The sequence below is a fragment of the Coturnix japonica genome, chromosome 2 (genome assembly GCF_054131305.1).
Source record: "Coturnix japonica strain WE chromosome 2, WE-NBRP24, whole genome shotgun sequence".
Classification (NCBI taxonomy): domain Eukaryota; kingdom Metazoa; phylum Chordata; class Aves; order Galliformes; family Phasianidae; genus Coturnix; species Coturnix japonica.
The window spans coordinates 97432244-97496020 of NC_140664.1; the positions used below are offsets into that span (position 1 = coordinate 97432244).

General features: G+C 43.1%; 1 protein-coding gene across 2 annotated transcripts; it reads left to right on the forward strand.

Moving 5' to 3' along the window:
* Window positions 1-284: 284 nt before the first annotated feature.
* Window positions 285-26694, forward strand: DCLK3 (doublecortin like kinase 3). Of its 2 annotated transcripts, XM_085538132.1 has the most exons (6): window positions 285-412; window positions 12404-14277; window positions 15323-15442; window positions 20457-20589; window positions 21621-21788; window positions 22495-26694. In XM_085538132.1, the coding sequence occupies exons 1-6, from the start codon at window positions 343-345 to the stop codon at window positions 22689-22691; spliced, it is 2562 nt and encodes an 853-aa protein (XP_085394258.1). In that variant the 5' UTR covers window positions 285-342; the 3' UTR covers window positions 22692-26694. The 2 variants fall into 2 exon arrangements, with proteins under 2 accessions (XP_085394258.1, XP_015709733.2); XM_015854247.3 differs by lacking the exon at window positions 15323-15442.
* The last annotated feature ends 37083 nt before the right edge of the window (window positions 26695-63777 follow it).

The following is a 63777-nucleotide window of genomic DNA, read 5'->3' on the forward strand; positions in this document are numbered from 1 at the left end:
AGCAACTGGTAGTTCAAGCATTCAATACACGCTTTGTTTACACGGTTAAGTGCTCGCCTTCATAATCCATCCCATATTAAACGACTTATTAAGTCTAGGTGGCATTCAAGGGGTTTGAACAAGAGTGTCTGTGTGGACGGCGGTGTGAGGCGGTGGCAGCTGAAAGCCAGCAACCCGCCAGCCGTGTCGCCTCGGTAAGGCGGAGGGGTGTGACCGTGGCCGTGACCGCTGCACGGCACCGCCTCCCGCCGCCGCTTCTCCTCCCTTTCCCTGCCCTCGCAGCCGGGAGGCGCGGTTCGTTACGGCGCGGTGTGGCGAGACGGCGAGCCGAAGCTCCGCGCTATGCCGGCTGCCGCGCCGCCCCCGCTGCACCCCGGGGCGGGCTGCTGCTGCCACTACGGCCACTGCGCGGGTGAGTGCCCTGCCCGCCTCGCTGCAGCCCGAGAGGGTCGTGTGGGGAGGCGGGGGAGCGCCGCAGCCGGGGCTGCAGGGTGGTGGTGGGCTTGGAAATCGCCCCTGTGGGCTCCTTGTGAGCTCCGTGGAGGCTCGGAGGGTGTGGAGGGTCGGGGTGCCCCGTGTCGAGGTGCTGCGGTGTGAGGCAGCCGAACCGCCCCCGGGGAACGCCGGCTGCGTCGCCTTGTGTAGCGGGATCGGTTGTGTGCGCTTCTTTTTAATTACAGAGCCGGTGTTTATGGGAGAGGTGCCCTTTAACTTTCCACAGCCTTAATTGCTGCCTCTCTCTGAGGACGTGCAGTAAGCACTGTCTGTGAATCTGGCTGGGCTGCCGGTTTGGGCTGGTGGAACGATTTTTGCGTTGTGAGATGCTGAGCTTGGAGTAACCCTGTAGACTGAAACTTCTGCTCCGTGTGCTGAAAAGTTCATTGAAAGACAAAACCCGGAGGTAAAAGACAAGCCCAACAACAGCGTAACCAAACTCTGGCTTCTTCCTCTGAGCCTCTTTGAGTTTCTTTTGTGAGGGACCAATCTAAGAGATTAATACTGACTCTGGTAGTGCATCTTGCATGCTTTTGCTTTGGGCTTGAAGTAGAAATAAAAATATATGCATGCGCTTGGTTGCATGTGGCTTTCTTTTCCCACCTCCTTTTTTATCTTCTTATTCAGCTCCCTTTTTTCCTCTCAGTGTGTTTTTATATACTTACAATGCAGTTTTGACTCTGAAATGTTAAGAACCAGCAGAGACTCACAGAGCACAACAAAGCTTACAGCACATGTTAGAACTGCTTTATGTGGTGCAAGTGCAGTTATTACAGCAACTTTGTCACAGTCTGCCTGAAGAGGCAGCTGTGTTATGCAGCTAAGGAAGCTGTCCTGCGGCTCTTTGGGTAGGACTGATCCCACAGAGTGGGATCTTGCAGTGCAGTGGGTGTGGATCTACCAAAATGGCTCAGTACTTGCCATGAAGGTGGTCATAGGACGCCAGCGCATCTCCACTGAGAGATAGCTTCTGATAAATCTCCATCTGTGGTTCATTAACCTGAATTGGTTAATTGGGCTTAAACTGTCGGCAAAGATAACTTGGTTTTAATTCAGCTTATTGGCAACTGTTCAAGACTCTGAATTTGAGCTGTGCAGAAGTTACTTTGTGGTGTTGTCCGTTGTTTTCCAAGTTAATTACCTTAGCTATGGTAAGCTGCATTTTGAATGTATCTTTAGCAGTGGCCCCATATGCTTTGTAATGTCTGCATCACTGCTTTTTCTGGTTGCATTCAGTGGAAGTTCACTTTTTTGGCATCTGCCTGGCTTTCAGCACGTGGTGACTAAGGGAAGTTGTGTGGGATTCGTTTCCCCATTTCTCAGATCACTGAACTCAGTGGGTTTTCCACAGAAACACGTATAGTTTTGTAGAAATCAGGGAAGCTGGTGGTCCTTCCTTCTTGTCCAGCTGTTCCTAGGCAAATTGACTTGGTTTCTGTTACTGCTTTTGTGCCCTTTTGCTTTGCCTTGATTCCTAAATCTTCAAAAACATTTCAAGTCAGTGTTGTATAAATTTTCTTGTACATGCAATTAGCATGAGAACATTATGGAGACTAGCAGTCTCACTTAGCTCTGTTCCTGCTCTTACTAAAGATAATGTGGCTCTTTTAATTAACTTCAGTGCAACTTGGATCGCAGCTGAGAACGTGGCTGTTGAAAGAGGTGAATGTGACATTTCTTGTATTATAAAGGCATACTGTTTTCCAGGCTGATTTTGTTCTCAGAGTACATGCTCCAGCCGTTTGGAGAATGTCCATCAGATAATGGAAATGCTAACCAGAGGACAGGCGAGCTTCTGCCTCAGTTGCTTCTAATGTAAATTTGAGGCTTTGGTAGTATTTGCAAATTGTTCATCTTATCTAGCAGTAATTTCCCATCATTGCAAATGAAAGTCAGGTGCGTTTACCAGCTTCCCTCTGTTACTAGTGTAATTTACTTGTCTAATTGTTGTAAGGAGTGCAAAACAATTGGCAATGCCTTATATCCTTAGAAGAAGCTCCCAATGATCATTCTGAGCCTCCTGTTCTGTCAGTATTGATAGACTGCCTAAAATTCCTTATTATTATTTTATTTTTATTTTAAGTTTTCTTGTCACCTCAAATATATAGGTAATGGATAAAGTAAATAGAAATGCTTTCTGCTTGTCTTCGTGTTTGTAAGTATAATTAATGCAGGCTTGAGAGTTTTGCCTGAAAAACCCATAGAAGTATTGCGAAGCCATTTGTTTTGCAACATTTACTTCAGTATTTGACTCTCCTCAAACATAGTTCTGTAATAACGAGGTGGGGAATTCTACATTTGTATGTGAGTTAACATCTCCTGAATGTACTTGATTTCCAAGGAAAAAAAATTGGGTAAATCACCCTTCTTTAAAGCAGGATACAGAATCAGACTCTGGCAGGTCTTCAGTTATGCAATAAAGTTATGGGTAATAAAAGATCTAGAAGCCTAATTAAACCCTCAGTGACACCTCTGCAAGATCTCTTTTCTTTTCCACTGGGTTTGCTCAGATGCAACTGATTAGTCATCAAACTGAGATTTAGGAAGCAATGGAAGTAAAATCCCAAACTAAAAGAAACAGATTCCTGCTCCTCCAACTGAGACAATGTTGGCTAACAGGATTAAAAAGCAGTAAAAAATTACCTGTGATGAAACAGCAGCAATTAATTAGAAATATGAGTGCTGCTCCTAAAGTAATGCTTCCCATTTTATTACATTGGCCCATGATGTCAGAGGTGGATGCTGATGGTATGGCAGTAGTGGTTGAACCATCCAGCCAGTATCCCATTACATTCTGTTGCGATGTGAGATGGCAGCAGAGGGGCAGTCTGACCAATGGGCATCTGACATGGAAGCTTGGAAGAAGCAAAGGTGTGTCACTGAATTCCTCCATATGGAAAATATGGCATCCACTGACATTCATTGCCATTTGCTGAATGTTTATGGAGACCCAACACTAGATGGTGAGCACAGAGAGGCGGTGCGTGGTGTGTTTTAGTGGACAATGACAGTGGGTCATCTTTGCTGGTGCAGAAGTTTATAAGCATGGCATGCAGGTTTGCTGCAGGTGAAAATACGTAGCAGATGGCAATGATGTTGAAAAATGGTGCTTTGTAGCTAAGAAGTTGCTCTACCAGGTAGTGTTATTGCGCTGCTTGTATCTGTTGCAGTTTCCATGGAAATAAATAGGAGGCATTACTTTCGGAGCAACCTATAGTTTAGAGGTCAGGAGCATCAGTGTGGAAGTGAAACTGCCTGTGCACTGAGCCTTGAGAAACAGATGGAGAATTCTGCCAGATGGATCCTGGCAATCCTTGCTGTTGTGTAAGATGCTTTTATTTCCCTCCATCAGTTCTGTCCTCTCGTGCTGGAGGGTCCCAGGCTGCAGAGCTCACTTCTCTGCTTAGCGGGGCAGACCTTAAACCTGTCAAATTGCAGAAAGCAGGCAGGACTGTTCCCAATAAGATATATTGCCTGTCATCTATGGGGGGGAAAAAAATGAAATAAATGAGCAGTTTCATAATGTTCTTTTTTTGGTATTATGCAGGGTTAGAAGTTAAACTGAGCTTCGTGTATCTGAAAGCATTGATTGACTTCGCATGTAGTGCGCTTAGTCTTTACAGATTATGCGTTTGTGTACTTCTTTAAAGGACTGTCTTCATGCTCACTTCTTTTAATTTTCTACCCTTAAAATGTCAGAAAGAATAGATAATGAAAGTGGAGTTCAACTCTAAAAAAAAAACAAGCCATAAAAATGATGGCACTTGTGACTCATTACCAGACTACATGTAATCTTTACCTTCATCTGCTGATCTGAGTGATTCAGCTCAGTTTAACACTAACATGGCAATAGCCATCTGTGTTTGCTGTAAATATTTTATTTTTAATCACAAATGGCTTGGTTGAGAAAATCTCAGTGTGGTGGGGTTGCTGAGGGCCTGCAGGGGGAGCAGATGAGCGGCCAGGGGGGTAATTTTTGCCCAGTCACCATTAACAGATGGGGGAAGGGAATGTAAAAGCATCAGGGCAAATCTGGCTGCCTCGCAGCAGTCTCAGTCTCTGGGGGGAGCCAGATGGGAGAGGAACAGGTCAGGCTACAAAGTAACTCTGGGCATTTCACAGAAGTGCAGGGGAAATAGTGGAAAGGAAAACTCTTGCCTTTGTCTTCTTTGAGGAGAAAGAAAGAAGGATAGCTGTTAAATGTCATTTATCCCTCATGATTCCCAAATACAGTAAATACGGTCACATGCTCCCGCATGCTGAGACTCCTACATGTGTTCCACTGCAGGTTGGCACCCACGCTGGGCTGTGGGTGACACAGAGGCAGCATCAGTCCTCAGAATGGAAGAATCCAGAGATTGCATAGATACAGCAAGAGATCCAGGGTGGGTATCCCTCAGGCTTCCTCCCTTGGTTGTAGTGCAACTGGATGCAAGATTTACTAGATGATCTTGTAGGTCCTTTCCCACCTCATGATTCTATGATCCTATACAAGCTGTGGTTTAGTGGCTTGTGGTAGCAATGGTAATGGGAGGGTGGTTGGACTAGATGATCTTGTGGGTCCTTCCCAACTTTGTTCTTCTATGATTCTTCACCCAACAGATAGTCCTTCCCATCTTAACATGTGCCCTCACTACATCTGCCTACTTTTTGGGTGCTGTGATATGCTGTCCCAAAACTAGTAGTGGACAGGAAGAAGGAAGTAAATACGTGAAAGAATGAGAATGGGTGTTTTGGGGACAGAAAGATTTGGAGATCTCTGTCTTCTGGTTTGCATGGCATAATGTTTCTTTCATTCTTAAAATCAAAAGCTTGCACAGTGCCTGCTGAGGGCTTATGAGATCAGGGAGTGGGCACAAAGGTGTGTATCTCCCAGTCTTTTGTACTCCGGGATCAGCACTAAGGATGTTTGCTTTCCTCACAGCTGACACTTTAGCTGTCACTTAATGGGACCAGACATAATTTGCCCAGGAGAAACTTTAGTTCTGTTGGTGACGTGTGGGAAAGAAGGAACCTAACTTGACACGCGGCTGAATTTGCTGGGCTGACAGTTAAAGAAAAAATAATACCACATGCAAAGTTAAGCATGCTTGAAGTGAAATCATGAAATATGATGAACTTTGAGGCCCATCATACTAATTTTATAAGATCATTTTGGGCTGAAACTGCATATTTATGAGACAGATATATTATTCTGGTTTGGTTGTCCTTTTTGTAGATAAACTCGGATTCGTTTTTCTTCAGTGAACTTAGAATGCTGCCTGAACTGCTGAGGAATTTTATTCTTCTGCAGATTGGGTTAGACTGGGTGAACAGTAATCTCTGTTCTGCGACTACAAACTGAACACGAACACGCATCAGTATGACGGGAGATGCCCATTAGGGTAGTAGAAGTGATGCTGTATAGATTGAACTACATTCCTTTTTTTGTTTGTGATATATTACAACTGTTCTTGAAGGTGTCCAGCTGATAAGGAGTACCTGGAAGATTGTGTTTTTGTTTTCATGCTGTACACCAGTAGCTAATACAGATTGGAATACATGCAAACAGCATGATGGATTGATTTCTGTTGTCATCTGATGAAAAATGCACTTTGTCTAAAAATATTTGGATTGTGCTTATTTTATTTGATTTTGTAGATCATGTTTATGATCCGGTATGATTTACAGTAACGTTTTGTTGTGTAATGTGTTTTAGATCTGTCTTAGCATCAAAGATACTCCAAACATGTATCATTGCCGAATACGCTTCTACCAGACCAGGTACTTGGAATCTAACATTATTTAGGTTACAAAGTCAAGCCTTTATGACTGTTGATGAGTGGTGCTGCCACCTACTCCTGTTCATGTGCATTATGATATAACCATTAATTAAATTATCAGATGCTGCTTTTTTTCCCCAGGGTCTCTGGCTCCATCAGTGCATAGCATGGACAAAGCTTAAATAATGAGCATCTGCTTGCAGTTTACCCTGGCTGTTAATGCCTTTCACTGCATGCTTTCTGAATACTGCTCTTAGCGCTGGTTTATTAACTTGTAGGATTTTCTGTTATGGTTTTTGCTACAGGAGCAAATGTGGGTTAATGTCTTTAGTGTTTTCACAAAGGGAGAACATTCACTGCACTTTGTTCAGTGGAAGTCGAGATATAAAAATAGGAAGTGAAAAATTCTGTAACGTGGGCAGAAATATCACTTGAGATGCACAGGCCAAGGATTTGGGGATGGCTTAGTGTTATGTATGTTGCTTTGAAACTCTGTGGAATTGCTTCAGATACTGCCCAGTTCTCCAGGCCTGTGCTCCCTTAGGCAATATAACTCGTCTTCCTATATTCTTTACTTCTTTTCAGCTCCTTGAATTGCAGAGATGAAGTTTCTATAGAGAACACTTTTTGACCATATGGTCCTGATTCCAGTTTATCTGTAAGAGAGTAAAGTTGCAACAGAAAGGGGTGGATATCCAGAACTGCAGAGAAGCTGTCCAGGGGGTAAGGATGGATGAGTTACAGCTCCCAGTTCTGTCCTTTTGCTGAAGTTCAGCACCTAGGCTGACTTTCCAGCCTGCTCATATTCTCATTCTCATGTTTTATTGCATCCGAATTACAGTCTCCATCTGCTTTCACTGGGCCAGCAATAACTGCTGGCCAGGATCTAACTATGGGCCTATTTGCCATGTTCTCTGCAGCCTCTCCCAGTCCCTACACGTGACTTTTTGGTCTTCTCTTTTCTCTTATTCTCCCATCCCAAATTTCAGCTAGGTTTCCTTTTTCAGCTACATGCAGGCTGGCTTTTGAATGGTGATATCAGAGCAAGGCCATGCTCAGGTTGTTTTCCTATTCCCAGTCTTCTTGTTCTCTCCCTCTGTCCCACTGTTCTAACCCATTTTCCAGGCTTCCTTATCCCATGTTTCACACGTAATTCCTGATCCTGCTCGGGCTTGAGTCCTGAATGTCCTTCATTGGATCTGAGCAGTGTAAGCCCTTAGAGCGTCCTTATGAGCCTGCTGGGATTATCCTGCAGTCTTTAACACTGTCTCTGTCCACACCTTGTGAATGTTGACTTCCTCTTTCTGCATAGGATTTTATTTGGTCAAAATTGATGCAGGGTAACTGCCTTTCATTGTTACTGTAATGAATTCCTGACTCAAACAAAACCTCTTCTTAAAATGCTGTAAAGCCAGGCAGGGAGGCACAGTGTTCAGGAGGGCAGAAAAGATAAGGAGCTATAGCTATGGCTATTTAGAGAGAAAAACAAAGCCAGTGTTTCCAATTGTAGAGCTGTAAATAATGCCCATGTAAAATTTACTTGCTGTAAAAGGATGCCTGTGGTCATATTGTTTCCGCTAAGCTAATTTAGAACCTTGAGACTGTTTGTACTACTTCTTCAGTCTTGGACACTAATGGTATAGACTAGCCCTGAAACATTCAACATTTAATAATTTATAGCAAGAAGAGGAGCTCAAGGTAGCACACTTCCAGAGCATCTGGATGCTGATGTACGTACACTGGTAACCTGTGCAAGCTGTGTACTTGGCTGCTCTGAGTTAAGGGTTGGAGAGATTCTTTGCTCCCAACTACTGGAAATGCTTCTTAATGCTTTGGTGTAAATCATAGAATCATAGAGTGGCCTGGGTTAAAAAGGACCACAACGGTCATCTAGTTTCAACCCCCCTGCAGGGTCATCAACCACCAGACCAGGCTGCCCAGAGCCACATCCAGCCTGGCCTCGAATGTCTCCAGGGATGAGGCATCCACACCCTCCTTGGGCAACCTGTTCTAGTGTGCCACCAACCTCTCAGTGAAGAACTTCCTCCTAAAATCTAACCTAAACCTCCCCTGTCTTAGTTTAAGGCCATTCCCCCTTGTCCTCTCACTATCCTCACTGATAAACAGACATTCCTCCTCCTGCTTATATGCTCCCTTCACGTACTGAAAGGCCACAGTGAGGTCTCCCTGGAGCCTTCCCTTTTCCAAGCTAAACAAGCCCAGTTCCCTCAACCTTTCTTCACAGGAGAGGTGCTCCAGCCCTCTGATCATCTTATTGGCCCTCTTCAGGACCTGCTCCAAGAGCTCTATGTCCTTCCTGTACTGTGGGCCCCAGGCCTGGATGCAGTCCTGCAGGTGGGGCCTCGCAAGAAGAGTTGGGTTCGCATTGAGACTATACCCCCACCCTGGCATCTTTGTTTTGTATATCTTCAATTGGAATTTCTGGGGCCTAAGGAGAAGACAGCTTTTAGTGCTATTCTTTCACTTCAACTTGGAAACAGAGCCTCACGTATGGTGTTTTGGGGCCAATACATCAAAACCACTCCCAATACACAATTTCTATCATGTACAGCTTTACTTGTGTGGGTAATCCTCATAACCTTTAATGGAGCTTTCATGAGTGAGGACTCTTGTGTTGATCCAAAGCCCTCGAAATAAATTACAGGCCTTAAGTAGAACATTTTACTCACAGAAAGTGATGCCATAACTCAATCCTACCTCAGTGTTTCTTTCTGTTTTAAATTGTGCCATAATACTCCGTGTAAAAATTTAATTGCACGGCAACCTGTGTCTTGATAGTGGAATTAGCTGCTGGGTAAACCATTGAGTTAATGACTGAAACTGTGATCTCCAACTGGAGAGCCAAGAAGGAATGTAAGATGAGTGGAAATATTTTAATTAATGAGCAAAACTTAGGCTGGTCAAAGGAAGGGAGAACTTTAGAAGGGCAAATAGCAGCAATCAATTTTTCATTGCCACGATCAGTGACCTCTGGTGAACTCTGCTACACGTGCAATTCAGTACTAAAGTGAACAAAACCCCTGCAAGGAGGGGTCATCTAAAGGAAGTTTAATGCTTATATAATCCTATACTTCCCACTCACCTTCTACTCCTATTCAAATAGTCTGTGACTTTTGCAAATGGGTTTTGCATTTGGTTTCATAAATGAACCCTAGCTCTCTGCCTTCATCTTCTGTATCACTCTATTTTTTAATACTTAGCGGTATGCAAGTGTATATGGTTATAAAAACAAACAACCACTGCATATGCATGCATTTGTGCATATAAAATATACATATTTCTTATGAATTTTAATAACCATTAGCTCTCACAAAGACAGTGAGAAGGAAAACAAGTTTTATTCTCTGATGTATCAGTTCCCAGCACTCAGACTCATTGAAGTGTGTTTCTAATCCCACCTCCTTCTTCCTTTCTCTCCCACTTCTGTTTAAATATAGAAACGAGGTTTCAAGCAATATGATTTGAGGCTTTAGGATTCATTTAAGATATTTAAAGCCTTTCTAGAAATGCTTGTTGTTTTGCCCTGTTCTTTCCTGAAAGACTGGGGCTTGCTTCATATCAGATAATTAAGATTTGCTTAACTAGAATATAATTCATGGCTGTAACTGGCAATTGAAATTATTTTTTTAGTTTATGTAATATACAGATTAGTCATTGCGACTGCTTTGACAAAGTTTGGCACTTCCCACTTTCCTCAGGAAACAGTAGGAGATAACTTTGTATTTATTTAGGCATTCGTGTAACTTCTTTTTTTTTTCCTGTTAGAAAAAGATGTGATTCTTACTCCTTAAATGGATATATGTATATTTTAACTTATGATTTGTGTCAAGCTGTTTTGGCTAGGAATGAAGGCAGTTTAACGAGCACAAAAACATATTCCTGGGTTGTTCGTTTTAATTGAATAAAACCTCACTTATTCTGTTAGTTATAGAATAAAAAATAAATGTCATTTCCATTTAAAGCTTAGCTGACTTAGTGAAGAGAGGGAACATTATTGATGTAATTGAAACAGTCAACAGCGAAGCCAGGCGCTTGAAATGAATGGTTTGCAAAAGGTGTGGTAATGGTGGCATAGCTGGGAGAAACATTACCTGTGGGGAAAGTCATTACTAGTGCAGCATTGTGTTGGTGTTGCATCGAGATTATAAGCTGTGAAAATATCACATGCAGTTCCTGTAAGCAAGGTAATACTTTGACAGTGGGTATGCAAGAATCTGAAAATGCTGATTAAATTCAGAGTTTCAGCAGTTCCTGGTAACCAACATAGTCTGGAATTGATTTAGATTTCAGAGAACTATTATTATATGTGACTTCCCCCCCCCCCCCCATTCACAATTGGCTTTATTCTGGGTACGATGTAAATACCTGCTTTAAAAATTACTAGCACGTGTTATCATCTCTCAGTAACAAGATCATCCATAAAAACTAGAATGGAGACAGAAATAACTTGTGCCACCACCAAGCATTAGTCACATAGCTCTTATATAATGCTTACGTCCTCAATCAGCATACTGGCAGCTGAGTGTCTCTGTAATATTTATCTGGAGAAGAAATATCTATCTTGTTTGGCAGAGGAACAAATTGAAGCCAAGAGCTAAGGGACATGCTGAGGGGCACGCAGCACTTAGGGGTGAGAGCATTATAGTGAAGCACTGCCTGGCATCATAGCACCAAGCAGTAGGCAGTGGCAGAGAGGGGGGCTGCAGCAGCATTACTTGGTGTAGTTTTTCCTTTTGCTCTCCTAGGTGAGGGGTATAATTGCTTTTCACTCTGTTTTACTGTGAAGAAAGAAAAAGTACAGAACTTGAAATACTGCAAATCGTATTTCAGCAGTTGAAAACCAAAACATAATAGATTTCAGCTTGCCAGAGCTCTTAAATGTGCATGTCTTACCTCTAGCCCCAAGAGGAGCTATCAAATGCAGTTTTCCTTTGCAGATTGTAACCCTGTCATGTGGCAATGCAGTCATAATGATGTCTTAAAAATGGGTGGGATTCTCCGGGAGATAAGCTGTTTGTGTATGGGAATTTCCTGGTCAAAGTTCAATAATCACCGTGATTCTGTTCTTTTGGGTTGATCCTGTTAGTTCAAAAGTATTTTTGTTTCCTATTGAATTGTAGGATTATTAAATGGAGTTGGAATCATTCTGTTTTCTCATCACATAAGTTTATTTCTTGAGAATGAAAAGAATTGCCTGGCAATCAAGTTTTATTAAGTACAGGAGATCTGAATACTTTATGGTGATATTATTCTTAGCTTATTCTCAAGTTTATAAACTGAATTGTGTGATGATTCAGCCATGACAATGTATCATGTTTTCAATTCTTCCTTTTCAGAAATATATGTGAAGGATGATGCAGTTTTCTTTGTTGGTTGATGTTCAAAGGTGAAATATTGGAGGAAGAATTGTCCCTGAAAGTTATTGAAGACTTTGTGATTTTACTTAGGCTTTAAGAATAAAATGTCAAACCAAAATATCAAATGGAGCTAAGATGGCCTTTCTTTAAGGAAGAAAATACAATAGAAGTACAAAAAATAAAGGTTGTATAAAAATAGCTATAAAATAATCTAATTGTTATAGAAGTCTAGAAAATAAATGCATGGTCCAAGGAACGCAAAGGGGAGGTATTTATAAAGAATATCAGATTGCACATGCATCCTCATCTGATAGCAATTTTAAAACTAAACTTATATCTCTTAATTCATGCAGTACAGCTGTGGAACTTGCTGTAGGGCTTAGTGGTGAAAATTGTAATTGGGTTCAGAAAGGAAACATAAGTTCACAGAAGGTAAATTTATAAAAAGATGTTAAATAAGTAACTCTTTTTTTGGTGGGGGGTGGATTTTAGCAGATGAAGGCATTTAGACACCGTATTTTTTCTAAATAGAATCTCTTTGTTGTAAACCTGGTATTTATGTTTTTTCACAAATGTAAGTATGTATTTCCTCATAAACAATTTCTGTAGTTGCATGTATGTGAAGTTGCACTCTAGTGGCTTTGTTGAAGCGCTCAATGCAAGTCTCCTTACTTTGAGTTTGTAAATCAGTAGTTATATAGAAAACTATTACTTATAAAGATCTAATGATGAAAAATGAATAATATACCTACTCTTTCTTTGCTTTAGGACACCGAAGCATGTTTGACCATATGTCACAAAGCACAAGCTCAAAGGTAACAGAGAGGACACTGCGTGGGACTTGTCCTTCTGCTGGTCGTGGAAACTGTGGAAAACAATGTGTGAATGCAAGCAGTTGTAGGTCTTCGTGTTTTAATCCCCGGAATGGTTTTCACACAATACATTCAGAGCACAGTCCTGTGAAGCCAAGAATTATTACAGTGGTGAGACCCTGTGGGCATACACTCAGAAAGATAACCTTGCTTCTGAACAGGAGATCAGTGCAGACCTTTGAACAGCTAACAGCTGACATTTCAGAAGCTATGGGATTTCCACGCTGGAAGAATGATCGAGTGAGAAAGCTTTACAATCTAAGAGGCAAAGAAATCCAAAGTGTTTCTGACTTCTTCAGAGAAGGTGATGCATTCATAGCTCTGGGCAGGGAGCCCCTTACGTTGAAGAACTTGGAAGTGGCAATACAAGAACTTTGTCCTGAAAATCCATATGCTGCCAGTGCAATTCAGCAGAATGAGGAGCAGTCTCAAAAGCTGAAGAGCAGGCTGTGTGATAAAGCTTCAGTAGTGGATGCTGGCTTCGATGAGGCTGAAATTGCCAAGAACTGCAGTGATGTTGTGTCTCCCAAAACGGCAGCTGGAAAAAGTCAATCCAAGCCAAGGCAAGAAGAAAAAATGAGAACCAAAAAAAAGTGGACTAGAGGGAGTTGGAATGGTGAACAAGGAGTGAGACCTTCTAGAAAAGCTCGAGAAGATGAGAGGTACCTTAACCAAGACAGGAGCCCTGAGAAAGGGTTAGAAGAGAGTTCAATGGAGGTATTGAGGTGTGAGAAGTGTGAATGGGAAAGGCAGGCCAGGCAAAAGTTGCAAAGAGAAAGGCAGGCTGAGACTTCATTTGAGAACACAGATCTGAATGCACGCGCATGTCAGAGGTACCATGTGGAAAGAAATGCCAAAATCAGGAATTGCCAGAAATCTTCAGAAATTCCTCTAGAGGATGAAGATATTGGCTGGAAAGATAATTGCTGTAGAAGGACCTGGAAGTCTCTACATAGGAATGTTAATGAAGGACTGGATAAACAAAAGAGGAGCATTGAGAAGGAAAGGGATCTGGAGAAACATGAAAACCGTGAGAAGGAAGTAGTAAAAATAAAGAATGCTGTAGAAGGGCTACAGATCGCTCATGAAATGAAGGAGGAAAATGGAAGTAGTTGTATAACAAACCAAAATGGTTGGCTAATGAAAGACACTCCAAGAGATGCTGAGAAACCATCTAAAACACATAGGGATGGTAGAGAGGGGCAAAGGACTAAAGAGGAGGGTGTCAGGAGAGAGGGAAATAGCATACATAGAGAGAGTAACATGACACGACGAGAGAAAACAGGAGAGCGCAGATCGAATAAAGAAGAAAACAAGGCTCAGGCGCTGGAAAGCACAAGCCGGAGGCATGCCATAAAAAGCAGAACTGATGTAGAAAACCACTATGAGATTGGCAGGACTATTGGGGATGGGAATTTTGCAGTGGTGAAAGAATGTCGCCGCTGCGACTCAAATCAGATCTACGCCATGAAAATTGTTGATAAATCCAAGCTGAAGGGGAAGGAGGACATGATGGAAAGTGAAATTCTGATCATTAGAAGTCTTTCTCATCCCAATATAGTAAGCTTAATTGAAGTGTATGAGACGGAGGCTGAGATCTATCTAATCCTGGAGTACATCCCAGGAGGGGACTTATTTGATGCGATCATAGAAAGCGTGAAGTTCACAGAGCATGATGCTGCTGTCATGATCACTGACCTGTGTGAAGCCCTGGTGTATATTCACAGCAAGAACATTGTCCACAGGGACCTCAAACCAGAGAACCTTCTGGTAAGCACTGGCAAACACTGTGCAGGAGTTGGGTTTATTTTCCTTTTTATTATGAACATTTGAATAGTTTTATGCAAGCAATATGCAGAGAGAATACACCGTCGCAGTACTGTTTGGAAAAGTGAATACAACCTTGAAATGAAATTAGCTTTTCAGATCATTTTGCATACATCTACTGCAAGTTGCAGATGATGTTGCTTGCAAGCAGAAATTCAAATGATAATGACCTGGCTTTCAGGGCTAGTGAGCATTTGTATTTTACTGAAATTCCAGCATGTTATTTATCATCTGAATTTAGGTACTCAGGCTTGAATGTATTGCATTCACAGAGCATGTACTGAATCATAAGCTGTTTTCCTTTCAGATCAAAATTAACAAGTGACATCAGCAATTTTAATACATTTGGTAGAGTTCTTGTCCACTGCAGTCACTCATCCTGAAGAGCACTGTGATAATCCTCTACTGTAGTGATTTCTATAAGGTTTTTTTCCAGCACATTCTTTATATCCGTCACTGAAGTTAGTAGAATTACTCTCATGTAAATATGCATAGAAATGTTTTCAATATTGACTCGTGGTATGACACCCATTATGGGAGTGTGAAAATAAACAACTGTTCCTTGCCAGTCATTCGTTATACTCTTCTCTTAGGGTTCCAAATTTCATAGCAGGCAGTTATCAAATATTTGCCTTTCTCTAACAGAGCTAATTTGATCTGCTGATGGAAGTTTGTAGTTAGCCAAAAAAGGGTAATAAACGATTTATTCCTATGTGCTAGTCAGTTCTTCAAGGGAATTAATGTAAGGAAGTGTGAATTTCTGCAGAAAGGCAGCAGTGTAGCCTGAGTAGAAGCAATTTCTACCAGAAGCTGATTTTCCATTATAAGCCAGTTTCCGCTCCTTCCTCTTTACTGAGATTAAACTGGTGCGTATAAAACACCTGAGACCAGATGCTTCTCTGTGTATAATATGTAATCTTCACAGTAATACAGGTAAACGAAAAGAGAGGCATGGCTCAGACCTCATCTGATGGTTTTCACCTTGTAGTTCACAGCACTGCGATCCAGAGATTCATGGGCAAAGTTTTGTAGCACGGAAGTCATTGTGTTGCATGCACCATCTGAAAGCAAAGAATGTGTTTGCAAGGACAGACTTGTCCCGCACTGCGTAGGTATTTTGTCATGTAAGAACTGCATTGCACAAACTGAACAAGGAAGAAATTTTTACCTTTTCTGATTACACCTTGCTTGTTAATTGGCTGAATAGCTGTTTTAGAAACAACCTTAAAAAAAAAAAAAAAGTATATTCAGCAAGTCAAAAAGTCTGTAAATTGTTGATAATATTGGCTAGCTCAACAGCTATCTAATAAGTATCCCTAAAATTACAAGCCATTTGAGCAGGTGTGTGGCTTTCTGAATTTGAATGCGCTGACTCCTTAGAATAGGAAGGACAGCTCCTGCTAAGCTTAGTGACAGCCAGAGCTGAACTGTAACAACCATTAGTGAAACAAATTTTATGGGTTTATATGCTGTTACTGGGCAAGGGGCTGGAAGTTGTCTTCTGGAAGTGCTGACATCCTGTGACATCTCCTTTTTGTTCTTGGTTATGGGATGGATCTTGCTTCACTTCACATTTCTGCACCACAGATTTCTGTCTGGGTTGGTCTCTTTAGGCAGTTTGTGCACAGAGGACAGAAATAGGCCCTTACTTTTTCAGTGAATGATTTAGAGGGAAGACCTGCTGGAGAGGAGCTCTGCTGAGAGGGACCTGGGCATCCTGGTGGACGACAGATTGACCATGAGCCAGCAGTGTGCCCTTGTAGCCAAAAAAGCCAATGACATACTGGGGTGTATTAAAAAGAGCATGTCCAGCAGGTCGAGGGAGGTGATCCTCCCCCTCTACTCTGCCCTGGTGAGGCCTCATCTGGAATATTGTGTCCAGTTCTGGGTTCCCCAGTACAAAAAAGACAGGGATCTCTTGGAAAGAGTCCAGCGGAGGGCCACTAAGATAGTGAAGGGCCTGGAGCATCTTCCCTTATGAGGAGAGACTAAGCAAACTGGGTCTGTTTAGCCTTGAGAAAAGAAGGCTGAGAGGGGACTTGATCCAGGTTTATAAATACCTGAGGTGTGGGAGCCATAGTGGTGAGGCTGATCTCTTTTCAGTAGTGCGTGGGGACAGGACTAGGGGTAATGGGATGAAAGGACATAGGAAGTTCCGCACAAATGTGCGGAGGAACTTCTTTACAGTGAGGGTGACGGAGCACTGGAACAGGCTGCCCAGGGAGGTGGTGGAGTCTCCTTCTCTGGAGATATTCAAGACCCGCCTGGACGCCTTCCTGTATGACATGGTGTAGGGAGCCTGCTTTGGCAGGGGGGTTGGACTCGATGATCTCTAGAGGTCCCTTCCAACCCCTACAATTCTGTGATTCTGTGATCTTCAAGATCATCAAGTCTTACCATCACCTAACACTAAGAATTCTACCTCTAAACCCTGTCCCTTAATAACATGTCCACATGTCTCTTAATTACCTACAGGAATGGCAACTCCACCATCTCTGTGGGCAGCCTGTTCCAATGCCTCATTCACCCTATCTGTGAAGTTCTTCCTAATATCTGATCTAATCTGATCCAGAAGCTTCATGAAAATAAGCAGCTGGGTAAAGAAGAGAAACCCTGTTTCTTTCCTTACAGAGGACAAGGTGCAAATATACTTTGATGTCTAGTGAATTATGAAATTATTCACACAGGAACTAGAAACCTGGTTTAATTAGTTTGCTCTGCTAATCCTGTTGCTCTTACGGCACTATTCTCTAGTTAAAGACTTCTGTAACAGCCACTTTTTGGCTTTCTCCCTAAGTCTTTCATTACTGTGTCTGCCCGCAGCTTTCCAACTCCGTGCAGTATAGCTGTGAGGCAGAAAGGTGATGACTTGCGCTACCAAAACAAAATCTGTGTGACAGCTGGTGTAAAGACACCTGCTTTGAAACCCTCCCTTTCCACTAACAGAATCACCTGGCATAGGAATAGATGTTTAGCAAGAAAGCCTTTGTTACTGAGCTTCTGCAGTGAGGTGTATTTGGTCTCACAAAATAAGGTGGTCACTTCTTTAAGGCTAACTGGAAGAGCATAGGAGTGGAGTAAGTTTGGGTTATTTCCTCTTCTTGCTCCTCCTTTTTTCCTCATGTTTTCATGTGTACGATGCTGTGAATTGTAGCCTTTTTATGAAGTAACTTTGGTTTTGTGACACTATTTACAAATACACAAAATGCTGTCAGAGTTTTCCAAGTACAGTGGAGTTAAAATCCCATTTAACTGTAGAATCATAAAATGGCTTGGGCTGGAATGGACCTTAAAGGTCATCTAGTTCCAATGCCATTGCTGCGGGCAGAGTTGTCAACTGCTAGCTCAGAATGCCCAGCCTGACCTTAAACTGGTTCATGAATGGGCAGCCTGTTCCAGTGCCTCACCATGCTCTACATAAAAGATCTCCTAATATCTTATTTTCTGTGGTATTTCTTTATGACAGATAGAGAGATTCTTCTGTCTAGCAGCATGGGATGATTGAAAGCTCAAATGCATAAGCAGTGCTTTCTCCTTAGCTCTAGTTGTAACATACAAGAAGTCTCATGGGTCAGCTTGATTTCATTATGTTGATATGAGAAATCTGGACTACCAAACATACGTGCATAAAGAGGAATATTAATATTAAAAGTCATCTTTTAAACACCCTGATGGATTTCCTAATATAGATGTGAAAAAGAACAAGAAATTAGGAGTTATCAAAAAACAGGATAAAAGGAAAAGACCAGATTGATCCCTTTTTGAAGATGAGCTTTGTTTTGTATTAGTATAATAGAATTTTCCAGGTGTATGGCTAGAAATCTGCCAACAACACTGGGATATCCTGTATTCAAGAGAGTAGCAAGCATTTCTGATTCCCTTTGATTTGGGGCTGCCAGTGCTGGCTTACCTTGCAGTTGAATGGTGCAAGTACTTGTGTGGCTTAAATTGTCTGTTACTTGACAAAGCGTATTTGAATGCTGCTCTTCCTCATCTCATCTGCTCTTTAGGCAGGTAAAATGAGGCAGCTCTTTTGAATGAACTTTTGGAACCGTTTTTGCATAGTCTTGAGTACAGATGATATAGCGGGTATCATGATAAAGGTAGTATGATCCTCTAGCGTTACACTTTTTGCTTTGCACCATTTCAAAGTGTATGTTGCAGAAGTCGGAGGTTTGATCTCTTTTGAGAAGACTGTGGATTTCTGTGTTACTTCTGCAAGTAAACACTCAAGAGGGGATATCCTGAGAAGCTTTTCTTTGTGAAATGCATATTTGGCTCAGTTTCAGTTTTGTTGCCTGGTGATGGAAAGGTGAGCTGCAGAACACGAAGTTTGGGATGAAGCGTATGCTCAGTTGATCTGTGCTGACCTTGAGTTATTTTGAGTGGGGATGCTGAGGTTTTCAGACGTGCTGACAGATATCATGCTGTCTTTGAAATTATTACCACAAAGGTGTGAAAAATATATCCGTGCAGCGTGGTGTTCCGAGCTGTTCGGTGAAATTAAATGAAAGTTGGGTGGTTTTGTCCTCAAGAACACATGGTGCGGTATTGCCACCTTGTGTTCTGATGTGAGATTAGGGCTATGGCTTACTTGTAGAAAGTATAACTGCATATTCCATCAAGCAAAATTACTAGCAGTTTCCTACTGCCTCTTGTGGATTGGACTTCAGACCTGTATATTCTCCCCTTTAAACGAAACAAACAAAAAACCAATTGTATAAACTTTTCCGTGTTGTTTGTCCTGGTGCAATGCAGGGTATTAGTTGAAATTCCACATGTGACACCATTTCTTTATGTAATTAAAAAATCCTTATATGCATGGTCGAAAAGTATATTTGTGCTCATGTAGTACGTGTGAAATTGAGTATTTCAACTGTGATTTATTTTTTTTTGGAAACTTTCTACCACTGTTGGATACGTTATTAAAATATTACTCTTGTGGATAGATGCTGCTCTAGAAAATAATTCTATTACCTTTATGTTATTTATTTTTCATTTCTGTTAGTTGTGGAGACTACAGTGTGTGATGACCAAAAATCTTCATGAAATTAACTAATTCAATAAAAGAGAAGGTAGCATTTCATCTTTCTCCTACAGAAGCTTTATCTGCACAGCTCTAGGCAACTTTTTCACATTATTTTTTAAAATAAATTAATTATTTTATTTAAAAGTACTATTTTTTTCTTTAAAGAGGAAAAAAAACATAGAAGGTTTTCTTTAATTACAACTGGAAGGTTGCTTATAGCTTCTGTGAGGAAGTTAAGTGGGAATTAATTGGTTGTAATGTAGGGGAGAGCAAATTTGTCCTGTCTGTGCCCTTTATAAGAGAGACCATCTTGAATTTTTGGCTGCCTCAAGCACTGCCTGATGGCAAAGTATGAGGTGTTAAAGCCTGAAGTTTGCCTGTCACATCATAATCTGGTTTGTCTCTTCAAAACCTGAAAACAGATTTTCTTGGCTTTCCTGTAGTCATGTTAGGTCTTTTTTCCCCCATAGTTAGAGACAGATAATTTCTCATTAAAAACAATTTATTTTTTAATTAAAGAATATTTGAGTTTCAGTAACCAGTATTAAAAATACTGATGTGTTTAGTTATCCTGCTACCATATTCATGACTTGACCTTTCAGTACTTTTTCTTAAAATACTGTTTCATTAGCTGCATTACAGATTAATGTTAAATGCTTATGCACACAGAACAGGAATGGGAAGAAGGGTTTTGATCACTTTCTGTGTGGATGCAGGTGGCAGAAACTGCTGGGAAGACACATTTTTCCTTTCTGCTTTCCTAAGTGGAAAAATAATCCTTAGGTTCACTCTCCTTAATTTTCAGTGGTCTTCCTTTTCATTTTCATTTAAGAACCAGTAGAGCAAAGTTGTCCGTTTCCATTAGTGCTCTTCCTCCTAAGTACATGCACAGTCCTTTTATGTGGAAAAAGTTACTGAATACTATTTGTCAAAATATGGTTTCCATTTAATTTTATTTTTACTTGAAGGTATTGTTATTAGAACTTCTTACTCTTTACTATGAAAGTACTATCTACTTCCGTTATCTTTTTCTATCTTAAATGCCTGCAAACTAAATATATATATATATATATTTTTTTTTCATTGAGTATAGGTTCAGCACAACGCAGATAAATCTACTACATTGAAACTAGCAGATTTTGGCCTTGCAAAACTGGTTACAAAACCCATATTTACTGTGTGTGGAACACCAACCTATGTTGCCCCTGAGATACTTGCTGAGAAGGGTGAGTGTATAAATCTATGATTTATAGCAAGTCATAAAATTACTTTTAACTTTGTAATCATGGAAATATTCCAGAATGTTTCAACCTACTGGTAGGTCGGCTAGCAGCAAAATCTGTGAAAGAAAACTTCTTAGCTTTTGACAAACACAGGTGTGGTATCAGTTGTGTTTTCTTTATGAAAGTCTTGTGATACATAGCTGTGATTTTTGAAACAGACAAGACATTAAAATACAGTAGATAACAGTTGCTGAAATGGAGAAATAAGCAAAATGTTATCTTGGAACATTAGGGTGGTTCCGTTTTGTTTCTTTAACTCAAACAGTTTTCCAAGACCCTGTAATAATGTAAAAGGATGGTGAACTTGTATGTTAAATTTATTTAGTAAGCCAAAGTATGGTTCACATCAGAGAATTTTTGCTATTTCATGTCCAAAAAGATTCAGACCTGGAAAGGAGTCAATTCTTGTTAATGACTCAAGAAAAGCTATTTTTGTGTCTTGTTCTGTGGAGCTGGGTTGCGTGTCTCCTGTTACATTACATTTCAGTGGGAACCTGGCATTCTCTTAAAGCTTTCTTTTTCTTTTTAAAAATAACGAGAGGGCTATTTTAGAAACATATCCTGCATCTTCTCAATTAGTCTCCAGTTGATGCTGGTCTTGTTAGACAGACAACACTTGTGAAACGTGTTGAAGAAGAGAGGTATTGTGTGAGAACTGTGATTATTAACAGAGAGGATCAGCTTGTAAGTGTGATGTACCAGCTACTTATTCTTCTGCTGACCTCGTCTTTTATAGAAACTGGGCAAAGCTTCTCTGTTTCTTTGAGAATGGAATGAAAAAAGAAATAGCTCCCGACCAAATATAAGAAGAAGGGTTTTGTTTTTTTTCTGTCTGTCTTCCTTCCTCTTCCCCACCCTCCCTCAAAAAAGAAAAATAAACCAACCAAACAAACAAAAACAAAAACCACCCCAACAGAGCACACTAAAACTTCCAGTAAAAGATCATTAGCCATGGTTTGTCTTTTCTTTCTTAGGCTATGGGCTCGAAGTAGATATGTGGGCAGCTGGTGTGATCCTGTACATTCTGCTCTGTGGTTTTCCACCATTTCGCAGTCAGGATCGTGATCAAGAAGAGCTGTTTCAAATCATACAGCTGGGTCACTATGAGTTCCTTTCCCCGTACTGGGACAATATTTCTGCAGGTAAGATTCAGCATGTATACCAGTTCTGGAAACTGGCAAAACTCTTACCTAGAGTGGCTTGAACACATTGAACTCCTCTTCAGAATAGTGATTTTGGTGGACTTTGGAGTATTTTACAAGCTTGTTTTATATGATTATTGTGCATGTAAGTGAATTTAGTCCTCTCATAGTATCATTTTTTGTGAATATCAAGTCTGATTGATATAATAGATTGCTCCCTTTCTGAGGCAAGAACAAAGATTTTCCTCACCTTGCTTTTAAGAACTGTACCTGCAGAAGAAAAGGCATCAAAATATCTCCATAATGCTTATGTTGCATTATTGTAAACTAAACACCACTCATGATCTTTTAGAGGCCATGCTCAGCAGCATTATATGACTTCTGTGCTCACTGAGGGATGAGATAGCCAGTGCTAACTCCTGTGAATTAGAACACCTAGCCACATGCCTTCAGAATGCCTTCACGATTAAATTCTCTTCCCTTTCTTCTCTCATTGCGCAGGGGAGAATGGAATCAGTAAGGAATGTGCTGGAGTTCTAACATCTCCTGTCACTGGTTCTAGATTCAGTTATTACAGTACCTCCTGGGGATAGCCATTAAAAAAATCATTGTGATCAAACTATTGAGAAAAATGAGGACTTTTTGCTAGGTATAAATGTCAGAATCATAACATTGCTTTTCTTTTCCCCTCTTTGATTCATAACAGCAGCAAAAGACCTCATTACCAGGCTGTTGATAGTGGATCCCCAGAAGCGCTACACGGCACGACAAGTACTTCAGCATCCTTGGATCAGAACAGCTGGAAAAACTAACAACAGAAATTTGCAAAGGGAAGTAACGATAAATATTGAGCGTCATTTCCGGACCCAGCGCCGGAAGGAGGCTGTGGATAAAGACACATGAAATCTCTTTGAGTTCATCTAGCCTTCTTTTTTAGTAATTAACAAATTATTTATGTTTTCTAAATGGATTTGGCCTTTAGTTGATGGATCTTGCTGGCCACTGCTATGCCTTTTTCTTTTTTCTGTTCTTGTTGATTCTGAGATTCTGAAGAAAGACAGAGGTCAAATTTGCATCCACCTTCCTGTACTTTAGTTTGCAAGTGTCTCTGTTGGCAGCATTGGGTACTAAATATTTCTCAGAATGTATCTATTATTTTTTCTTTAAATAATGATTTAAACTTTTACATTACATAATATGTATCTTTTTCAGATGACAAATGTTTGATTTTGTGTCTAACTCCAGTGATGACTGTGAAATGCTTTCACTTGTCTCTTCATATGGTATCTTTCATGGATTCTACTTTTTGCTTTTAAGTTGTGTTCTGTTTGTAGCATTGTCAAAATGGCTGTCCGCTCACATGTTCTGCGCTAATTCTCTAAACTGATTTCTCACCAGTTCCTGCTAGCAATTTAGAAGGTGAGAAAAACAAAAATAGATGAATAAATATTTAGCCTGTTAACATTAGTATGTTAATAAAAGATGCAGTACTGTTTATTAAGTAGTGAGGGGGAAAAAATCATAGTTGAAATTGGCTACTCTATGATAACTCCTTTGGCAACATCTTTTCATGGGATGCTCTCAGGGCGAGAATAATAGTTCTGTTAAGCTACTGTAGTTTGTACAGTGTGGTAGTTTTGGTTCTTTACAAGAAGAGGTGGGAAGATACCATGGGCAGATACAGCTTCAAGACTGTAATAATACCTTTCACAGTGCTTTTCTTCCTGCTCTGGGAAGTGGGAAGTCAACAGTTCTGAAGGAGCATTAGTTCTTTTCCCAAAGGCATGTTTATGGAATTTTAACCCAAGCTTTTTTCTCATACTTAAGTCTTTCTTAGGAGCCATCCACATGGATACGTGACTTTTTCAAAGCTGACAGAGAACAGAGAGCTGGGAAGCTGCTGCTGTGACTTAAGTTAGCCCTTACCTTCATGCTTCCCCTGTTATCAACACAATTCACAATTGAATTGCTTTTATATGCTTTTCAGTGTAGTTTAGCAAACCTTTTTTTTTTTTTTTTTCCCAAATTATCTTCTCTGGGGACTCTATCTCCTCAATTCCATGAGAATAGACGATGGTATGAAATTACATTAAAATTCTACTCAGGAAAAACAATTTCTTGTTAGTCTGTGGGAAGCTTCCCCAGGGTATGTGTCAGATGCTTCATTGCTTATGCTACCTATAATTGGAGTTTAAAAGAAATCCAGTGGAGAAGATTACAGTCCAGAGAAGGACTGTGACCTACAAGATCTTTTGAATCTCAGAACTTTTGGTTAACTAATCAGATTGAAAAAGTACTTCAGTTGTCTGATAGTGCTTTGTCCATAAGTTGTGTGCTAGCAAATAACATTGACAATAAAGCACCAATTCTACTAGCATCAAGTTCATAGTGTGTAGAATTGAATGAGGCTATTTCATAATGAGAGATGTCAGAGGCATTTCAGAATCAGTAGAATGCTTTCAAAACCATAAGAAAAAAAAAACATTTTTGCTGAGTGCTAAAATAGTGTGAACTTCCTGAATTACTAATGTGTGTGTGACACCGTCATCGTGTTTCTGTTTCAAGCTTTGACAGCTTTGCCTCAATAATGAAAGAAGAAAGTAGAGACAACTTGGTTCATACAACAGAACTGTGTTTTCAGTCGAGCTCGCCTATTTTTAATACATGTTGGACAAAGGCTTGCTGGGAAATTCAACAATTTCTGAAACAAACAAAACTTTACGGTGTGCCCAAGTGGTATTTATATTCTATGTCATACCTCTGCTTTCGAGGCCCTGAGTTAAGAAGACTTCTCTTGAAAATGAGAATGAATTTGAGAGCTTTCTTATGTGTAACCTCATATTCTAAATGTTGTTATGTTCTTTGATTGCTAGTAATAACATCTCTGCTGATTTGTCTGTCTTGGATATGAAACTATGGAAAAAATAGATTATGATTTGCAATATTATATTTTGTAATTATTTTTAATATAGTAGTTTGGAAATAAAGTTTGAAGTGGGTAAAAAAGAACTATTATCAACACTTAAGCTTAGGGCTTTGATATTGTGTTACAGGTTTCTTTGTTACCTTTAAGAACCTGTCTACAGCTTTATGGTGCTCAAGGTAGATCTGCATGTGATGAATATCAAAGTAATATTTTTTCAAAGATCTTTTTTCTCATGTTATGTAGGTCCCAATCTGACCAAATACAGCACAGTGTGCTGCCACCAGTGTCTGTAAGCACCAATGCTGCTCTGGCAGCACTGAGTGACTGCTTTGGTTTTGCTAAATAGGTGGTATTAAGCCCTCCTTCTTCAGGTTGGAGGCTCAGAAGGCTTCCAGGTGCTTCTCAGGGCTTTTGCCACCTCCTGTTTCTCTCCTACTGAGAAAAATGCCTCTTTTCTTCCATTGCTTTCAGTGTTCTTTGGCTTTCATGTCACCAACATCCACACATACAGCTGATCCATATAAAGTGTATTTCATTTCCTTGCAAAGCCCATGCCCTCAGTAGTGTTTCTGTTTTCACTATGCCAATCACTTCCCTTGACTGGCTTGGCAATGCCATCCTTGAGGCATCCCAGGATATGTTTGGCCTGCCTGCCTGGGCACACAGCAGGCTCATGTTCAGCTTGCTGTCAGCCAAGAACCCCAATTCTCTTGTAGCAGAATTGCTCTCCAGTGTCTCAGCCCCCAGTTTATACATATAGCTAAAGTTGCCCCTTCCCAAGTGCAGAGTCTGGCAATTTCTTTTGATGATCTTCATGCAGTTGGTGATTGTCCAGATCTCTTTGTAAGCCTTTTCCACTTTTGATGGAATCAACTGCTTCTCCCAGTTTAGTGTCATCCACAAGCTTGCTCTAAACACCTTCTGGTCTTGTATCCAAGTAAGATACAAAAACATTAAAGAGAACTGGCTTTAAAACCTTGTCCCTACAGAATAGCTGGGGTCTGTTTGAGGCTATATTGACTACCAGAGATCATCCCAAGAGTCTTATGAAGCATTTTGAACAACCTGGAATGCCAATGTGACTAGATTTGTGCGTCATAATCTTTCCTTGATGCTGTTAGGCATTCCTGAGCATTAAATTCGGGTTTTTGGTGACTGCCTTTGACTGACAAAGTGGCATCACTCTCCAGTTTCTGATGTTTGAAGATGAAGTGGACTGCAGAAGCCTCCTTCTTTTTGTCCAATGATGTCAGTGTATTTTTATTCATGCTGGTAACTCCTGAAAAGATTATTAGAAATGGAAAGTAGGAATTTTTGTATTCCTTTTGTGTTTTTGTCAATGAATAATTAAACATCTGTGCCCAAGAGACTCATGGTTGAAACTTAGCTGTGTAGCAGAGACAGTTCCCTGTAGGTTGTTTTGTTCAGGGACCTCTCTTCTTCATTTGAGCTATGTTTCATTACTTTACATGTTTACAGTTAGTAACTGCTCAAAGACCTGCAGCACTGGGATTAGTGATTGTAAGTGTACACAAAGGTACACGCGATGTGTAATTAAGTTGTCAGCCGTTCACAAGGTGCACTATCCAAACATATACGGTAAGTGCAGGATTCCACTGTCCTTATACCCCACAGCCACAAGGGCAATAACGGAGATACAGCAGATACGCCTGTGATGCCAGTTAGAATGTTGTACGGAGATGCAGATTTAATCATTTTCTGATGTCAGCTATTCTGCAAAACTGAATTCTGTCATAAATTCTTTTATATATGTATATACATATATAGTTTATTTAGAAATAGTTTTTATTTGGGGAAACAGGCATAGTATTTTAAATTGAGTTGATTTTAGTGTCTGATTCAAAGGAGAGAGTTTCTTAGTAGCTTGTGTATAACTTCTATTAAAAAATGCTCTTTTCCTGCAGGTCTGTAATCTTGATTGAAACTGTAGAAATAAAAATGTATGTAATGTATCAGTCATGTTTTGGAAGAATCTGCCTTTTCTTTGGATGTGAGCATGTGGAATGAATTGTCTGCTAGTGAGAAGCAGAACATGTACTTATTTATTAGATATTAATCATTAAAGAGACCACGGCCACCTCACTACTCTTAGAACGATGGCAGACTGTTAAGAATGACTGAGTTTTATGATAGCCACACCAATTTATTGCTCTGCATTTTAAATGTTATATATAGGGGGCTAATTAAAACTGACTTAATGCATTGCTGTTAGGAGTGTTTCCCATGTTAATAATAGCTGAAGTCAGAGTCTGGCAATATTTTATTGAAATGAGCCATTAGTGTTGTCACAGGTACGTGCTATTTGTTCAAAAAAGACGATCCCCTGTATCATCCAATCTGCTGATTCACACTGTGCCTTGCTTTATAGGTAGGTGTTGTATTCCTGCAGAACTCTGTCTTTTGAGGTGAGATAGCGTAGACATTAGAAAAATGGAAAAGTAAAGTTCATAACCCTAAACTGTTACTGCAAGTAACTTTTGTTTTCTGAGTGTGGAAAGTGAAGGACTGAAACAACTAGAAATGGAGAGAAATGTGAAAAGTATTCCTGTAGTAAGCATGCCAGCAATCCAAGCAATGGGAGCATTTATTTGCCTGCTGGAAATGCAGAGCCATGCAGTGCATTGCTAGAGAGAAGTGCTGCAACAACTTTCAGAAACGCTTGGAGAATGCTGTACTGAATGAGGAGCATAGGATTGAATAAGTTCCTTCTAAGCACTGGAAAAATGGAGTGCACCATATACATAAGGTTATTTCTATGTTGTTATTGCTGTGTTGGTAATGTTTTCTAGATTTCAGTGACTGCCATCGTACTGTAAATCTGCCTTTCTTACAGAAAATAAGCATAAAACATTACCAAAAATGTATAGTGACAAAGATCACAGTGATGGCAATTGTTCCAGAAAATGGAAGCATACAATTATTAACTGCTATGGTGAGTTGTTTAGCAAATCCTATTATCGACTTTTCAGAAAGCGCCATTCAATCGTGCTGGACGTTTGCAACTAAACATCTTGCAGTGTTGATTGTTTTAATGATATTGTAATGCTTCAATGTACAAGCTTACCCGTAGTGCAAGGATGGAACTAAATGGCTCAGATACATTTTATGCATTTCAGCTTTGCTAAAAGCTTACTGACAAATACAATGTTCATGTGGTGACTGATGGGTGACTGAAAGTTATTACTGACCAGCGTCTAAAATGGAAGTTTAATGCTGCACCCTTAAAAATGTGAGCATTTAAGGCTGTTTGGATAAAGGCCGGCACATATTCCAGTGTGTTATTTCAATATACTTCAACAACAACAATAAAATAGAGAGTGTAAAGTAGCCCCAAGAAAATAAGAATGTGAATGGAAAAAAAAACCAAACCAGTGAGCTCAGTGTGCCCTGGGGGTGGCTGATTGGAAGCAGATGCTATAGCAACTGCTCATGTCCTCCACCTGCATGGTTGCTCCCTAACAATGGCACCGGAGCAGAGTCCCTGAAAAGAAATAAAACCACAACTGCTCTGCCATGTAAATAGTGGAGCAATTATTCAGACGCAGAAGGGTTTTATGGAAGTTATGATACTTAAATGCTTTCATAACTCACACAGTTAATGTTCAAGGCACAGATAGAGCTGGGTGCCAGAATGTAACGGGAATAAACTCCTCCTGGCAGATGTATCCTCACATAAATTTGGCAGATGTCTGATAAGGTTGTAAAATGAGAATATTTCAGAAACTGTGTTGAGGGTGCATAGTTCACCTGCAGAAGGGGTTCAGGAAATACAAGGAAAACTTGATAATGCAGCTAAAGCTCTTAATGTCCAGGAAAAAACAGTCAATTCTCTAATTGCCAAGCAGGTTGCAAATGATCCTATATTTCTCTTATAGTGAAATTCCGAGGGTAAGAACTTAGAAACTACCATGAAAGGGTTCAGCTGATCACTGTGATAACAGTGGTAAGATTTCTGCTATTGATAAGCTTTCTGCTTCTGCAACAATGAGCTTTGGAAATCCCACTCTTCATTTAAAGCATCTCCTGCTGGTTGTTAATCTTTTATCTATCTATCTATTTATTTATTTATTTAAGATTTTAAGACAGGACCCAAGTTTACTACCATAGAAATCTATGTAGTTGCCATCAGCAAAAATTCCATCACAAACATCTCCAAAAATATATACACTGAAATTAAAAGATTTCTGAGATTTCACTGGGTTGGAACTGATATACCTGATATCCTGGAAGTATTAGTAATGGTTGGACTAGATGATCTTCTAGGTCTTTTCCAACCTTGATAATTCTGTGACTCTGTGATTCTGTGATACAATAGTGGAAACTTTTGAGCTCTAGTTGTGTGTGACTATTTATTGTTTTTCTGCAGGGTGCTAAGTATTCCCCTGAGGCTTCTGGGGTCACCAGCTTCTCTAACAAGTGCGACTTTGTGTTCATGATATCAATGCTGTGATGTGTATACTCTTCTGTAGTATACATGGAGCTGCTGCTGGAGTCACACAGTTTGCCACTGTTATTTCTACCTCTCCATGTATCAGAAAGAAGATTACCTTACTCAAATTGAACTAACAATAAGTGTCATTTGATCATTGTTTTCATGAACCACTGATGAGACCAGTGCAGTTTGGACCAGTAACAGATCAGCTTTTATCAGGAGGAAATGCCAGGTGAGCTTTTGGACAGATCCCATATCAGGGATTCTGGAAAGATAGCCAAGAATTCAGCAGCTTAATTCCAGCAAGGTAAATCATCAGGAATCTAGATTTGCTGCCTTTCAACTTATTCCCAGTGTCAGATGAACTGGTAGAGGAAGGGCAAGCTTGGAAGAGATTTATTTTCTTAGATTTTATGAGTTCCAAACTAAAATCTTCCCAGTTCACACACACCCATTGCCACATTTGTGTTCTGTGTGCTCTGAAAAAAGCATTTTTTTTTATTTTTATGTAGTGTTGCTAGTTTTTAGATGTGACTTTTTTAGTGCTGAGCATCACTTGCAAAATAGAATTCAGATTTGATACCAAGATGCCTCTCATTTTATACATGCTACTTTGTATGAAAAAAAGAGACTCTGTGTTGCTGAGGTGTGTGGATATCTTTTGTTAACAGGAAGCTTTCCTACCTTGCTTGTAGTAACTGTAATGGTAGTTCTGGGTATCCTCACAAGCCTTAATGAACTTAGCTCCTGATTATTAATAAGATAGTAGCACCTTGTTGCCTCAGTAAATGGCTTTGCAATAGGCTGTTTGTAAAAGCAGAGCAACCTTAATTCCTTCCCTGGAGCAATGTTAGTATTGACTGGAGAGCAGTTCTGGCCATCTGGAGCTGTGCAGTCAGCAAAGGCTGTCCTACATGGAGCTAGCTGGCCTCCAGATGGGACTTATCCCATGGCAGCTCAGGAGCAGGGAAAAGGGCTGTGGTGGAGGTCTGGATGAGAGCTCAGGAGCTGCTCCCATCCTGCAGAGGCACACGGAAAACTTCATGGCTACATTTGCTGAAGAGCAGAGACTTTTTTTAGAGCAAAGTCTGACGTCAGCTTGTTCTCTCACTCCTGCACCTGTGGTCTGCAGAAGCATTGCCACAGGGTCACCTCTCCTTGAAATCCTTCCACTTCGCCTTTGCTATGTCCAACTTTGAAGCCTCAGCAAGTGGGAGTGGCAAGAAGAGCACTTAGTGCTGGTACAGCGCTTTGTTCTTTTTCTTTTCACAAACGTTAACTAATTAAGCCTCAACGAGTTCTTATGAGGCAGGTATTTATTCCAGCTGAGTGTTTGCATTTATAATTAAATGCATGCTAGACACAATCCTTCTGTCAGTTATCCTAATTGACTTAAATCTCTAATTGGATAGATTGCCCCAAGCAAGTTCAGTTTCTGGAGGCAGACATTGAAGTGGGGCTCAGCACAAGAAGCTCATGGAAAGGAAGTGCCAGTAGATGATACTTAAAACATCTTCTGTCTGGGTGTCTGGGACATGTGAGTTTAAGGGCAGATGGAGACTGATTGACAAATATCATTTTTTAGTTATAACCACATAAATATGTCAGTGTACATTATAAGCATTATAATTCACTCTTCCTGGCCAGCCAAGGGTACTGCAGTGAAGTCAAGTATGAAGGATGCTGAGCAGATCCACCTGGCTTTGTGTATCTGAACTCAGCTCCTTCCTTGCACTGCCCACACCGTGCACTCCAGTGTGTGAGGCCACATGACACAGCTCCAAGGATGTGGAGAACAGCAAAAAAGTCACAAAGGCCTCACCTGAGCTGGTAGAGGATTCTGACAAATAAACAAAAGAATCCATTAACTTTTCTCAAAGCGTAGCTGCTGAAAAGTAATCTTTGTGGAAATTCAGAGTGAAAGCGAGCAACAAACAATATTTCTGCAGCTGCTGCAGTGAAAACATTTTCTTGCCTGTCTCATTGCTAGAACCTGCAAACCTGGCTTTGAAAAATAGATGTAGCTGTAGACTGCAGACAGGTGTTACAGTATGAATTGCATTTTAGAGGGGAAAAAATGACTGTGAAAAATTATGTTTAAGAGAGGGCATACCTTAGATACTAATATTGTATTAACTTGTTGAAAAATGTCACACTATATTCTTGAAATCACAACACGTGTCAAAGTAGAATACAATAATGCTACTGTGTTTTAAAAGCAAACGATGCTTTAGTGATAACTCATCTCTTACCTTCGATTTAATGGCGTAGGACAAAAAAATATCTGAATAGATTTGCACGTAGCTTAAAGAATGAAACAGATAATTTGGTGTTCTTCTCTCTGTCTCCTTCTCTCTCTCTTGCTTTCATTCTCTCTCTTTTTTTCTCTCTCTCTTTCTCCCTCGTTCTTTCTCTATTTTGATCTTTCTAACATGAGTTTCATCATAGACCTGCTAACGTCCGGAAGAATCATGTACTCAGACTGCCCCTCTGCTGCCATCTGTGATATGGCAACAAAATGTAATGAAACATTGCAAGAAAGTTCAGCCTCTTCTGCCATACCACCAACATCCACCTTTGATGCTGTGAGCTGATATAATAAAGTAGGAAGCACTACTTTCAGAGCAGCCTTTGTATGTACTATAATTAATGTGTATAAGCAACAATACTCAGTTAAAATATAAAAAGGAGCAGCAAAGACATTGTGGCATAACTGACCCATCTGGTCAGATGGGGCTTATAAAGGTCTGCTAAAGAGAAATGATCAGAAAGTTGAGTTGAACGATCAAAACTCTCTACATTCCATTTGAAAACTTGCAGAGAGTGCATTTATGTTGGCTGAAAATGGAGTTGATAGTCCAGTCTTGAAAGAACAGTCTAAACAAAGCATCTGGACTGGATCTTCCTGCTGAAGTTCAGAACTTCTTCCTATCCGAATCAAAGTCTGGTTCCCCATGGTACCAGCTGCATCTGTGACTTCTTTTTATTCCTCTGATCCCCCCTGGGGAGTGATTATGGATGGAAACAGGAAGAATGAGCTCATGAGAGCCTTGGCTGTCAAGAGGAGGATTACCAGGAAATGGAGCCCAAGGGATGGCTCTGAGCTGGGCTCTTCCTCCTGGCTAAGGGTAAACTTACAGGATTGTCAGGCCCCTGTGATGTTTGAGGCCGACAGACAGCAGTGAGAAGTAACAAAAAGTGGAAGTTTTCTCTTGCAGAGCAGGAGAGAGCAGCGTCTCCTGCTGGGTCAGCTCAGGGACTGCGGTTGAGGGCTGTTCGGTGGCCATGGCGACAGGCTTCTGAGTGCCACCGGCTGGCCCAAACATGGCGGCTGGCAGTTGGGCCTGTGGCCATTTCTGGGAGGCAGGGGCAAGAATGTAGCCAGAAGGTCTGGTCAGGGCAGGGAGTTCTCAAGACCCTGCAGCTGCCTGGGGTGGAGCCATCCCGGTGCCTACAGCAGCAGAGGGGGAGCAAAGCACAGTGGCATCACACAGGCAGCCAAGGGAAGCACAGTCATTAAAACCAGTGGAGTTTCTGCAGTTGTCTGGACTGTCCTTTGCCATCCTGACCTCTGGGCCTGGGGTGTGAGAAGGTGTCATCTCTTCTGCCCTGATGCCAAAGGAGAGGGGTGTGGAGGAGAGGGCCTGGCATCCTCTGGGTGGCTGCACTGGGACTGCAGGGGGTGCATCGGAGGGCCTGTGAGGTCCTTGGGGCCTGGTGCTGGGGTTTTGCACCTGGAGGATGGGAAGACTGATTAGGGGCTGCTGTCCTCAGCCTGATCTCTACTTGGCTGTGGAATGAGTGGTTGGAGGTGATGTGACTTTTGTATGTAATAGAATTAATACACCTAAGCAACAAATCCGAGTATTTTTGTTTCAATTAAAGCATGAAAAATGAGCAACAAAAACACAGAACTGGTGGTAGATCCTACCTTGTTTCTGTGACATCAGTGCATCAGTCTAATCCGATGGCAGTGGGTAGTTGTTAATGCAGTTAAGTCTGGCTGGCGACATGTTACAAGTAGTGTCCCCCAGGGGTCGGTTCTAGGACCCTTTTGTTTAACATCTGCACTGATGACCTGGATGAGGGAATGAAATTTGCAGATGACACCAAGTTGGGAGGTGATGTTGATCTGCCTGAGGATAAGGAGGCCCTCCAGAGGGATCTGGATAGGCTGAATCGCTGGGCTGAGGTGAATGGGATGAGGTTCAACAAGGCCAAGTGCTGGGTCCTGCACTTAAGCCACAATAACCTCATGCAGCGCTATAGGCCTGGGGCTGAGTGGCTGGATGACTGTAAAGAGGAAAGGGACCTGGGGGTGTTGGTCGATGCTCAGTTGAACATGAGCTGACAGTGTGCCAAGGTGGCCAAGAAAGCCAACAGCATTCTGGCCTGTATAAGTAGCAGAGAGGTAATCATCCCTCTGTACTCAGCTCTGGTGAGGCTGCATCTCGAATACTGTGTTCAGTTTTGGGCTCCTCACTACAAGAAAGACTTCGAGGCCTCATAACGTGTCCAGAGAAGGGCAACAAAACTTGTGAGGGGTCTGGAGCACAAGTCTTATAAGGAGCAGCTCAGAGAGCTGGGATTGTTTAGCCTGGAGAAGAGGAGGCTCAGGGGAGACCTCATTGCACTCTACAACTTCTTGAAGGGAGGCTGTGATGAGGAGGGGCTTGGTCTCTTCTGCCAGGCAACAAACAGGACCTGAGGAGATGGCCACAAGTTGTATCAGATGAGGTTTAGACTGGACATAAGAAGGAACTTTTTCTCTCAGAGAGTGGTCAGGCACTGGAATAGCCTGCCCAGGGAGGTGGTGGAGTCGCCATCCCTGGCAGTGTTCAAGAAGCATCTGGATAGGGAGCTGGAGATATGGTTTAGTGGATTTCTGTTGGTATGGTAAAGGGAAGACAGTTGGACTAGATGATCTTGTCGGTCCTTCCCAACCTTGTGATTCTATGATTCTATGATCTTATGGCTAATCAATGTATGAGGGTATTAAAACAGACCTTAAAGATGTGTTTGAAATAAGCCTTAGAACTGCCAACACACCAAGGAGACATTCACTGTTGGGTTTGAGGAGAGACCTCTGCAACCTGAGAAGTGGGGGCAGTGCAGTCCAGCTGTAGGCCTGACACACACTGTGGGTGTACACACATCCACAGCATGGAGCTAGGGGACCCAGCTGTGGTGGGACTGAAGAGTGGTGGGACTGAGAGCCTGCTCAGATTCAATGTGCCACTAACCAGAACCCTCCTCCCAGTTTAGCATCACGTGAGCACACTTATTTAATAGAACGTTCATATCTTTATTGGAGCCATGGATGAAATGTCACAGAGGCCTGTGGAATCCAACGAGCGGCACCAGGGCAACACTGGGGTCACAGCCGCCCCCCACCCAACGGATATGTTTGGTTGTCATGGGACATTTGTGGGGTCACTGTGCCACAGCTTTGTGATCTCATGAGCCACCGCCCTCCTGGACCCCTATAAATACGGGGACCCAGAGCCCAGAACCTCTGTCCGTCTTCGACCTGCGCCTTGACTGCCAGAGTCCTGACAGAAGGAGCAACTTTCGAATTCCCTTCTACCTGTGGCGAGCTGTGGAGGAGGACGATGGATCCTCCTCCAGTGAAGAGGCGTCGCCTCGAGGAGAGCAGCAGCAAGCTGGAGCCCATGGAGATTGACTCCAAGGAGAGCGACGTCGACGTGGAGCCGATGGAGGTGGACCTGCCTCCTGAGGAAGAACCGATGGAGGTGGATCCATCTCCATCACGGCTGGGCATCCATTATAACATCATGATCGCCCGTCGACGTCGCCGCATCCAGGAACGGCGCTCCAGGGGCTCTCGCTTTTCATCTGGGCGTTGAGGAGCCACCATCCGCCCGAGAGCCCCCGCTGCTGCTCCCTGCCCCTCTTCCCTTCCTGCCCCGAGACCCCTCCCCTCTTCTTTCCCTAACTCTGAGGAGAAGGGAAGGACCGGCACCGGCACCGGCGTCCCGAGCCGCTGCGCCAGGACAACGGGAGGAGTGCGGCGGGCGGCCGCGAGCGACCTCCGTGCGGCCTCAGAGCGAGCCCCGAGCAAGAGGGCAGGGCCGGGACCGGCGGGCTCTGAGGAGCCGCTGCCAACAGCAGGAGGACGGAGAAAGGCCCTGCGCTCCCTGCGGCCTCCAGGCGGTGCCACAGAAGCGACAGAAGCAGCTGTTGCCCGGGGGAAGCGGAAGATGCATCGGACGCCAAGAGGGAAGGGCTGTGCCACGTGCTCCGTCAGGACTGCAGAGAGGCGCGACGAGGAACCAGGCGAAGACGACAAGCAAAGAAAACTGAACAATAAAATGTCAAAGTAAAGCCAGAAAGCGCCTCGTGTCGTTTTCGGTACTTGTCGGTCTGCCCCGGGTGTCCCATTCCAACCTAGCTTAAAACCCTCTTAGTGAGCCCTTCTGGCTCTTGGAGTAGGATCCCTTTCCCTCTTAGAGACAAGTGACACCCACTTGCTGCCATTAGACTGGGTGCTGAGTAAATGGCCCCATGACTGAAAAACCCAAATTTCCTGTGGCATTCAGGCAGGCTACAAAGATTAAATAGATTAAAACTTTTGAGATAAAAGGTGAGGGCTTTTGTTGTTGGTTGCTTTTTTTCTTTGTAATTTTTAGGCCTACCAGGCATGAAGAAATTAAATATTCTCTTTAAGTCTTTCTCTTTTTGATTCCATCTGCTGTTTACCCAGGTAGACTTTGTATGGGAGTGTTCTCATTCTGTTGCCACAGATGGTGGTTGTTTCAGAAGCTACTGTTTCAGAAGCCCTTCTCAGCTTTCCATGGACGTTTCATTGGAGAGTGAAACACACTTTGCTTGGCGGTAAAACCGAGGAATGATCCCATCAGTAACTGTGTTACAGCTACCAAGACAGCCTGCAGTGTTTTTATTCTGGTGAGGAGATGCCTCAAATAAACTTTGGCAGACACAAGGCAAGTGTGAGCATCTGAGGCTGTTACTTGAAGTGTTCTCAGACACAAAGGTTTCTGTTGTCCTCATGGCTGATGAGTTTCCTGCTTTTCTGCGTTCATCCTGAACGTGGTGTTGTGCCTTACACAATCCTGCTCATGGGAGGGGCACTGGAGGGGACTGCAAGGAGCTGGAGGCCCCAGATGTGGTGGGGCTGAGAGCCTGCTCAGATTCAATGTGCCGCCAACCAGAACCCGCAGATCCCTTTCCCCAGCACTTCTCACCAGCCCCTCATCCATCAGATCTGTGCAAAGACACAGGGCTGCCCCATACCAGGGAGTCAACGCTCCTCCCAGTTTAGCTTCATGTGAGAACACTGTTATTTAATAGAACGTTCATATCTTTATTGGAGCCATGGATGAAATGTCACAGAGGCCTGTGGAATCCCATGAGCGGCACCAGGGCAACGCTGGGGCCACGGTCGCCCCACCCCCCATCCAGCGGGATGTTTGGTTGTCATAGGACATTTGTGGGGTCACTGTGCCACAGTTCTGTGATCTCATGAGCCACCTCCCTCCTGGACCCCTATAAATACGGGGACCCAGAGCCCAGAACTGTCTTCGACCTGCGCCTTCAGAGCCAGAGTGCCCTCTGACAGGAGCAACTTTTGAATTCCCTTCCCGTGTTGGCGAGAGCTGTGGAGGAGGACAATGGATCCTCCTCCAGTGAAGAGGCGTCGCCTGCAGGAGAGCAGCAGCAAGCCGGAGCCCATGGAGATTGACTCCAATGATGGCGACGTCGGCGTGGAGCCGATGGAGGTGGACCTGCCTCCTGAGGAAGAACCCATGGAGGTGGATCCATCTCCATCACGGCTGGGCATCCATTATAACATCATGATCGCCCGTCGACGTCGCCGCATCCAGGAACGGCGCTCCAGGGGCTCTCGCTTTTCATCTGGGCGTTGAGGAGCCACCATCCGCCCGAGAGCCCCCGCTGCTGCTCCCTGCCCCCCTTCCCTTCCTGCCCCGAGACCCCTCCCCTCTTCTTTCCCTAACTCTGAGGAGAAGGGAAGGACCGGCACCGGCGTCCCGAGCCGCTGCGCCAGGACAACGGGAGGAGTGCGGCGGGCGGCCGCGAGCGACCTCCGTGCGGCCTCAGAGCGAGCCCCGAGCAAGAGGGCAGGGCCGGGACCGGCGGGCTCTGAGGAGCCGCTGCCAACAGCAGGAGGACGGAGAAAGGCCCCGCGCTCCCTGCGGCCTCTAGGCGGTGCCACAGAAGCGACAGAAGCAGCTGTTGCCCGGGGGAAGAGGAAGATGCATCGGACGCCAAGAGGGAAGGGCTGTGCCACGTGCTCCGTCAGGACTGCAGAGAGGCGCGACGAGGAACCAGGCGAAGACGACAAGCAAAGAAAACGGAACAATAAAATGTCAAAGTAAAGCCAGAAAGCGCCTCGTGTCGTTTTCGGTACTTGTCGGTCTGCCCCGGGCGTCCCGTGTCCCCTCCCATTGGAACGGCTGTGCCCCGCGGGGTGAGGCGCAGCCCGGGCCTCAGGGCTGGGGAGGGGGCCGGGCACACGGCAGGGCCGGGCAGGCTGCGGGCACGGCGTTTGCTCGGCCCGTGCCGGGCACGGAGCTCCTCGTGCTGAGCGGCGCGGTGCGGCCTGGGCGGTGTCCAGCAGCGTCAGGCGCTGCCTGCGGCGTGGTCCGGCCGTCGGCCGAGCCTGAGAGGAGCCGCTCCGCTCGCCCGTCGGTACCAGCCAGCGTTGTGCCGTGCGGGGCCGCGGCCTAATGCCGGGAGCTGCCGCTCGGGGCGCTGCCTTCTGCGGCCAGCCTGGAAGCGCCGTCGGGGCGGTTGGGGGCTTCCCTGCTCCGGCCAGACGCTCTGGTGTCATCCTGCCAGCTTCAACCCTCCGAGCCTGTAGCAGACCTCAAGCACTAGATGCCCTTTACTGTACCGATCCCTGATTTTAACCCACCAGCTCTCACCCTGGCCATGGCTGTTCCTCCGGTGCAGCTCTTTGCAACCTATCCACTTCCTAACTCATAGGGCATCTCCACCTCCCCTGCTTCCTTGTCTATTCCTTCTGAAGAGCCTGTAACCCTCAGTCACTGTATGCCAGTCACAAGAATTGTCTCACCTCATTTCCAGCAAGCAGATAATAATTTTCCAAGCACATCATGGTTTCCAAGTCGTCCTGCTTCTTTCCCATGCTGTGTGCATTAGTGAAAGGCACTTCAGCTGGGCTTTCCAGCACACTACCTTTCTAGAGGGGCCCTTCCTCAAAAAAGAAATCTGAAGTTTTGCCCCAGTGCTTCATACAGGGACATGAGAAGGTTTCAGACAGGAAGTTTGCAACATTACCTCTTATGGGGAATGCCCAGAAGATCCTACAATACACTTCAGAGGTTTTTCTCTGCATTATCCTGCCATAACAGCAACTTCAAGCCTTTCTTTGTCCTGCCGCACTTGACTCTTTTCCCCCATTGGATCTAGTATAAAATCCCAAGCTGCTTGCTTTGTCCCCGCAAGCCTCATTGCATCCCCATTCCAACCTAGCTTAAAACCCTCTCAATGAGCCCCGCTAGATCTTGGAGTAGGATCACTTTCCCTCTTTGAGACCAGAGACACAGAACTGCTGCCACTAGATCAAGAGCTGAGTAAATGGCCCCATGAGTGAAAAACCTTAATTTCCTGTGGCATTCAGGCAGGCTACAAAGATTAAATAGATTAAAAACTTTGATACGAAAGATGAGGGCTTTAGTTGTTGTTGTTTGTTGTTTTTTGTTTTTCTTTATTACTTTTAGACCTACCAGGCATGAGGAAATTAAAGATTCTCTTTAAGTCTTCCATTTCTGTTTTTGATTCCTGCTATTGTAAGTGAAGTACCCAGGTAGACTTTGCATGGGAATATTCTCACTCATATGCCAAGGATTGTGGTTGTTTCAGAAGTTACTGTTTCAGAAGCCCTTCTCAGCTTTCTCTGGACATTGGAGAGTGAAACACACTTTGCTTGGTGGTAACACAGAGGAACATTCCCATCACTAACTGTGTTACAGCTACCAAGTCAGCCTGTAATGGTTATTCTGGTGAGGAGATCCCTCAGCATCTGGGCACTGGAGAGAGTGTTGTATAGCGCAAAAGAAAAAGACACCTCATGTGTGTGCTTTTTTCATCCTGTTAGATAACAGTGAATCCCACTTTAGGGGAGTATTTATAAACTCTAGAAACCCCAGCTATCCTTTTCTTCCTTCTCACCCTTTATTTTACTGACCAAAATGGTGCTTTGTGTACTGATAGGCTGTAGGCTGTTAGGCATTGATTCCAGAGGCTACTGAATGGGCCTGTGAATAAAGCAGAGCTGCTGACTTCCAAGACACAGAGATACTGACTGTGTTTGGTTTGGGTAATGTTTGGGAAATGCGTGACAAAGAAGACGCCCAATTGGAAGGTAAATAATTGAAACCTGCCTCAAGCAGATACCTTTGTAAATAGAGCTGGAGAGTGGAAATCATTGTACAGGCGCTGCAGAGGATAAAATAATTGGCAGAATTTTTCTTTCAGCCATACTAGATAATGTTGAAAATGAGGAAATAGATTTGGCTTTAATTTATGGAAGGTCTCCTATGAACTAGAGGGTGGGTGTCCACCCTTTGTCTTGCCTGGGCTGCATTGGTTGAAGATGAATTGTCTTGGGCTGCATATACGTAGGTTGCTCCATAAGTAATGCCTCCTGTTTATTTCCATGGAACCTACAACTGATACAAAGAGAACAATAACACTGCTTAATAGGACACATTCTCAGCTACAAAACACTACTTTTCAGCACTCACCACCGCTGGCCTATGCATATTTACCACCAAAAAACGAGGGCCTGCATGCCTTCATGCCTGCACCTGTGGAGGTGACCCACTACAGCCACCGCTGAAACACACCACCTGCTGCCTCACGGTGCTCACATCCACTCTTGAGTCTCCATAAACGTTCAGTGAGCATCAATGAACAGCAGTGGGTGCCATTTTTGTTCAAAGACACACCTTTGCTTTGGGTGCACTTCCATTTCAATGCCATTTGTCAGTCAGCTGCTCTGCTGTCATCTGTCCCATGACAACAACATGTAACAGGATATTGGTGGAATGGTTCTGTACCAGTCAATTAGGAGGCAGTACTTTTGGAGCCAGTGTCATAAAATGCAGGTCCCGAGGAGGGTCACTAAAATGATCAGAGGGCTGGAGCACCTCTCCTATGGGGAAAGGTTGGTGGAACTGGGCTTGTTTAGCTTGGAGAAGAGAAGGCTCTGGGGAGACCTTATTGTGGCCTTCCAGTACTTGAGGGGAGCATATAAACAGGAGGGGGAACAACTGCTTACGAGAGTGGATAGTGATAGGACTAGAGGGAATGGCCTTAAACTGAGACAGGGGAGGTTTAGATTAGATATTAAGAGGAAGTTTTTTGCTGAGAGGTTGGTGATGCACTGGAACAGATTGCCCAAGGAAGTTGTGGATGCCCCATCCTTGGAGGCATTCAAGGCCAGGCTGGATGTGGCTCTGGGCAGCCTGGTCTGGTGGTTGGTGACCCTGCACATAGCAGGGAGTTTGATACTAGATGACCATTGTGGTCCTTTTTAACTCTGGCCATTCTACAACTCTATGATTTCATTGTTTTCTTACTTCAGGCAGCTTGTGAATAAACACAGAAACCCCACTGCCTTGATAGAATAGCTACTGATGCTATTCTCCCTGATTCTAAACTCCCAATATTAAACCTCAAGATCTCTGAAACTTTAGAGATATGTACTATAATCCTGCAAAACACCCACTGTAGAAATGAGTTTTCTGTGGTCTTACATGGGATTTTGTTCACTGCTCTTTGTCTGGACGGGTTTCATACAACACAGGGCTTTTACCTAACTCTGCACAGCCCTAAGCTTCTGATTTTCTTCCCCCTTCAGGTCTTTCAGTTTTATTAGTTTCTAGGGGAAGGAGTGGTGATCGGGGCAGGCCACCTGGTGGTGCTCTTGGTACAAGAATGGGAGCAATTGATAGTACAGGGTGCTAGTCCTGCCTGGGAATTAGCTTTGCAGAAGGGTTTTGCTTTGGCTGCAGTATAAATTTGTAAATGAACTGTAACACGAACAGCTGTTGCTTTTGTGTTTTGTTTTGCCTTCTTCCTTTTTTTCTTTCTTTTTCTTTTCTTTTTTTTTTTTTTCCCTTACAGGTTACCCCAAGTTCCCCTGACTTTGAAATCAGTTCAGAAAGAAAAAAAACCCACAACCAAAACCAGTTGAAATATATATAGATATTCTTCCAGCATCTCCAGAGGATGGGAAAATGACCAGTTTGAAATTAAAATCTTCTTGATACCTCCTTTTCATGTCTGTGGAAGCAAGGCCAACATTGCAATTGTGATCATGAAGGCAGCCTCCTCACCTCTTCCCTCTGGTGTCTCTCAAGCTGTCCTCCACTGAGAGAACTGACTTTTTCCCATATTTTATCTGCTTGGAAGATGACCACCAACATTTGTACTTGTTGCCAAGACAAGCTGATGAACTATCAGTGAGATGCCATCCAGTGCTGTTAGATACCAAGGAGGAAAGCAGGAGGATGGTCTTATAAGTTGTGTTTCAGTCATAAACAGATTGAAAGTGAACAAAGGTGGTAAAGGTATAATGAGGTAAAATGTGATATGTTGTTCTTCGTCTTACTAAACTCTGTGGGCTGTGTCCCTTCCTCTGAGTGAGACTGAGGAGCTTTGTCCCTGAGCTGTACTGAGGCTGACCCTGCTCTGCTGGAGCTTGATGAGATGCAAGGTAGAGAGGTCACCTTTGAGGTGCTGGTGAGCACTCCTCTGCTCAGCACAGGAGATGGAAGCCAAGATGTAGTTGGTAGCAGTTTGAGCATGGTGTAAACACAGTGGTGTGACACAGGTAACCTTTCCAAATTGCTGCCTGTATGTATCTCAATAAAGAGAACAAGGGTAACCAGTACTATTGTCATAGTGGGTGCAGTTAGCAGTAAGTGCTGCAGCTTAGCTGCTATCCAGGTAATGGTGAACTCAGAAGCCAGAGTTTGAACCTGAGAAAGAAAGGACCACCACTGAGCTTGGTGGAGCATGCTCTCTTTGCTCAGCTTGGTAACTTGGCTTGCTCTGTGTACAAAGCATTCTGTGATGCCAAAGAAGCTGCTCCTAGAGTTGGGTTAGGGCACAGGAGTTGTTGGAGCACTTATACACAGACTTGTTGCTGTTGTAACACCCTATTTACCAAAAGTGTATGTTTTCAGATACTTTGTGAGAACTTGATTTACTGTAACACCTGCTCATGTGCTGACCACTTTTGCTGTCAGTATATAATGAACCCAGCTCTGCTAGCAGCCAGCTGAGCCCAATGTCTGTGTGATACAGAAGGGCTTTTCATATTAGAGAAATTGAGTTCAGATGCTTTTCCTCCGCCCCCCCCCCCAGCTTTTTCAGTGTCTCTTTATTGTAACCAAATACTTCATTTTCCCTTGCTCTCTGACACACTTTTATTGTGTGTGTGTGTTCTTTTCTTTTTTTCTTTTCACATTCTTTTCTGAAGGACCAAAATCAGGTAAACGAGGTATCTGTAAGCATTTTGAAAACATAGATGGATCTGATTTCAAGCCCGTTGGTATAAACATAATTTTTTTACAGTGGATGAATATTGATTCTCCCTGCTGATTTAAAGTGACTAGAGAGCTGTCTTTCTGATCAGGCAGGACAGGGATGAGCAGGTCCTCTGAGGGTGTTTCCCTCTTATTTGAGTACAAAATTAACTTGAAGCTATTGTGGTATCTAGGGTTGCAGTGCGTTGTTCTTACACAAGAGGTCTCCATCTACTACAAAGCTCTGGTGAGCTGAAACCGGTAATAAATAGCTCAGCTTTGTGGGAGCCCCTCCAAAGGACAGCTGAAATGGTGTCAGAGTAATGGGAGACATATTTTGAACATCCCTCTGATCTTTCTTCGTAGAGTATCACCTTGTAGCAACATATGTTGTTAAGTTTTTTCTTGATTTTAAACTCAGATGGAATTAAAGTGATCCAGCTTTGACAGCAAATAGGTTATATGATCTAATAGGTCCTCTATGTCTTCTGGCAAATCAAAGTTTTCCAGTTATTGAGATGGAACATAACTAGTGGAATTCAGATATACACAAGGAAAGACAGCCCTCCATGAGAGTAATGAGTAGAGAAAATACTTTTATATTTACCAATTCATTTAAAAGTTTTCTGCTGTCAGTGAGGGGTGGAAGTTGGAGAGCTCCTCATGAGGAAATGCCTACAAGGCTTAGTCCTGAGACATGTGGTCTGAGGGAGGACTCAGGCTGTAGCCTTTTGGGAAGCCTACTCCTCTGAAGGTGGATCCTGCCAGTTCAGCACCATCTTCATCTTCCTTCATCTCACTGAGCTTTTTGGCTCTGCTGATTGAGTCTTGACAAGAGGCACAAGACTTGAGCCTTGGGGTTTCTAAATCCCATGATGGGCACTAAAATTTACTGAGTAGGCATTAAAGGCTGGCTCTGAAGGCAGGAGCCTATGTGTGCATGAGTGAAACATATTCAGTGTGGTAGTGGAATAAGTAAAAAGATATTTGGGGATTCAAAAGACTCATCACTGCATTGATTTGGTAGCCTGGAAATTAAGGGGATGACCTGAGTTGTCAGTAAGTAATTTGGTTTAAAAGAAATTTCCTGTCTAGAGCAAATTTTTAATGAGAAATCGTGTTACTGCTGATGCTTTTGAAAGAGGTAGGAAGCCCTTCACATATGCAGCTTAGGAAAAATAAAAGCCACATACGAAATGTAATTTGCTTTGCAAGCCTCAAGGCAAAAATATTTGAAATCACAGAGAAAATATACGTTCTTGTGCTACAGGCATTTGTTATCTGATGCAAATCTTCAGGGCAAGAAAATTATGAATGAGCTTCCTAGCTTTGTCACAGAGATGCTACTCAAAAGCAGGTTAGTGCATGCCACAGATTCGCTGTTAGCTGCAAGGTGTGTCAGATGTGTCCCCGTGACAGGACAGAGTTTATAGGAACAAGGCACAGGTTCTTAATTTTGTATTAAAACTTGGAATTTGCTGAGCATCTGCCCCTTCTGTAACTACTGAAAAATGGGTTTGATCACCTACTTTCCAGAGCACTGAGTTGCTTTCAGGATATATATTTTGGAGGAACTTTGTTTTCCACTCAACTGCAACTAGGACTGAGGAACTTTAAGGATTGTATGGGTTTCATTAGTCTAATAAAGAATCTTAAGAATAAGCATTTTCCTTTCCCTTCCTCTCCTTTCCCTTTCCCTTTCCCTTTCCCTTTCCCTTTCCCTTTCCCTTTCCCTTTCCCTTTCCCTTTCCCTTTCCCTTTCCCTTTCCCTTTCTCTTTCCTTTTCCCTTTCCCCTTCCCTTTCCCTTTCCCTTTCCCTTTCCCTTTCCCTTTCCCTTTTCCTTTCCCTTCCCTTTCCCTTCCCTTTCTCTTCCCTTCCCTTCCCTTCCCTTCCCTTCCCTTCCCTTCCCTTCCCTTCCCTTCCCTTCCCTTCCCTTCCCTTCCCTTCCCTTCCCTTCCCTTCAAACATAACATTAATTAGGAAATCAAACATAACATTAGAAATAAAGTCCTCTGGATGGTTCCTGTTTTTTTTTTCTTCTGTCTGACTTGCAGGATAAATACTTAAGCTCTGATGGGCTGATTTTCTAGATAAAGTTGTAATGTGTTACCCTTCAGATATCCCTGATTGCCTTCCACTACATGGAATGTCACACCTGCCAAAGAGTTAAACATGAAATATACTTCTATTGCGTTTTTCATCTCATAGCATTCTGTGAAGCACTGAACTTCCAGATGATGGGCATCTTCACTGCTGGATGAGTGATGAATTCAGGAGTGAGTGAAGGATTTGGTTCTACAAGCCTGACCTTCCTGTTATGCTGTCCCCTGCAGTCAGGAAAACTTCTGGTGTGTTGCAGGGAGAATCTACTTGACATACGTGGTTTAAATCAAGAAAAGATTAAAGCATTTCCTTGGTCTGGACCAGGCATGTAATAAACTGTCTGTCTGTGTACTATATGTTCAGTGTCAGTATTAGTAATACAAAAGATAAACCCTGTTACTAGATGTTAATTAATGCCTATGAATGTCTAAATTTCCTCTAAAAACTAAGTCCCCCCACCCCAACTCCTTTCCTGAAGTCTCTTAGAGATTCCCCCTCTTCTGTTTGATCTATATGATCATTGGGTTAACCAAAGTTACTCTGTTAATATTCTTGAGGCAAGATGAATTTCTGGGACAGGCATTCTCTCAGCACAGGCGTCTTTATTCACATGCACTGTTAACTTCTGCATCTCTCTCACATCATCCCTTGTTACCCAGTTCCCTTACCAAGGACTGTGAAGGAATATCTATATTGAGCTGATTTCTGTTTCTCAGAACTGGAAGTCTTGGCTGTTGTATCAGCAGGGATCAGCTGGGTTATAATTCCTTGCATTGATTCTGGGCAGGCACAGCTGTGATGGTTAGATGACTCCCTCAGAGCTGCATACTCAAGCATGCGTGTGTTATTGAATCCCACTGAACCGGTGTGGTGATGTCACACCAGAAAAAGCAGTGAGCTTTTATGCTTCATGTGAGTAAGGAGGCAAACAAAAGGATGCATGTAAAAAACCAGTATTTCCTTTCGAGTTCAAATAGCAGGGAAGGAGTACATGTGATCTGTGTCAACTTGATACAGAGTACTTTTCTGAGTGTACCTGTTGGCCCCTGCAGGGAAATCTGATGCTTCTGGTCTACTGGGATCATAAAAGATCCCCATTAAATAGACCCAGCAGTACTGAAGCTCTTTAGACACCAGTTCATAGACTCATAGATTATCCCAAGTTGGAAGGGACTCACAAAAACCACCGAGTCCAACTCCTTATTCCACACAGGACCAACCTAGACTTCAGAGCAAAGGCTGAGTACCTGGACAATGTTCTAAAAGCATTTCTTGCTATTCATGTAATACTTCGGATAATTTTGGCCCTTTTTTTCATGCTTTCAGTATTTTCCCAAGTTGTGGAAATTCAGCTCTACTTGCTTTAACAGTATTTTCTTTCTTAGAGACACATGGATGTTATCAAGAGAATTCAAAGAAGCTCTTCTCTTGAATGTGTCTGGTACAGGGCTCTCATTTTCATCAAAGTCAGTCAGAAGCTCGTGTTTCTGCCAGCCCACTGTTGCCCTGACATATTGGAGTATAGATATTGTCTTGTTCTTGGTCTTGGTCAGTCTGACTAGCAAGCAGGCAGTAAGACATATGCATCAATAAGCATCAGGCTGCTCTTAGGAGAGAGTATATTTTTTGAATAAATATGCATCAGACTCTAATTCCTATGGGCACGAGTCAGTCTTACCGAGTTATCTATTTTCCATACAGCTGCTTGGATTTTTGTGTGTGTTCTTGAGTCTTTCATTGAACTCAGTGCTGGAGATGATGATAAGCTTCCTTAGTGTCTTTTCAAAGAAACCTAACTACAACTGTCCAGTGTCTGTAACCTAAGGAGTTTTATGGCAATATGTATTTATCCTGTAGTTAGTGGCTCTGGCAGTACTCAAGGGTGATGTAAGTATGATAAGACACTTCCTATTGATGATTTCTCATATTGTTTGTTCAGAGAGAAGCTGCATGGACTAAAAAACATGCTCTGTTTCATTGACTCATTATCCTGCCTTGGACCTGCAGCCTCTCCCACATTGGGTGCTCCTGGTGCTTTGTCCTCCACCGATTTCTTCCACTGTAGAGGGAAAGAGCACAGCTTCACTTCTTGGGCATAATGACAGCTGAGATACTTGTGAACAGCAAAGGAACTGTTTCCTTCAGCCTTTGTATTGCAGCTATGCAAAACATTACACCCTCATTATATCTGTGCTATAAGGTGAAAACTGCGTGTAAGAGCAGGGTAAAGAAGATTGTTTGCTGGCTGTGGTTCACATTCAGAGCATGCATACTGAGAATAAGAAGAACCAGGCATGCAATTAAGTCAGGTAATTCCTGGATCTGATGAGATTCAATCACTTTGACAATCTTCTTTCCCCTGCTAGAGGTGTGTTCCAGTTGGGTGAAAGCAGTCTGATCCCCTTTTCTCATGAAGAGGTGTGCAGAACCTGAAGTTCTGAGTGAATGAAGCAGCAGGGAAGGAGATGAAACCCCAGAGTCAGACGGGAGCAGCGTCTCTGCTGTGGGAAACTTCCTCATTTCTGCTCCGTCTCTGCCTCTAGGAAGCCCATCCATCACTAATGCATCGAGAATACTTGTCTGCAGGGAGCCTAGTGTGTTGACCATTGACAGAGCAATTTATCTATTAGGAAAACCTGTGTTTGATACGAAGCCTATTTAATCTGTTAAAATTAACACTTGCAGCACTTAAAATGGCTTGAATTTTGACCTTGCTATAAATTACAATTTATTGCAAAATGACGCTATAGAATAATATCTGTACTACCTTGAGTCAGCTGAGAGTGTTCCTTCACAGTATCTTCTCCTGGAATACAGGGATTTTCAACATACTCTTTTCTTTGCAATCAATATCCTATTAAGGTGATGACAAGCCTTAGTGACTGTAATTTAGCACTGACTCCGAGGTGAGGTAACCATTATGCTTACCTAATGATGTAATCAATAGGTGTAGAAATGTGCAAGGGCAAGTCTATGTTTTTCTGTTTGCTGCTGGCAAGAAATGCAGTGATGTAGTTGGGTGAAGTAGGTAAACTGCCTGTTGTGTGATTTGAGAGTCATTAAAGATTAAAAAGAAATCACATCTCCTTTCGGGGAAGCTGCCAAAGTGTTTTGGAGGGCACAGCAATGTCACTTGTCAATTGTCATAGGCAAAACACCACATTGCATTTCTTACAATAGTCTTGTAGCACTCATGTTGGTTTTTTTCCTTACCACATCTATGGACAGTGAGAGACCTACTGGAAACTCTTGGATGGGTTTCCCAATGCTCAGACTTTTCTCAGTAGTAACTAATCAAATATTTGGGTCTTTGATTGCTTTTCAGGGATGTTTCTGTTCACTTGAAAGCATTAATTTTAATTCCTTTCTCTTTTAATTCCTTTCTCTGCTAAATCAGCAGAAGCAGGTTATGCTTCCACACTGCCTCTACCAGCCCCATACGCATCATCATTTGGTAAGGTCTTGCTCACTTCAGTAGCAGCTGTTGGTGAAGACCTTTAGTCTCATCATTTTGTTGGCCATTTTATCAAATCAGTTTTAACACTAATTAATTAGTGCCACATCTATGCCCACAGAAGATGGTAAGGTCAGTGGACATGTACTAGTATCCCATGGCATACTGTGGTGACTGCAGTCACTCTGATCATTGCTGAGCCAGAAACCAGCATTACCAGATGTAGTCAATGGAGAGGCAGGTGAGCTTTGTAGGATGCCAGAAAATGCTCAGGTCTTTGGCATTTACTTCCCTGACCTCCCATTTATGACATGGCACTTTCTGTCTTAATCTGCCTGAGAGGGGGGTGAGGTATCAGCACCTTTCATGGACGAGCTGGCTCTTATGTCTCAAAGACCACTCTTAATGCTTCTTGTCACACATTTCTGTGTTTTCCCAGCTGGCTCTGATGTCCTTCAAGGCCAAGATGTTCTGCAAAGCTTGTGATGTATTTGGGCATCCTTTCAGAACAGCACAGACATCTAGTCCAAAATTGATGAGACTTAAGCATGTTCTAACTTTAATTGCATGTTTATGACACTTTATTTAACAAGCACATGTTCCTGAACGCTGCCATTTTCTACTATCTTAATTTAATAGACTATGATAGTTTCAGGGGTGTGAAATAGGAGAAAAGAAGCATTTTTTTAATCTTGTAGGGTCTGGGTAGGAGATGCAGCCTTTATGTATTTGGGAGTTGCACTGTGCTCAGTTCAAGTGTGGCTTGTACTTTTTGTTTTGTAATTACTTGTTCTGCTGTGTTCAGTACTTGGTCCTGTTTATTGATTACAAACGAAATGAGTTTAGAAATTTTACTTAAGCATGTCTATCTATCTTCTACTTTTTTCTTGAACTGAATTTTGTGAAACTGCTTTTTTTTAATTTATATTATTGTATTACTTACCCCCACAGTAAGTTAGTCTAGCTTTGTGGCAGGGCCTCTGTGTTGAATAGAGGTGAGGAACTATGACAGAAGTAAATCTCAGGCCAGAACTCTACTAGGATGAGTGATCTGCTCTTTAAATATGTGGTTCTTGACTGCAGCATTGGCCAAGCTGATAAGGCTGAAGTTGCTCGGTATGCCACCAGCTGATTTTTCTGAGGTAACAACCACAAAACTAGACCCTCTCATTGAAAGCTAACAGCAAAGAAAGAACACCAAAGATATCTATGTGCTGTCTAGAAGGAGTCTGCATTGTTTCAGTGTCAGACCTGCACAAAAGAAGCACTACAAGTACTTGGAAAGATTTCCTGCTCTGTCCCTTCCAGACTAACTTGGGATTCTTCACGGTGCATGCAGCAAACATGTCTAGGGACAAGCAGTCACCTGCAGTCCCCTTTGTACCTCTTTCTAGTCTCCTTTGTGTCTTCTGGTTGGTTAATGTGCTGATCTCCTGTCCTATATGGCTTGACTTGGTTGAGCCTGTAGCTATTTTTGTAGTACTCCCTTGAGTTATCCAGTTGGAAGCTGCCTGTTTGCCTTGTGTTAATGGAAGTCAGGTTCAATTATATGCATGTTGGGGAGAAGTTGTTTCCTTTTACTCATAATGAATCCTGACCTTTCCCAGGGTCTGGCTTGTCTGTTTATTCAATGACACACTACTCATCACATTAAGGAGAGAAATGGAAAAATCCCTAAACCTGCCCAAAGACTGTCATATCTCTTCTGTTTAAGCAGTTAAAGATAATAAAACACATGTACTAAGCAAGCAGATACAACTGTCCAAGTGGACGGGCTTGACCCTTTGGCAGGAGGAGTAATTCAGCTGCAGAATTTGTTGCAAAAGAGAACTTCCACACAGCCTGGAGAAGCAGCACCGGGCATGGTGTGAAGCTGTGTTTTTGTTTTGACTGTAGTGGTTTTTGTCCATAGGGACCAGTCTGTGAGAGGAGCCCATCCTTGTGGGGAGCGCATCTGGGTGCCAGATCTCCTAGGGCCAGAGAAGGATGGTTGTGGGTAGGACTGTCCACTTGCCTTCATGACTGGGGGCTGTGGTACCAGCAGGGAAACCGGATTCCTGCACAATGATTTGCAAGAGAATTGTGATGGAAAGCTCAAAATTGTGTTCTTGGGTAGGAAACAAGTGTATAAATCACATAGGCTTGTTTGAAAATTTTACCCTCTAGCCTTTGGCCATGGTAGCTTTAAGCCCATTTTTTCTCTCATTGTTTAATCCCTCTGTGTGTGTGTGAAGATGAGGCAGCTGCCAGCTGCTAAATTACTGGAACAAAGGCAAAATTTCTAAAGCATTTTATATAACACTTGTTCCCTTTCATTTGATGAATGATTCATTAATGTCTCTGTTTGAGATAATTATTGCAAAGGCTATAACCTTTTTCATTATTTGAATGAACACAAAACATCACAAAGAGAAACTCTGGAAGGACAGAATTCCCACCCAGAAAAAGAGGTTCTGTTCTCACCAAGCTGTTTATGCATACATCAAACAGCAAAATCCTGCTTGCTTCCTGACTTTCAGATCAACGTTTTCCTAAACATAGATTTAAGAAGGTAATGCATGTATGTTGTTGTCTAGAAAAGATATTCAGTCATTTCTTCCTTGGTGGTTTTTGGATTTTCCTTGGCTGCCCCGGCCCTTCTAGGCATACATCTGAATGGACCACAACAGTGAAACCATAGGGGCATATCCAATATATGGCCACTGGTCTGCCTGTAATTCTTGTAGTTTCACTGACTTGCTTTCCAGTCCTGGGAGTAAAAGTTTGCCCTATGGCTGGCAGTGATGGGGTCTGTCTCACCTCAAGAAATGTGAACATGAAGGGGCTGACAGCCCTGCAGTCTGTGTAGGAGAGTGAAGAGGGACTGACCAGGTGCAAAGGAGGAGATTAGGATGAAAAATTGGTTGAGTAAGAAGAAGAAAGTGGTGGTGATGAAAATAGTGATGTGACCAGAGAAGGGGTTGCAGGAAGGCGTGAAACAGGAATCTTAGATCTCTTCACAGTGCTGACTGAGCCCTCATTCCTCTCACACCCCTCTATGTCACATGGGTAGCACAGTGCTTCCAAGGGTTTTGAGGTGCCAAGCTGGTCCAGTGGGTCACCCATGATCTTCCAGAGGAGAGTGGTTTGGTCTAATTGGAATATCTTAGTGAAGCAAGAAAATCTCTGCTCTGTTAAACCTGAGCTGGGCCTCTTTGTCTGATAGTTTCTGTGCCTCCACAAGAATCATGAGGGAGCACAGCCACTTACTTCAAACACAATGTCCCCTCCTGTCAGTTCAGGTTTCATCTTACTGCATATATTAACAGTAAGAAATGTTTTGAAACATTAGCGTCCTAGTTGGTTGGAAAAATAAGAGATGACAGCATCACCATTCAAAGCCTTAATTGAGAATAGTGTTTTCTAATCTGCTGCACAATTTCATTCACTTAAAATATTTCCTCTTGCTTTTCAATGAGTTTCTTGGTTAATATCAGTTCTGAGTCACTGACTAGGAGGCCTATTCAAATAGCTGTCCTAGGGCCAATTGCAGCAAAATATTCCTTAAAAATATCCCTTTTCAGTACTGAAACCTCAGATAGTGACATTGTTTTCCTAAAACCAGAAAATCTTTATATACATTTCTACACTTCTACTGATAATTTTTCACAATTGAACTTCTCAGAATTCTTCCTAATAAAGCACGTGTCCAGTGGGTTGCTGTCATCACTTCATAGATAGTCCTGGATGTAGAGTGATCTTAAGTGATAATTTAGTGTTTGCCAGTTTTCACAAAATTTGATTACTCCATAGTTTTCTTGTCCACTTACCTACAACTGCAATAGCAGATAGATATCTTACTGACATAACATCAGTTAGAAAGTCTGTTAGTGGTTTTAGACATTTATAAATGGAAATTTAATGTTAAATTTAATGTTAACGCATTCTATGCCATGAAAACTACAGAGAATCTCATTGTCTCGTTTTAATTGATGCTTTATACACCATGAGTAATCAGAATTGCTGCAGGTGACCAGGCTCTGGATATTAGGACACTGGGATGTAATGCCAGAATAGGCACTGATCTATCATGTAAACACTGAACATGGTGATTTCACTCTTGCATCCATGATGATAAAGGTTCTTGGTGTGCAGCTCCTCCTTAAATTGCAAGGACAGTACAGCTGAAAAAAAACCTCTATGGTCCTTGTGGGTGGAGGCACTGGGCTCTGCAGAAAGCAGAGCATAGTGACCTTGATCATACAGACACAATAACAGGTCTCTGATGGACCCTTGTTGAAAATTCATAGGTGGAATTGATGTTCCTAGGGATCAGCCATGGGAGCACAATGTGAAACACGTGTCACCAATTTGAACTGTGTTTTGAAGCTTTTATTCAGTCACCTGCTACATCACCCCTTCCCTTCCCTTCCCTTCCCTTCCCTTCCCTTCCCTTCCCTTCCCTTCCCTTCCCTTCCCTTCCCTTCCCTTCCCTTCCCTTCCCTTCCCTTCCCTTCCCTTCCCTTCCCTTCTTTTCTTCTGTTGTTTGTTTGCCTGTAGAGAGTTGTGAGAACCCTTGTTTTCTGGCTCAAAGCTTGGTTCCTGAGGTATTTCTTGTGATAAGACTCCAGAAGAGAGTGCTCAGGTGTGTTTACTGGTGGAAGATGTGGCCTGTGACTAAATAGCTCCAGCTTGGGATGGGAAAACTGGGGAATGATACTGTCATATCCTATGGAAAACAGAATGAAGTTGGGCATCCAAGCTCCCTCTTATTTGCTGGCATGGCCTGGAAGATATGAACACAGGAGTTTCTGCTGAGATCCCAGAGCCAGAAGCTGCCACTCCAAGGAGAGCTGACTCAATCACTCTGGATCCGAGCTGTAACTCTAAAGAAAGCTGACTCGACCACTTTGGACTAAATAAGTTTGTACTGCTACTGGTAATTATCACTGTGGTCGCCGTCATCGTCAAGGGAACAACAACGCCTGAAGACCCACCATTACTGAAGATCAATGACTAAACTACAAACCATGCTGGATCCATGGTGGTGATTATCTCCCTCTTGCTTCCTACAAAGACTCCTTGCTTCTATTTCCTATCTTTTTTATCACCTGCCTTCCCTTCCCCTTCACCCTAAATTGTAATGGTGTTCGTCCTCCCCTCCCCCATCTCCTTAAGATTTGTAATAAACTGGTCAGACCAACATTTGAATCATTTCTTAATCTCACGCTGGGTGTATATATACCAAAGAACCTCCTCTCCCTCCAATAACATGGAGTGAGGCAAGAGCTATTTGATTACATGAACATTTAAAGGGTTTATTTCTAAAGAAAATTCATCCTTAGTTAATCTATAAAAACAGCTCTCAAGGTTGTGTGAGTTTTTTGAAGGGTATGTATCCCTTGAGCATCTGTCCTATTTAATTAGTCATACCGTTGACTATTAAGTTCAACAATAGACAGAGACAATTAGTGACAGGTCCCAGCAGGGTGGGAAGTGAAGTCATGCATGAAAGCATAAATGTACCTCTGGTCATAAGTAAGTAGCAAACCTGAAGTTATGACAGACATAATAATCTTCCTAGTATTCTGCAGTAATGCCGAAGATGTCAGAGCTGTGAGAGTTTTTGAGATGGATGAGTACCATTTCTTAGAATTGTCTGCAGAAATGCATATAATACAGTGTATTTGCTGCTATTTATATGGAGTTTCTGATGGATAACCACCACTCTCTAAGCATTTTGGGAAAACTCTTCAAATTGCATGACTGGGACATAAAAGTACACATCAAGACCTTTACGTGTGCTGAAAGGGGAAAAGGATATCAGGAAACAAACAGCCATGAATACCTTCCATCTTGATTCGGTATCATTGTCCTTTACTGAAAGCTCCGGAAATCTCTACAAAAGGACCCCCTACGCTTGTCAAAATGGGAGATTCAGCAGCATCTTAGTGCTTTTACAGTCTGTATTTGTTATCTGACAGAACTAGATTTCTAATATGAAAACTAATAACTTGATTAGCTTGGGAGCAGCTAAACAAAGGAACAGATGATGCTCAGTTGGCCAAGAAGGTCAGTGGCATCCTGGCTTGTATCAGAAATAACGTTGCCAGCAGGAGCAGGGAGGTGATCAACCCCCTGTACTCAGCTCAGGTGAGGCTGCATCTTGAGTACTGTATTCAGTTTTGGGCCCCTCACTACAAGAAAGACACTGAGGCCCTGTAACATGTCCATCCAGAGAAGGACAACAAAACTTGTGAGGGGTCTGGAGCACAAGTCTTATGAGGAAAGGCTCAGAGAGCTGGGATTGTTTAGCCAGGAGGAGGCTTAGGGGAGACCTCACTGCACTCTACAACTTCTTGAAGGGAGGCTGTGATGAGGAGGGGCTTGGTCTCTTCTGCCAGGCAACAAACAGTACCTGAGGAAATGGCCACAAGTTGTATCAGATGAGGTTTAGACTGGAAATAAGAAGGAACTTTTTCTCTCAGAGTGGTCAGGCACTGGAATAGCCTGCCCAGGGAGGTGGTGGATTCACCATCCCTGGCAGTGTTCAAGAAGCATCTGGATAGGGAGCTGGAGATATGGTTTAGGGGTTTTCTGTAGGTATGGTAAAGGGAGGAAGGTTGGACTAGATGATCTTGTAGGTCATTTCCAACCTTGTGATTCTATGATTCTATGATCTTATGGCTAATCAATGTATGAGGGTATTAAAACAGACCTTAAAGATGTGTTTGAAATAAGCCTTAGAACTGCCAACACACCAAGGAGACATTCACTGTTGGGTTTGAGGAGAGGTCCCTGCAGCCTGGGGAGTGAGGAGCAGTGCGGTCCAGCTGTAGGCCTGACACACACTGTGGGTGTGCACACATCCACAGCATGGAGCTGGGGGCCCCAGGTGTGGTGGGACTGAAGAGTGGTGGGACTGAGAGCCTGCTCAGATTCAGTGTGCTGCCAACCAGAACCCTCCTCCCAGTTTAGCATCATGTGAGCACACTGTTATTTAATAGAACATTCATATCTTTATTGGAGACATGGATGAAATGTCACAGAGGCCTGTGGAATCCCATGAGCGGCACCAGGGCAACGCTGGGGCCACGTCCGCCCCCCACCCAAAGGGATGTTTGGTTGTCATGGGACATTTGTGGGGTCACTGTGCCACAGTTCTGTGATCTCACGAGCCACCTCCCTCCTGGACCCCTATAAATATGGGGACCCAGAGCCCAGAACCTCTGTTTGTCTTCGATCTGAGCCTTCAGAGCCAGAGTGCCCTCTGACAGGAGCAACTTTTGAATTCCCTTCCCATGTTGGCGAGAGCTGTGGAGGAGGACGATGGATCCTCCTCCAGCGAAGAGGCGTCGCCTCGAGGAGAGCAGCAGCAAGCCGGAGCCCATGGAGATTGACTCCAATGATGCCGACGTCGACGTGGAGCCGATGGAGGTGGACCTGCCTCCTGAGGAAGAACCCATGGAGGTGGATCCATCTCCATCACGGCTGGACATCCATTATAAGATCATGATCGCCCGTTGACGTCGCCGCATCCAGGAACGGCGCTCCAGGGGCTCTCGCTTTTCATCTGGGCGTTGAGGAGCCACCATCCGCCCGAGAGCCCCCGCTGCTGCTCCCTGCCCCCCTTCCCTTCCTGCCCCGAGACCCCTCTCCTCTTCTTTCCCTAACTCTGAGGAGAAGGGAAGGACCGGCACCGGGGAAGCAGAAGATGCATCAGAAGCCAAGAGGGAAGGGCTGTGCCATGTGCTCCGTCAGGACTGCAGAGACGCGCAAGGAACCAGGCGAAGACGACAAGCAAAGAAAACTGAACAATAAAATGTCAAAGTAAAGCCAGAAAGCGCCTCGTGTCGTTTTCGGTACTTGTCGGTCTGCCCCGGGCGTCCCGTGTCCCCTCCCATTGGAACGGCTGTGCCCCGCGGGGTGAGGCGCAGCCCGGGCCTCAGGGCTGGGGAGGGGGCCGGGCACACGGCAGGGCCGGGCAGGCTGCGGGCACGGCGTTTGCTCGGCCCGTGCCGGGCACGGAGCTCCTCGTGCTGAGCGGCGCGGTGCGGCCTGGGCGGTGTCCACTCCCTGCAGATATCACAGTGGTTGAAATCCCCCATAAGGACAAGAGCCCACAAGCACAACTCCTCCTGCAGTTGAAGCAAGAAAGCCTTGTCAACAGGCTCCCCTGATCAGGTGTAGCAGAGCCCAACCACAAGCTGTCCTTTACTGGACCAATCCCTGATTTTAACCCATAAGCTCTGGTGATCAGCTCTGGTGAGGCAGCACCTCAAGTATTGTGTTCAGTTTTGGGCTGCTCACTAGAGGAAAGGCACTGAGGCCCTGGAGCACGTCCAGAGAAAGCCAACAGAGCTCTGAGGGATCTGGAGCACAGGCCTTATGAGCAGCAGCTGAGGGAACTTGAGGAGGCTCAGAAGAGACCTTATAACTTTCTACAGCCATATGAAAGGAGGTTGTGGTGAGGTGGGGGCCAGTATCTTTTCTTGTGTAACTAGTGATAGAATGAGAGGTAATGCCTCAAGCTGTGCCAGGGGAGGATCGGGTTGGCTATTGGAAACATTCCTTCTCTGAAAGAGTTATGGGGCAGTGGCACAGGCTGCCCAGGGAAGCGGTGCAGTCACTGTCCTTGGAGATGTTCAAGAAAAGGGTTGATGATACTTTTTTTTTCCTGCTTGCATATGTGGTGTGTGGTTGGGCAGCAGCAAAATTATGGAAATAAAACATGTTAGACCTACATAGTTTCTTGTCTTCACCACTATCAGAACATGGTTGTGCCAGAGAAAGAGGAACTATTTTTCTGATGAGAAACAATTTCTGTCCTTTCTTAGTCTTGTTGTGTAAGATAGGAAGGAACAAACTTTCAGCGTACTCCATATGCCCAATGAAAAACTTGTTTCAAGTTGTGGGAACTGATGGGAAACATGACTCGATGTCATAGTCCAGTTCAGAAATATTTGCATGTGGTGCAAGGGTCACACTGACAATTGGAACAGCCCAAGTTTGTTCTTCACATGAAATGAGGCAAACTCATCTGTCATCTTCATGCTTCTGCAAAATGGAGAAACATTTACTATTTAGGATGAACAAAGTTAACTTACTGACATCTGAAAAGCAATGGAACTCTCTAGACACAAAGTATTGTACAAAATACAAGACATATAGAAAAGAGATGCTATTATAATTGAGACCAAGCTCTTTTTTCCCCTATCAACAACCTCGATTCACTCTGAAATGTCATCAGGATGCATGGTATTGCAAGAGCATCTTTAGTCTGATTTGGAGTAAAGAGTTGCCAGTAAGGGAAAGAGATGTGTGGTGTGGATTAATGAGTGGCTGGGGGTCTGAGAAAAGGCAAGGACAGTTTGCTAGAAGAGTGAAAAGTTTTCTGGCTCATTATTTATTAACTGGAAAAAATTGAAGTGACACACTAGAGACAGGACTAATACAGAGCATCCCAGCGTGCTGTCAGCCATGAGCGCTTCTGCTTCCTAACATTAGCACTTGTCAGTTTTCATCGACTCTGCTAAATACATATTTACTGAATGTTCCTGAGGAACGAGAGGAAAAGGAATGAAAGCTGTACTTCTCCCACTTGCTCACCACAGACACTGAAAACAGCTCTGTGCCTTGCAGAAGAATGACAGACAGTTTCCTGTAATGGCTCTTGTTGGTCCTGCACTGACAAGTGTAAGGTAAGCCCGCTGATATTCTGCCAACAGCTTGCTAAATCATCTGTGAGAGCACCATCCTGGGGCTGTGAACTGGGTCACTGCTACTGGAAGAAGCAAGCTAAATCAGTGCGCAGACTTTGCCCTGATTGCAGATGTTACCTCTGTGTAGGCCAAGGACACCTCTGCCTCTGGGAGGGGCTGGTCTCTCTTCTGTCAACTGGTTCTTGTCTGTGAAAGTGCCAGTCTTTAGTAGCTCTTATTCAGCTCTTAGCACATTCCTGGCCCAAGGACCAAATAAATCATGTGCCATTTCTCTTCATATTCACATCTTGAGCAAAGAAAGGATGTCCTTTCACCTTCAGCTCAAGTTAATTCTACATTTCTACATTTTCTTTCTGGTTGCTTGACTCCTCAGATAGACTTGCCTTAAAACTAACAGGAGTCAGCTTGCAGTTTTCCTTCAGCCACAGAAAAATTGCCTTAGTGTTCTTGGTCTTGTCTGTCATTGGAAATGCAAGAATGGGAGGCCTAGAACCACACAGTTATGGTTTTAATGACAGGTGAATTGGCAAGTCCACTCAAGGAGAAGGTTTTACAAGAAAGGGATGTTCTTCGTGGCACATAGGCTTCTCCCCTATTGCTTGTGGCTCACATGGTGTGCAGTTATTTTTCACACTGGAAGCTGAGATTCACTTTGAGTGACTTGTCCTTATGAAATCCTTCTAATTGGTGAACCCATCCCAGATGCTGACACAAAAATGCTGAGTGTGTGAGGACTGTGAAACTGTCTTGTAGTTTTATATATGTGTAGTGTGTTTAAACTCATGTCAGGATGTGGAAATAGATAAAATCCTGTTCCATAAGCAAAGATAGCTGCTGGAGTGTGAGCAGTACCAGGAAAACAAAATGTGTCTGCCACTCAAGTCCAGAGTTGCATATTTTTAGGTTAAAACACCTCAAATACTGTGAACTTTTTTTTCTTCCTTAAAGGTAAAAGGGAGGCACCTCTGAAGAGTACTCTGAGTAAGGAGATGACTGTCAGCTATGGAAAAGGTCCACTGCATGAAAATAGGTGCCTGAATTTTATAAGATAAAAGTAAGGAGAGATTATACCTTTTCATAGTGTCATTTACTAGCTGCTCCATCTTGATAATAGAAGAAGTATCATCAGTCCAAGACCTAATCTTTATCTGTGCCATAGCTTACGAGAAGCCCTATTCAAATCACAGTTATCCCAGATGGAGCTGCAAGTTTTTCTGGTAGGTTCTTCCATCATGTCAAGTATTTTTCCTGTCCCAAGGTTGAAATCTGCTGAGCCAAACTAGCATGTCCTTGGGAGCATCTCATCAGCAATGCCCCCCAGCGAACATCAGTGAGAGGTCGATGTTTATTTATTACACTCTGAGAAATTGCTTGCACTAATTTATGTGGGGAGCTCTGCTAGATGAGTAAGCGTGGCAATCCCATTGCTCTCAATGCAGCAGGGGGAGGATTAACAGACAGCTTCATCTGCCATGACAAAACTTCTCTCTGACTTCTGGGCCATTAAAGGAAATGACAGGTTTTACTGCAATGTCCATCTCTTGGAGGGACATTGACAATTTGCTGCTTAAAACCCAAGTCACAGCAGAGCATTTAGCTGACAGCTGAGACCTTGGCATCAGCAACCAATATTGATAGTACACAGCACAAATGCCACATAAAGGGTGGAAAACATCACTCAGACATGCCTTGTTGGATCAGATCAACAAATAATGCATCCTTGTGCAATACTTCAGGAAGAGAACCCTGTTGCTTAGTGCAAGGTAAAGACAGAAGGTTCCAACTTTAATTCTGTTTTTATTTATTCCTGACAAATTTGATATATGAATTAGAGAACTTTTTTCATTACGGAAAGGATCTATCTGCTTGGTGACCTGACACAACGATTTCCGTCTGTGCATTTCTTAGCCACATTTGTGTACGGTCTCACCAGTTTCATAAATCTTAAGAGATAAGCAAATCCTTCTCTTAACCTTTTGGAGCGATAGCATTGCTAATAATTTCCGAACATATTATTCTAGGGTTTTCTAAAAGAAAAGACAGGTTGTTCTGTTGTGGAGCACAGTGAGAACAAATGCCTCTTAGTTTCCCTTTTTTTAAATAGGTAGAGTTTTTAACCCTTCGCGCTGCTTGCACACAAACTCTTGTAACTGAGAAGTGATCCGCCAGTCTTTGAAACTACTTTTGATGTGTATGTGTGAATCGTTCCTTTCATGTTATCACTGAATGCAGCTATTGAATATTGGTCAAAGCATCTTAGCAATTTCACAGATTGTGAAAAAAAAAGAAGGCTGCATTTGTGCAGTCTTTGTATTCTTCTCTCTGCTAGCAAAGTCATTTGCTGTACAGAAGCTGTAACTTTATCTTAATTCTTTTGCTGTATTCAAGAAGGTCTACCGGTCTGCATTGTGATTCAATTAATTTGACTTAGAACAGGAAGGCAAATGCTGGAGCTCAGTGGAGATTCTTTCAGAAAAAAAATAAATAGAGGAGGCCAGAAATCAAGAAAAACATGTCAGACTGCCTAAATATCCTTTTAATCATTTACTAAACAAAATTATATCTTCAAGTTTGAAAGGATGTTTTTTCCTAAGAAGTATTTGACTGCCCAAACAACGTCGTGATAGAAGGTATCTAATTCCGTTGCTCACTGAAAGGTATTTCTTCCTCTATCCAGAAAGGAGAAAACATGTTTTAATTTTATTCTGATAGCTGTTAAGTAAAGATGCAAGAGAAATATCTCTTTCCCACCTTTTATAATGATATCTTGCCACCCCCCCTCTTCAAAGTTTCATTTCCCTTTTGATATCTGTGAGTAGCTAGTTAATGAAGCTGTCTGTGACATGAATTTATTCATAAAGATGAAAACAAGTCAGGAATACAGATGTTTTCTTTAAGCATTAGCTCCTTTGCAGAAACCCAATCACAACTACATCCCTGACAGTAACATAATGGAAAACCACAGGTATGTTGATTATTTCTTCTCTCCTTTCTTTTTTTTTTTTTTTTTTTTATTATTTTATTTTTCATTTTTGGAACTTTCTATGCTCAGGTAGGTTATGTATCACCCATGCAGAGATGTACTGCTGCAGTGTTTTCCATTACAGAAATACTTTCTAGTGGAAATTTTTGGGGGCAGGATGGCATCGCAGCCAACCAAGGGCCAGATTCTGTTTTGCTTTGAAGAGGCAGGAACAGTACTGAGTGATTTAAGTCATTATTTCACCCGATTGCTCTGGTAGCAAGGTAACAGTCATTGTGAGCAGAGGTCACCCCTAACGAGAGCAGTTGCTATAATTAACTGTCATTATTCTGAAATAGCAAGCACTAAAAAAGTTCTCCAATTTCTCCATTTTCTTTTTTCTTTTTTTTTTTCTCTCTCTCTTTTTCGGGCTCACTCTTCCAGAATGAATAGGTCCTGCCTGAAATCTGTCAAAGGACTGTCAAGCTATGTTTCACAAGGTAATACAGCAAGTCTCTGACTGCGCTGGACTATGTTCTCTTTTGTAGCAGTGAATCTTTCAACTTAGTGCATCTTTTAAGACTGTGACATAGCACCTTGTCTTTTTTCTTCCAAGATACTCCATCCATATTTAATGTCCCCTGGAGCTTTATCTGTATCCAATTTCCTCTGCATGTCTTGGTCTAAATAGTTGTTATGTAGCTGCTGCTCACATGATTTTTATTCTATCTCCTGGATCTTCCACTCTTGGGTGTGGTGATTCCTGCATCTAGGAGCAAAGCTTGCCCAGTGTTCTCCATAGCGCTTACAGGGATGATAATTAATATATCATCAGGTCCAAAGAAGGGCAACCAGTCTTGTGAAGGGCTTGAAGAATATGTCCAACAAGGAGAGACTGAAGGAACTGGGACTGTTTAGTCTGGGGAAAAGGAGGTCAAGGTACTGCTCTCTTCCAACATCTGAAAGGTGCTTACAGCAAGTGCAGGGCAAGTCTCTTCTCACTGGTGACAGGATGTGAGGAAATGGCCTCAAGTTGCACCACAGTAAGTTTAGGTTGGATATCAGGAAAAAGTTCTTTACAGAAAGGGTTGTTAAGCACTGGAATAGGATCCCCAGGGAGGTGGTTGAGTTACCATCCCTGGATGGGTTTAAAAACCATTTGGATGTGGTGCTCAGGGACATGATTGAGCTCAGGGTTGTTAGGGTAGTTTGGTCAGGTTGGGGTTGGACTCAGTGATCTTTAAAGTCCTTTCCAATCTGAGTGATTCTATGATTCCATGACTCTATATCCCTTGCTCTTCTAATCTAATTGGATAGTGATGGAGAATGAAGGGAAAATAAATGATGGTTGTGTTTCAGAGATAATTTGAAATGAAGGATGTCAGTGAAAAATTGCTCTTTACAAGTCCATTCTACCTTTAACCATGGCAAGTCATTGCTTCTATTTTTCTCTTTGAAAAGGAAAGATCTGACCATGTTCTAATGCATGAAGCTGCCTATGATGTGGAAGTAATTGTGATGCATTATACTAAAAAACACCCAAACAATGAAGCAGAATTTAATTTGGAGAAACATTAGCAATTACTGTCCTCTGAAGCTTATTTCATACTACTTTTGTTGCCCAAGGGCCCATAAGAAATTGAGATCTGTTCTTTTGTACTACATAGGAAGGTCAAAAATGCATATTTGCAGTTGTGCCAGTTGCAGTCCAGGTGATCAGTCACCAGTGATGTGTTAGAGGGGTCTGGCAAAGCTGAAGAAGGTACCAGGAGATTAGGAAATGAGACCTGGATATCCCTTTGTAGCTGAAAGGACAAGGAAGGAAAGGGCACCTGTACAGGCTGGGAGGAGTTGTCCTTGAGAGCAGCTTGGCAGAAAAAGACCTAGGGGTCCTGATAGATGAGAAACTTAACATGAGCCAGCAGTGCGCTCTGGCAGCCCGGAAAGCAAATGGGATCCTGGGCTCCATCAGGAGAGGGGTGGTCAGCAGGGATAGGGAGGTGATCGTCCCTCTCTACTCTGCTCTTGTGAGGCCCCATCTGGAGTACTGTGTCCAGGTGTGGAGCCCTCAGTACAAAAAAGATATGGAGATTTTGGAAAGGGTCCAGAGGAGGGCCACAAAGATGATCAGGGGGCTGGAGCACCTCCCCTATGAGGACAGGCTGAGGGAGTTGGGTTTGTTCAGCCTGGAGAAGAGAAGGTTGCGGGGTGACCTCATTGCAGCCTTTCAGTACCTGAAGGGAACTTACTCCCAGGAGGGGAGTAAACTCTTCAAAAGGGCTGATAATAGCAGGACTAGGGGAAATGGTTTTAAGTTGAAGGAGGGAAGATTTAGGTTGGATGTTAGGGGAAAGTTCTTTACTAGAAGAGTGGTTAGGTCCTGGAACAGGCTGCCCAGTGAGGTTGTGGATGCCCCGTCCTTGGAGGTGTTCAAGACCAGGTTGGACGGGGCCCTGGGCAACCTGATCTAGTAAAGGCGTATGTTTGGTGGCCCTGCCAGGCAGGGGGGTTGGAACTACATGATCCTTGAGGTCCCTTCCAACCCGGGTAATTCTGTGATTCTGTGATTCTGTGACCAACCATCAAGGCAGACTTCCTGGTGGAAAGCACGTGCAGCTGATACCTGCACCTCTGGGAATGTGGACTGGCTACCAGTACCTATCCACATCCATCTCTGGATACAAGGGTGTAAAAATCTGTTTTGCACTGGTAAAGACTGGGATAATTAATCTGACTGGAGAGCCTGATAATGGTACGATGAAAAAGGAAGTTTTAAATAACCACCATTTAACTTTGACTGTTCTTTTGCTGGTGTATTATTTTCATG

Bases quoted from the DNA above. Each gene is read 5' to 3' on its own strand.
- DCLK3 (XM_085538132.1), top strand. From the start codon at position 343: ATGCCGGCTGCCGCGCCGCCCCCGCTGCACCCCGGGGCGGGCTGCTGC. The intron at 413-12,403 runs GTGAGTGCCCTG...TCTTTGCTTTAG, and splicing joins CCACTACGGCCACTGCGCGG to GACACCGAAGCATGTTTGAC. The intron at 14,278-15,322 runs GTAAGCACTGGC...TTCACCTTGTAG, and splicing joins TCAAACCAGAGAACCTTCTG to TTCACAGCACTGCGATCCAG.